Source organism: Melanerpes formicivorus, unplaced genomic scaffold, assembly GCF_026170545.1.
Source record: "Melanerpes formicivorus ecotype bairdi unplaced genomic scaffold, bMelFor1.0.p_v2 SCAF_45, whole genome shotgun sequence".
Classification (NCBI taxonomy): Eukaryota; Metazoa; Chordata; class Aves; order Piciformes; family Picidae; genus Melanerpes; species Melanerpes formicivorus.
The window spans coordinates 2,998,782-3,066,445 of NW_027142397.1; the positions used below are offsets into that span (position 1 = coordinate 2,998,782).

General features: G+C 58.2%; 2 protein-coding genes across 2 annotated transcripts in view; one reads left to right on the forward strand and one right to left on the reverse strand.

The window, feature by feature from the left end:
* The first annotated feature begins 634 nt into the window (after positions 1-634).
* On the forward strand, positions 635-17,178 carry COL9A2 (collagen type IX alpha 2 chain). The gene is made up of 32 exons (XM_068159286.1): positions 635-787; positions 2,908-2,982; positions 3,860-3,895; positions 3,980-4,042; positions 5,536-5,589; positions 5,823-5,858; positions 6,015-6,038; positions 6,178-6,231; positions 6,509-6,562; positions 6,986-7,033; positions 7,278-7,334; positions 7,925-7,978; positions 8,272-8,325; positions 9,557-9,610; positions 9,800-9,853; positions 9,934-9,987; positions 10,157-10,210; positions 11,524-11,577; positions 11,825-11,878; positions 11,995-12,039; positions 12,215-12,268; positions 12,605-12,658; positions 12,738-12,791; positions 13,626-13,697; positions 13,797-13,832; positions 14,245-14,289; positions 14,514-14,546; positions 14,946-15,092; positions 15,743-15,797; positions 15,878-16,066; positions 16,271-16,348; positions 16,650-17,178. The coding sequence occupies exons 1-32, from the start codon at positions 722-724 to the stop codon at positions 16,853-16,855; spliced, it is 2,067 nt and encodes a 688-aa protein (XP_068015387.1). The 5' UTR covers positions 635-721; the 3' UTR covers positions 16,856-17,178.
* Positions 17,179-41,638: 24,460 nt separating this feature from the next.
* CSMD2 (CUB and Sushi multiple domains 2) overlaps positions 41,639-67,664 on the reverse strand; it is a 376,465-nt gene continuing 350,439 nt past the window's right edge. Inside the window, exons 56-71 of the mRNA XM_068159296.1 lie at positions 64,641-64,814; positions 60,886-61,068; positions 60,022-60,198; positions 59,035-59,214; positions 56,714-56,887; positions 55,801-55,974; positions 54,695-54,768; positions 53,442-53,553; positions 49,417-49,596; positions 48,598-48,663; positions 47,699-47,860; positions 46,742-46,854; positions 45,936-46,023; positions 45,122-45,260; positions 44,268-44,443; positions 41,639-43,158 (exon numbers count right to left, since the gene is read on the reverse strand). Coding sequence (XP_068015397.1) covers positions 44,284-44,443; positions 45,122-45,260; positions 45,936-46,023; positions 46,742-46,854; positions 47,699-47,860; positions 48,598-48,663; positions 49,417-49,596; positions 53,442-53,553; positions 54,695-54,768; positions 55,801-55,974; positions 56,714-56,887; positions 59,035-59,214; positions 60,022-60,198; positions 60,886-61,068; positions 64,641-64,814 — 2,156 coding nt within the window. The 3' untranslated portion in view covers positions 41,639-43,158; positions 44,268-44,283. The remainder of the gene's footprint in view (positions 43,159-44,267; positions 44,444-45,121; positions 45,261-45,935; positions 46,024-46,741; positions 46,855-47,698; positions 47,861-48,597; positions 48,664-49,416; positions 49,597-53,441; positions 53,554-54,694; positions 54,769-55,800; positions 55,975-56,713; positions 56,888-59,034; positions 59,215-60,021; positions 60,199-60,885; positions 61,069-64,640; positions 64,815-67,664) is intronic.

The following is a 67,664-nucleotide window of genomic DNA, read 5'->3' on the forward strand; positions in this document are numbered from 1 at the left end:
ATGCCAAATCCTCTGCCCCCACCGTGCCAAAGCCTCTGCCCCCACCGTGCCAAAACCTCTGCCCCCACCGTGCCAAATCCTCTGCCACCACTGTGCCAAACCCTCTGCCACCATCCTGCCAAGTCCTCTGCCACCATCGTGCCAAACCCTCTGCCACCATCCTGCCAAATCCTCTGCCACCATCCTGCCAAGTCCTCTGCCACCATCCTGCCAAACCCTCTGCCACCATCCTGCCAAATCCTCTGCACCCACGGTGCCAAATCCTCTGCCCCCACCGTGCCAAATCCTCTGCCCCCATCCTGCCAAATCCTCTGCCACCACTGTGCCAAACCCTCTGCCCCCACCGTGCCAAATCCTCTGCCCCCACCGTGCCAAATCCTCTGCCACCATCCTGCCAAATCCTGTGCCACCATCCTGCCAAGTCCTCTGCCACCATCCTGCCAAATCTTCTGGCACCAACCTGCCAAATCCTCTGCCCCCACCGTGCCAAATCCTCTGCCAACCTCCCACCCAAACCAGCCATAGGCTCACCTGAGCAGGGGCGGGCAGCCAAAGCCGCCAGCCTGCCCTCATCCCACTGCTCCATATTAATGAGCCCCCTCCTCCTCCTCTTCCTCCTCCTCCTGCTCGTCTCCGGTGTCCGGCTGTGCAGCCGGGGCCGCCGCCGTACCTGAGCTCCGCGGGACGAGGCCATCGCCGCTCGGCGCCAGCTGCCCTTGCCATGGCTTCCCCCTGGCTCCAGCTCTGGATCCTGCTGCAAGCCTCCTGCCTCTGCCTGGCCCAGATCGTGAGTCCCCTGCCTGGGGGGGAGGGGGGTGAGGGGCAGAGAGGGAACGGAGGTGGACAGAGCAGGACTGGAGATGGGACAGGGAGAGGCTGGAGAGGGACAGGGAGAGGCTGGAGAGGGACAGAGAGGGGCTGGAGATGGGACAGGGAGAGGCTGGAGAGGGACAGAGAGGGAATGAAACGGTTCAGAGAGGGGCTGCAGACGAGCCAGAGAGGGGCCAGCCAGCACCTCCCCCGTGGCAGATGCTCACTCACCATCCTGAGCACCCCTGGAACTTTTTGCTTACTTTCCCATCCCTTTTCCCTCACTTTCCCCGGAAAAGCCTCTCTGGGGGGGATGGAATCAGCTCCCAGTTGGGACCCACAGCCCTGACCCCCTGGGGACTTCTCCGTGCCAAAAGCCTGCCTCCAGCTGTGTGGGACAGGGACTCCTCCGGGGGTTTGGGGCTTGTCAGCTAAACAAGTTGAGTTTTCTCCCCCCCGTGGGGACTCTCTGCTGCCTCCCCTGCAGCCACCACATCTCCCACCGCTCATCACCTGGGGAAGTTGTGACTTGCTTCTGCTCTGCTGGGACGTGCTGGGAGCTAGGCTGAGGGGAGCTGAGCTGCGTTGAGGGGTCCTGAGCCGGGCTGAGGAGGGGGAGAGGGTTTCTGACCCTCCCAAGGCTCTGCAGGGGGTTGCCGAGGGTGAGCAGAGAGGAACAGCAGCGCTGGGGGCGCTGGGGGTCCTGGTGGGCTCTCCAGACTCACTCTCATTCACGGAAGGGAAGCAAAGTCCCTCTGCTCCTCGGGCAGGCAGCATTCCTGCGGGGATCCTCCACCTGGGAGGAGGCAAACGCAGTACCCCAGAGTTTTGTAGCAGACTGAAGAAAACTCTGCCCCTGCAGCTCCTGAGCTGCCTGCTGGAACGGGCAGAGAGGCTGCAGGGAGCTGGGGAGGGGGCAACTGCCTTCCTAAAGCAGCCCCCCTAGGGATGCCATGGGCGGCAGGGGCTGGGGCTGGGCTGGGAGCAAGGGGGACGGTGGAGCTCTCGGAGCAAGAAAGCCTCTGGGCAGCACAAAGCTGCCACTCATGGGTGCTGCCAGGGCTGGGTGCTGCCAGGGCTGGGTGCTGCCACTCATGGGTGCTGCCAGGGCTGGGTGCTGCCATTCATGGGTGCTGCCACTCATGGGTGCTGCCAGGGCTGGGTGCTGCCATTCATGGGTGCTGCCACTCATGGGTGCTGCCACTCATGGGTGCTGCCAGGGCTGGGTGCTCACTCCCACCCTACCCTGCCCGTGGCTCTGCTTCCAAGGTGGAGCCGGAGCAGTCCTGGTTCCAGGACCAAACCAGCAGCTCCTCTCACCCTGCAACCATTTCCCTTGAAAATAAATAACCTGGGAGAGGAGAGAGGAGCCCCAGGAGCGTGGCCCCAGCCAGCCTGTCTGGTTTCCATTTCCAGGAACGCCAGGGGGTGAGGGGGGATTGGTCGCCGGGTCTGGAATCTCTTCCCCCCCCCTCCCCGAAGTCCCCGTTAGGACAACAGAGATTTCTTTGCAAAGCTGCTCCTGTGCAAACCTCAAAGCTGGGGCCAGGCTGCTCGAGGAGCTCCCTGCCGCCGCTGAATGGAGCTTTTGTGCGGTGCTGCAGGCAGGGAGCCAGCCCCAGGCAGGGGGGGACGGTGCCCGTGGAGGGGCTCGGGGTCCCCCTTTCATCCCAGGGCTTCAGGCACCGAAATCCTGCTGGTGCTCCGGGAAATCCCAGAGCTGGGCTCGCACCCCGAGCCGAGAGGGGACCTGGCGAGCCCTGGCACTGCCACACCGGCGCTGGAGCCCTGAAGGCACCAGGGCAGGAGAGGGCATTGGAGGGGCAGAAACTGGGCAGGGGATGGGGAGCTGGCTGTGAACTCCAGGGGAGGTCCTGGATTTGTCCTTCCCTGCCCTCGCTGGGCAGTGGGGGATGCAGGGGGAAGGGCAGAGCTCCACCAGCCTGGGGGGCTCAGTCCGTCCCAGCTCTCCAGAGCTGGCTCCCCAGCACACACCAGCGGTGAGTGCAGTCTCCTGGGCTCCCTCTGACCCCCGGCATCTCCTGGGGGCCTGCCAGCTCCCTCCTGACGTGGGGTCTCATCCCTTCTCCCCCTTAGAGAGGGCCACCAGGAGAGCCTGGCCCACGAGGGCCCCCCGGTCCCCCAGGAGTGCCAGGAGCCGACGGCATCGATGTGAGTACTGGGCTGGGAACCTGTGCCGGCTGCAGGGAAGGAGGGAGGGAGGGACCCCGGCACAAAGAGGGACATTGTGTGGGGCAGAGGCTTGGCAGAGGGCAGGGGATGCCGATGCCTTGTGGTTCCCACACTGCTCTGCTCCTGGGCCGGGGTGGAAGGGTCCCTGTGGAGCGTCTCCAGCTTCGGGTGGGCAGCAATGCTGGCAGGAGGGAGCACAGCTCCTGCCCCACGGCTCCATCCACCTCCCCAGGGCAGCAGCCTGGGGAACCACCTCGGGAAGGGAGGCCTGAAATGCTTTTTGGGGAGCACAGCAGCAGGAAAGTTGGGGGGGCAGGGGGCTGGGGGGGGAGTGGAGGACGCTTGGAGGGGCTGGGTGCAGCCCAGTGAGGAAGGGGAGCTGGGGGGAGGCTGGTGAGGAGCAGGACACCCAAGCTGGGTGCCCACGGAGCAGGGAGGTGGTGGAGGGCTGTGGCAGGAGGCTGGGGCTCTGGAGCCTCCCTGGAGGCTGTGGGGATGGAGCCTGCACAGAGGGGAGATCTGTGAGCCAGCAGAAAGCAGCTTTTCTCCTGGACTTGTCCCCCCCTGCCCCCTCGGTGTTATTTCAGTGCTATTTATACTCCAGGTGCCCACAGCCCTCCCACAGCCCCAGCACAGCCCCAGCTCAGCCCCAGCTCAGCCCCAGCCCAGCCCCAGCCCAGCCCTCTCCTCTCCTTGCTGGCCCCATCCTGCCCTGGCTGGTGTGCTGGGGCAGCCAGCATCTCAGTCCAGCGTGGGGAGGTGGATGGGAGACGTGGGTCCTGAGCTCCTTGCAGTGCCCTGCCTGGCTCCGTGGGGGCACAGCTCCCTTTTCACTCCCTTCTTTCCCTTTCCCCAGGGTGACAAAGGCCCTGCTGGTGCCCCTGGGTCCCCGGTGAGTAGCCACCCCCCCTGCAGCCCCCTGAGGGCCTCCCCCGTTATGGAGCAGCTCCTTTCAATCAGCTCTTCTCTTCTACAGGGCATCAAGGGGGATCCTGGAGCCCCTGGTCCCGATGGACCCCCAGGGAAGCCTGGCATCGATGTGAGTACCAACCTGGTGTGTGCTCCTGCCCAGTGCCCCCAGCTGCAGCAGGCTCTCAGCAAACTCCTCCTCCCTGCTGGCACATGGATCACCTAAGGAAGGGCTCAGATCCCTTGGAGTGGGAGCTGAAAGCACAGCAGGCAACGAAGCAGAGCTCAGGCAGGGCTGCTGCCACCCCCTCCCCCTGCCCAGGCTCCCAGAGCCTGTGCCCCTCCAGCCCATGCCAGGAAAGCCACCCCAGGGCACCCACAGCCCTCAAGAGGAAAAGGTTTCTCCTTCTCCTTTACTGCAGCTGCTGCCCTCCCCCAGCTTCAGCTCCATTTCCCCCTGGGGCAATCCTGGAACCACCTCCTTGGCACCCACCTGGGTGGCACTGGTGACTTCCCCCACTGCCCAGAGGTGGTAAGCAGGAAGGGGATGGAGCTGCCAGCTCCTGGCACCACAGAGCTCCAGCTGGGGTACCCAGGGGTGCTGATGGGTGCCAGGGGAGGCTTGGGCTGGGTGCCTGACCCCATGCCCAGACGCAGCAGGGGCAAGCAGCTGCCAGCCTCAGGCAGTGACCTGCAGACTGCAGGATCCTCTTCTGTCTCCCTGGGTGGCACCTCAGAAACCCACAATGACTGAGTGCCAGCTGCCACTGCCAGCTTTCAGCCAGGCTGCAGAGCAGAGCAGAGCAAGGGGTTCTCCACCTCCAGCAGCCCTGTGTGCCCAGAAGCAGGCAGGGATTGCCCTGGGGGTGAAGCTCAAACCATCAAACTCCAGCCCTGGCACAGCCCTCAGGGAGGGAGAGGGGAGCCAGGCACTGCCCTGGAGCTGGTGGAGCTGGCAGCACAGGCAGCCTGAGCTCCCCACGTGCCTCTGCCAGGCTTGGGGCAGCCCTGCTGGATGGCATGGGGGGCCCTGCTGAGCCCCAACGTGGGGGCTTGAAGCTGGGCAGCTCCGGGAAGCTGTGGAGCAGCCCTGCTGCCTTGGCCAGGGACCCCCCACACTGGACCAGGAACATCTTACACTGGACCAGGGACCCCTCACACTGGACCAGGGTCACCCCACACTGGACCAGGGACCCCCCACACTGGACCAGGGTCACCCCACACTGGACCAGGGACACCCCACACTGGACCAGGGACCCCTCACACTGGACCAGGGACACCCCACACTGAGCCAGGGTCACCCCACACTGGACCAGGGTCACCCCACACTGGACCAGGGACCCCTCACACTGGACCAGGGACCCCCCACACTGGACCAGGGACCCCCCACACTGGACCAGGGTCCCCTCACACTGGACCAGGGACCCCTCACACTGGACCAGGGTCAGCCCACACTAGAGCAGGTTGCTCAAGGGCTGAGGGCTGCAGGCAGCAGCTGCAGGCTTGCTGGGTGATGTGCACAGCAGTGAGCAGCAGAAATTCCCCACAGGCAGCCCTCAGCCCATGGTGCAAAGGGAGCAGAAGGGCTGCAGCCCATTTCCCATCCTCTCTCTCCTCCTGCAGGGCCTGACAGGAGCCAAAGGGGAGCCAGGAGCCATCGGTGGGCCAGGACTAAAAGTGAGTGAGAGGCCACTGTGGGAAGCTGCTCCAGGCTCCCATTTCCCCTCCTGGAGCCACAGCAGCATGGAGGGGGCATGGCTGCAGGCAGGGGGATGCTGCTTGGCAAGGACAGGGGCACTCAGGCTGCTCTGTGGGGGGAGGGATTGTGGCAGCTGAGAGCAGTGGAGCAGAGCCTGCAGGGCTCAGATCCTCCTCCCTCAGCTCCTGACTCTCCCCTTCTGTCCCAACAGGGCCAGCCTGGACTTCCAGGGCCACCAGGGCTCCCTGTGAGTATTTGCCTCTGCCCTGGGTGCTGGTGATGGACCCACTCCTGGGACCCCAGCCCCAGCCTGGGTGGCAGTGTGGGCATTGCCCTCCTCAGGCTAGGGCTGCTGCTGGGCTCTGGGGGCTTGGGACCAACTGTGTCTTTCCTTTTCTTGCAGGGTCCTTCCCTGCCAGGACCACCTGTAAGTGCCTGGGGGGGAGGGGGGCAGCCAGAGCCCCTGCTCAGGGTCGTGCTGGAAGAGCTCAAATCTCCCCAGCCCTCCAAGGAGGGGTCCTGAGGCTCAAGCCCCCTCCCTGGCTGAATGTCTGTCTTCTCCTTAGGGGCTTCCAGGCCAGGTTGGGCTTCCTGGAGAGATTGGAGCGCTGGGGCCCAAGGTGAGGGGGCAGGAGGGGGTGTGGGAAAGCCTCTCCTCCTCACACCACACTGTGGGGCTCCTGAGGTCACCAGCAGTGTCCCCAGGCTGTAGGGGAGCGAGGTGCCACGGTGGGGATGGAGGGGTGATGGACTCTGTGCCTGCATCCCTGTCCCCTAGAGCCCCCCAGCCCCTGCTGTGACCACCTGCTGCTTCCCCACCCCCTGCCCCCCAGCTCCAGCAGTACCTGCTGCCCCCACCCCCCCTCACTGCTCTCTCCTGGGCCTGCTCTTTCCTAGGGTGACCCTGGACCCGATGGCCCCCGGGGTCCCCCAGGCCCTCCAGGCAAACCAGTGAGTATCTGCCCAGGCAGCAGCACCTGCTGCAGGAGGGAGGAGCCCCCAGCCAGGCTCAGCCCAGCAGCTGGGGCTGGGGGCTGGCCTCTGGCACCCCCTCACCCCCTCCTTGCTCCTCTCCTTCCTGGGTCTAGCACTCACCCCTCCTGCAAAACACTTTTGCACTGAGGGTGGTGAGAGCCTGGCCCAGGCTGCCCAGGCTGGTGGGAGCTGCCCAGCCCTGGCACCAGCCCTGGCACCAGCCCTGGCACCAGCCCTGCTCACCTGGGGCTCTGAGCAACCTGCTGCAGCTGGAGCTGTCCCTGCTGGCTGCAGGGGGGTGGACTGGGTGCCCTTCACAGGTCCTTCCAGCCCAAACCCTTCTGTGGTTGCCCCACTCTGGGATGCAGCCACGGATGCTGACGGTCTCCTTCCCTGCAGGGCCCCCCAGGACACCTCCAAGGACTGGAAGGCAGTGCTGACTTCTTGGTGAGAGCTGCCATTCCCCTCAGCAGGGCCTGGCAGGGTCACAGCTGCTGGGGGAGCCTGTGCTGCTCTCAGCCACAGCCAGCAGTGTAGCCTGGGGGCTGGGGGAGCAGAGCTGCTGCCAGCAGTGGGGCCCAGCACAGCCTGGCTTCACCACCCGGAGTGGGAGCCTGCCCTTGCCCCTGCAGCTTCTCCACAGCCTCTGGGTCCCTTCCCAGCTCAACCTGTGCTGCTTTTTCCCCACCAGTGCCCCACCAGCTGCCCTCCAGGTCCCAAAGGCCCCCAGGGACTGCAGGGACTGAAGGTAAGGGAGCTGCCAAGGAGAGGAGAGTCTCCATCACCTCCAGCATGCTGTGCTCCAGTGGAGGAACCTTCCCTGCTCTGGAGGCTTGGGGAGCTCAGGAGCTGCTCTGCTCTCCTGGGAGCACAAAGCTGTGCATGGAGAGAGCCCTGGGGGCAAAAGTGCTCTGGGAGAGGTCCCCCATGGCTCTCCAGCTTCCTCCTGGGGAGCGAGACCTCATGCCACAGCCCCAGCCGTGCTGCTGCCAGCTCCCTGCACCCCAGAGCCCGGGGGGTTAAACCCAGTGAGCATCCCCACCACACCCCCTTGTGTCTCCAGGGGGCTGCTGAGACCCCACCGTGCCACCAGTGGGATGCTGAGCTGCACCACACCACCAGTGAAGCACTGAGCCCCACACTGTATCACCAGGGGGAAGCTGAGCCCCACACTGTATCACCAAGGGGATGCTGAGCCCCACACCTTGTCACCAGGGGGTGCTGAGCCCCCCATTGGGCACCCCAGGGTGGGGGGTGATGGCAGGGTGGCTCTGGGTGCTGCAGCTGTGGGGCTGCTGCCTCAGCCCAGGGTGGATCCTCACCTTCCTTTGCCCTCAGGGACACAGAGGCCGCCCTGGTGCCCTCGGGGAGCCTGGCAGGCAGGGCAGGCAGGTCAGTGACATCTCCCAGTGGGAGCCAGGCATGCCTGCTGCTGGGGGAGCAGGGGACCAGGGAGCAGGGGACTCTGGGGAGAGGAAGGGGGAAGGAAGGGAAGGGGTGGGGGAGGGAGGAGGGAGAGCCAGGGCTGGGTGGGCAGGGTGGGCTTCCCACAGCGGCTCCCTGGGTGGAGGGACCTGTGCCCAGCCCCTGCTGGGTCCTGGGTGAGGGTGGTCCTGGGCCCTCAGGGTGGTTTGTACCTCTGCTCCACCTCAACACTCACACTGCTCCTCTTCATCACTCCCCAGGGTGCCAAGGGTGACATTGGCCTGTCTGGAGAGCAAGGCATCCCAGGCCCTCCGGTGAGCTGCTCCCTCCTCCCTGCTGCTTCCTCCCTGCTGCTCCTTCCTCCCTGCTCCTTCCTCCCTGCTCCTTCCTCCCTGCTGCTTCCTCCCTGCTGCTCCTTCCTCCCTGCTCCTTCCTCCCTGCTCCTTCCTCCCTGCTCCTTCCTCCCTGCTGCTCCTTCCTCCCTGCTGCTCCTTCCTCCCTGCTCCTTCCTCCCTGCTCCTTCCTCCCTGTTCCTTCCTCCCTGCTCCTTCCTCCCTGTTCCTTCCTCCCTGCTCCTTCCTCCCTGTTCCTTCCTCCCTGCTCCTTCCTCCCTGTTCCTTCCTCCCTGCTGCTTCCTCCCTGCTGCTCCTTCCTCCCTGCTGCTCCTTCCTCCCTGCTGCTCCTTCCCCCTTGCCCTTGATGCTCTTCAGAGGTCTTCTCCAACCAAAGTGATTCTGTCCTATGAAAGACCCCTGGGTGCCCCAGGAGCTGGGGGCAACTGGTTTGTGCCTGACCCCAGAGCCTAGAGACAGGACCCCAGTGTGCCCTTGCTCCTGTGGAGCCACCTCTGAGACTGCAGCAGAACCTTCCTCCCCTCCCTCCCCTTCCTCCCAGCTGCAGAGCTGCCACCAGGGAGGTGGCAGAGCCACATCCTGCCTGAGACAGAACCATAGAATCACAGAATCATCAATAAGGTTGGAAAAGACCTCAGAGCTCACCGAGTCCAACCTCTCACCCAACCCCTCCTGACCACCTAAACCCTGGCCCCAAGTGCCACATCCAATCCCCTCTTCAACACCTCCAGGGCTGGGGACTCCACCACCTCCCTGGGCAGCCCATTCCACACTTCTTGAGGTGGACAAGCTGCTGGCTGGGTCCAAGCCCGCTGAGCCCAGCTGCAGGGGGGGTGCAGTGCCCAGCTCCCCGCGGGGCTGCAGGATTAGAGCCCTTGGAGCTCGCTGAGCACTTTGAAGATGAAAAGCAATTAATGGGCTGAGCCCTTCAGGCCAGGGAAAGGGCAAAACCCACTTTGAAGCCAAGGGCTGTGCTGGGGGGGAGCTGCACCAGCGTGGGCCAGTTGCTGTTATTGAACTGACAGCTGGGCAAAGCTGCTGGTGGGGGGCTGCAGGGTCAGGGCTGAGCGGAGCCGCTGCAGCCCCTCCTGCCCGGCCGGGCTGGCTGCTTCCCACAGCTGCCTCCTGCTCTAATTGGGGCTCCCCCCTGGGCTCTTTCCAGCTAAGTTGGATGCTTTTTTCCTTCCCACAGGGTCCACAGGGCCCGAGGGGCTATCCTGGGATGGCAGGACCCAAGGGTGAGACGGTGAGCAGCGGTGGGGGGCCCGGCTCTGGGCTCAGGGGGCTCAGCTCCCGGGGTGCTGCTCCAGCAGCGCTCAGGTGGCTGTTTGGCCACCTTGGAGAGCTGGATGCTGCCTCCTGCTGCTGGGCTCGGGCCTGGCTGGGGGCTGGGGGTGGGATGGGAGGAACTGAGCCCTCCATGTCCTCTTTGCAGGGTCCTGCTGGTTACAAGGGGATGGTTGGCACCATCGGAGCAGCCGGGCGGCCGGTGAGCGCCCTCCCAAATCCCTGGGGGCTGTGGGACAGGCAGGGGACCCCCTGCTCAGCCCCCATCTTTCTACCCTCCAGGGCAAGGAAGGGCCCAAGGGACCACCTGGGGACCCTGGTGAGAAGGGAGAGCTGGTAGGTAACTGCCCTGGGGGGGGCAGTGCCCCCTTTCCCCAGCTGGGCCCCGCTGCCTGGCACAGAGAGGGGCTGTGCCCAGGGGACCTTGAGGGGCATCTGCTCCTCCCAGCTCCCTCCCCTGCACCAAGAGAGCTGCTGCAGTGACTCTTGCTCTCTCCTGCTCTAGGGTGGCCGTGGCATCAGGGGTCCCCAAGGAGACATTGGCCCCAAGGGGGAGAATGTAAGTGACAGCTGGTGCCACCTGTGCCCACAGGGAGATCTCTCTGCCTCTCTCTGCCCCAGCTGGGCTCACCTGGCTTCCTTCCTGGCTCAGCTCAGGGCTGGAGCTTTCCTTTCCCTTCCCAGCCTTTCTTTTTGCCTGCCCCAACCACAAACCTTTCAGTCCCTCTGTGGTGGGTTGGAAATGGTCCCCCCCAGCATTAGCTTTGCCAGCCCAGCTCAGCTGGAAGCCAAGGGAAGCTGTGCTGGCAAGCAGAGCTCCAATCTGCACTGGAAGGCAGTGAGCAGGGACAGCACAGACAATACTTACAGGTACCCACAACTCATGTTCAGCACAAGGACCCCCCCCTGGCCAAGGCCCAGGGGAAGCTGCTACAAGGATGAGCAGAGAGCTGCTCCCAGGTGGCTTCAGAGCTGCTGGAGCCTCTTGGCTGGGGTCTGCTGAGGGCTGATCCCTCACTGCCTGCCTGCAGAGCGGCTCTCAGGGCTTGGTGGAGAGCAAGGATCTCAGGAGGAGGAGCAGAGGGCTGGAGCTGCTCTGCTGTGAGGGCAGGCTGAGGGAGTTGGGGCTGTGCAGTCTGGGGAAGAGAAGGCTCCAAGGAGACCTAATTGTGGCCTTCCAGGATCTGCAGGGGGCTCCAAGAAAGCTGGGGAGGGACTTTTGAGGGTGTCAGGGAGTGATAGGACTGGGGGGGATGGAGCAACACTAGAAGTGGGGAGATTCAGATTGGCTGTTAGGAGCAAGAAGTTCCCCATGAGTATGGTGAGACACAGGCTGCCCAGGGAGGTGGTGGAAGCCTCCTGCCTGGAGGTGTTTGCAGCCAGGCTGGAGGTGGCTGTGAGCAACCTGCTGCAGTGTGAGGTGTCCCTGCCCATGGCAGGGGGTTGGAGCTGGCTGAGCCTTGAGCTCCCTTCCAGCCCTGACAACTCTCTGATCCTACCAGCTCCTCCCTCTCTGCCTCCCCCTTACCTTGCTGGACAAAAAGGAGCAGAGAAAGGAGCTGAGGAGTTAGACTGAGCCAAACCAATGCAGGCAAGGTCAAGCAAAAGCCAGCTGGTCCCTGCCCCAGAGCAGAGGAGCAAGAGGAGGCAGCAGCTGCTGTGGGCACTCACTCTCCCCTGGCAGCTCTCTCTCCAGGGGGTTGCTCTGAGCTCTCTGCCTTTGCCTCTCCACTCCCAGCAGTGACCTGGGCACATTTTCAGCACTTTTTCTGCTCCAGAGCTGTGAACAAAAAAGCAGCTGTGAGAAGCCCAGCCTAACCCCGCCCAGGCTCTGCCAGGTGCCAGAGCCAGTGCCTCTCCCTCCTTTGGCAGGGCCTCCCGGGCATCGACGGCAAAGACGGCACCCCGGGCATCCCCGGCCTGAAGGTGAGCTGCCCTGGCAGGGGCTGGCAGCAGTGGGAAGCAGGCACTGCCTGCCCCCCGTGCTGCCTGCTGGCAAGGAAGGGGGTGGGGAGTGGTGTAAGGTGCCAGCCCTCGGTGTGGCACCTCCCGGGGCATGGCTGACCCCCACGGGGTGGAGCCTTTGGCCGGGGGTCCCTTGGGTGCCACCCGTGGGCATCTCGGCTCTGCACCTTTCTCTGCCACTCCATAACAGCCTGGTTGTCCCCCCCAGGGCAGCGTGGGGCAGCCTGGCCACCCGGGCACACCAGGACACCGGGGACAAGCTGTGAGTACCCAGACGGGTGACACCCCCACCCCCCACCCCCCCCCCGGGGCCAGCACCCGGCAGGGGCACTGCCTGCAGGGCTGTGCCAGGCTCTGATCCCACTTCTGTTCCCCCAGGGCTTGCCAGGCCAGCCGGGAAGCAAAGGTGGCCCAGGAGAGAAGGTGGGTCTGGGGCAGCCGGGGCCGGGGGGCAGCCCCTTGGGGCCGGGGGGCAGCCCCTCGGGGCCCTGCTCACCCAACAGGGTGCTGCAGCAGCTTGCATGCTCCCTCCTCCTCCTCCTCCTGTCCCCTCCGCTGCCCTCCCTGTCCCTGAAGCATCTCCATCTCCCCCCTGCAGGGTGACGCAGGAGCTCGGGGGCAGCCCGGCGGCACCGGGGCACCAGGGCAGGTTGTGAGTATGCAGATGCCAGCACGGTCCTCTGGGCACAGCCTGAGGCTTGCTCTCTCTTGGGTCGTTTCCTGTTTGCTGTCCAGCAGAAAGCAGAGTGGGGCACTTCACCCCTCTCCCCCCCACCCAACCCCTCCATCCCTCCTCTGCCCTCAGCCCCTGCAGCAGCTTCTTCGGGGAGCAGCTCTTGGGGCTCCTTCTCCAGCAGCTTCTTGGCCACCCAGCATTTTGTGTGGCTGCAGGGGCCAGGGCCAGATGTGCCTCAGGCAAGGCTGGAGGGCAGCTGATGGCAGAGGGCTGCAGGAGAAGCAGCTGCCCTGGCCTCTGTTCCCCTTGTAGGGTGAGCCTGGACCTCGTGGTGAGCAGGGACCTCAGGGTGTCCCTGGGCTGAAGGTGAGTCCAAGGGACCTGAGGGGTTTGTGCTGGTTCCAGGAGCTGCTCCTGACTCAATTCTCTGCCTGGGTCTCCACAGGGTGACCGGGGGGAGCGTGGCCCTGTGGGCCCCCCAGGAGAGCAGGGAAGAGTGGTGAGTTGGCATTCACCTGGGCATGGCTGTGGGGTGGGGCAGTGGGGCAGGGCTGGCACTGCCTGCACAGCCCCTCTGGCTTTGATGGGGCAGTGGGGCAGGGCTGGCACTGCCTGCACATCCCCTCTGGCTTTGATGGGGCAGTGGGGCAGGGCTGGCACTGCCTGCACAGCCCCTCTGGCTTTGATGGGGCAGTGGGGCAGGGCTGGCACTGCCTGCACAGCCCCTCTGGCTTTGATGGGGCAGTGGGGCAGGGCTGGCACTGCCTGCACAGCCCCTCTGGCTTTGATCACAGCTGGGATCCATCCCCTGCCCCATCCTGCTGTGCCTGGCTGCTGGAGAGGGATTAGCTGCTGGGGCAAACAGCTCAGGGATTAGCAGCTCCTGGGGCCATGCTGGGTCTGCAGCCCCAGCCAGCAGAGGAATTTCCTCCCAGCCTGGGGAGTTGCTCAGCCCCTCGGGGAGGCTTTTCTGGGGTAGAAAATTGGCCAAAAAGTGAACTTTGTCCCTCTGGCTGCCTGGCAATGGGAGCCCACCCCTGGCAGAGCCCCCACCCCCTTGGCATAGCTGGAGGGGAGCTTCCATCATCATTTGCTGCCCTGTCCTCCCCCCAGAGACTGAATTCAGGACAGGCTGGGATGCTGAGGGGGGGATGTTGGGATACTGTGGGACAGGTTTGGGATGCTGGAGGACCAGGCTGGGATGCTGGGGGGGATGAGGAGCTGCCCACACACCTCAGTGCTTTGGGGAGGAGGATCTGGTGGTGGGGGCAGAGTTTTCCCCAGCCCTCTCCTCACTCACTTTGCTTTTCCCCCATCTTACCTCCATTTCCAGGGACCAAAGGGTGAGCAGGGTCCACCAGGAATCCCAGGACCCCAGGGCTTGCCAGGAGTCAAAGGAGACAAGGTGACTGCTCCTGGCTGCATGGGCTGGGCTGCTCTGGGGTCCAGCTGAGGGAAGCTGTGCTGAGCTGAACCCCCCCCTCTAAAAACCTCCTTTCTCCAGGGCTCCCCAGGGAAAACTGGCCCCAAAGGCAGCACTGTGAGTACCTCACCCCCTGCCCTGACTTGGGGAACTGCTGGCACAGGGCTGGCACCCACCTCTAAGGGGGCTGGCACCCACCAATAGCTTTGTCCATCAGCACCCCTCCAGCATCCTGGTTGCAGGGGGGGGCTAAGGAGGAGTTAAAGTGGCTCTGGGGGCTGGTGGTGAGAGGTCACCTTTCACAGAATGGGTTGGGCTGGAAGGGGCCTTCCAGACCACCCAGATCCAAACCCTGCTGTGGGCAGGGACACCTCCCCCAGGACCAGGTTGCCTCATCCAACCTGGCCTTGAGCACCTCCAGGGAGGGGGCATCCAGGACCTCCCCTGGGCAACCTGCCCCAGGGTCTCACCGCCCTCAGAGTGAAGAATCTCTTCCTAATCTCTTCCTTTCTTGTTGCCTGTCCTCTAGGGAGACCCTGGTGTCCATGGCCTGGCAGGGCTGAAGGGAGAGAAGGTAGGGCCCTGCAGGTGGCTCCTGGGTGAGGAGGGATGTGGGTACCATGCTGGGGGGCTCCTGGCCAGCATGCTCCTGGCTCATGCAGCCATGGATGGACCTGAGGAGCTCAGAGCTCCTTTCCAACCTTGAGGATTCCACGGTGTGCTCTGGCACGGGGGGGATGCTGCAGCTCCCAGTCTGTGCTGGCTCCACATTGCATCTCTTGTGCCCTCTGTCCCCAGGGTGAATCAGGAGAGCCAGGGCCAAAGGGACAGGTGAGTGGTGGGGGTCTGGGGACAGGGGAGTGGGGGGGAGGGTGGTTGGGAGCAAGAGGCTCCTCATACCTTCACGCTGGGTGGTCCTGAGAGCCCCCCAGCTGGAGGTGATCCATGGAGCTGGTGCCTGCTGCATGCTGCTGGCCTGAGGAAGCGTTTTCCCTGGAGATGGACTTCAGTGAGCACATCCAGCCCCGGGTTCAGGTTCTTCCCCCACCCGGGGCTCAGATCCTGGCCGCAGTGGTGGATGCTGGAGGCCGCTGGGGGGGAGCCTCGGGGGGCAGCCGCTGGGGGGAGCCTCGGGGGGCAGCCGCTGGGGGGAGCCTCGGGGGGCAGCCCCTGCGCCGAGGACAGGGCTGAGCTCCCAGCTCCTGACACCGCTCTCCCTCTCCACCACAGCAAGGCATCCAGGGGGAGCTTGGCTTCCCTGGCCCCTCAGGGGATGCTGGAGCTCCTGGGGTGCGAGGCTACCCGGGCCCCCCCGGGCCACGAGGACTGGTCGGGGAGCGCGGCGTGCCAGGGATGCCCGGCCAGAGGGGCGCGGCGGTGAGTGCCCCCTGCCTGTGTGCCCCCAGCCCCTGTGCCCCCAGCCCCTGTGCCCCCAGCCTCTGTGCCCCCAGCCTGTGTGCCCAGCGGCGTCTGGGCCTGCAGCAGCAGGAGTGGGGCCAGCAGGACCAGGGCAGGGACTGCCCCCCTGTGCTCAGCACTGCTGAGGGGTCAGATGCTGAGTTCAGCTTTGGGTCTCTCACTGCAGGAAGGACATCGAGGGGCTGGAGTGGGACTGGAGAAGGGCAACAGAGCTGGGGGAGGGTCTGGAGAACAGGGCTGGGGAGGAGCAGCTGAGGGAGCTGGGGGTGTGCAGCCTGGAGAAGGGGAAGCTGAGGGGAGAGGTCATTGCCCTCTGCAGCTCCCTGAGAGGAGGCTGGAGCCAGGTGGGGTTGGGCTCTTGTCCCTAGGAACAAGAGAGAGGACCAGAGGACACTGCCTCAGGCTGCAGCAGGGGAGGTTTGGGTTGGACACTGAGGCTGAGCACTGGCACCAGGAGTGAAGTGAAAACAAAGAAGGATGGGAAGCTGTCGTGGGGTGCAGGGAGAGGCTCTGGAGCGGGGTGGGTCAGGATGGGACCTGCTCTGTGGGTGCAGGTGGGGACAGGAGGGACCTCCCTTGCTGAGGTGTGCCTCCTCTCCCTGCTGCAGGGCCGGGACGCTGGGGACCAGCACATCGTTGACGTGGTCCTGAAGATGCTGCAAGGTGAGGGCACAGGCAGGGCACCACCAGCTGGGGGGCTGCCACCACGTCCTGTCCCACACTGGCCCCTCTCTGCCCTACAGAGCAGCTGGCTGAGGTGGCTGTCAGTGCCAAGAGAGCTGCCCTGGGTGGAGTGGGTGCCGTGGGACCCCCTGGACCACCCGGTCCTCCGGGGCCCCCTGGCGAGCAAGGCCCACACGGACCCATGGGACCCCGAGGTGTCCCTGGCATCCTGGGTGCTGCTGGGCAGATTGGCAACGTAGGACCCAAAGGTAGGTGGCTGGTGGCCATACCCACAGCATGCTGGGCAAAAGCCCTGGGGGCTGGCCCTGCCCCCTCCTGCCGCCCTTGTCCCCAGCCTTGCTCCCTGAGCAGGGCCAGCCCTGTCGCACCCCCTGCGGGGTCTGTGCTGCCTGCTGCAGCGCCGGCAAGTCCTCCCTCCCTGTTTCCTTCCCTCCCTGTTTCCTTCCCTGCAGGGAAACGAGGTGAGAAGGGGGAGAGAGGAGAGGCTGGACGTGGCCACCCAGGCATGCCAGGGCCCCCAGGGATCCCAGGTGAGTCCCCATCCCCCTCTCCAGGCGGTGCTGAGTCCCCGCGGGGCGGCAGCAGTCCCCATGCCCCTTGCTGCTGCGATCCCGAGCCCGGCTGGGGCTTCTGCCCCCTCCCTGCAAAGCTGCACAGCTTCAAAGAGCCCTTTGCCACCTCCTCGCTGCCCACAGCTCTGCCAGCCACTTCCCTGTCCCCTGCTTGCCCCTCCCCTGCTGTCCTGCCCCATCCCCATCCCCACCGGCAGCACTCCCCCAGCCCCTGCTCTGCTCTGCGCTCCAGCGCAGCACCCACCGGCTCCCTTTGCAGGTCTCCCTGGCATCCCTGGGCACGCTCTGGACGGCAAGGCTGGCGAGAGGGGCTTGCCAGGCTCCCCAGGGGAGGCTGGCCGCCCGGGCTTGCCCGGTCCTGCCGGGTTGCCAGGGTTCTGTGACCCAGCAGCCTGCCTGGCAGCCTCGGCGTACGCCGCCGCACGCCTGCCCGAGCCGGGGGCCGTCAAAGGCCCAATCTACTGAGGGGGCACCAGGGCACACCTGGCCAGCAGACCCACGCCAGGCCTGGCACCAAAGGCACCAGAAAACTGCAAAGCCCCAGGGAGCAACCTCTTGAGCCCAGCCCAAGCTGTGGGAGGACGTTGGCCTCGGGGCAGCCACCCGAGGGGGGAAACACAGCCATGGGGAGCGTCGTCTGGCGGAGGCATCACCTCCTGCTCACAGCTTGGAGGACACTGGAGAAGAAAGAGAGGTCACCCCAAGGCCTGCCCTCGTTGCTGGGGGTCATCACCTGCCTCCTTTGCCCGTCCCTATCCCCCCCTTCCCCAGAGAAATAAATTGTCTTTTCTACAAACCCTCTCACTCTGGAGTGTCCTGCTTGGTGCCACCTTCTCATCGCCAGCCTCTGGGTCCCTTGGTGCCACCTTCTCATCACCAGCCTCTGGGTCCCTTGGTGCCACCTTCTCATCACCAGCCTCTGGGTCCCTTGATGCCACCTTCTCATCACCAGCCTCTGGGTCCCTTGGTGCCACCTTCTCATCACCAGCCTCTGGGTCCCTTGGTGCCACCTTCTCATCACCAGCCTCTGGGTCCCTTGATGCCACCTTCTCATCACCAGCCTCTGGGTTCCCTGGTGCCACCTTCTCATTGCCAGCCTCTGGGTCCCTTGGTGCCACCTTCTCATCGCCAGCCTCTGGGTCCCTTGGTGCCACCTTCTCATCGCCAGCCTCTGGGTTCCTTGGTGCCACCTTCTCATTGCCAGCCTCTGGGTCCCTTGGTGCCACCTTCTCATTGCCAGCCTCTGGGTTCCCTGGTGCCACCTTCTCATTGCCAGCCTCTGGGTCCCTTGGTGCCACCTTCTCATCACCAGCCTCTGGGTTCCTTGGTGCCACCTTCTCATCACCAGCCTCTGGGTCCCTTGGTGCCACCTTCTCATCACCAGCCTCTGGGTCCCTTGGTGCCACCTTTTCAATGCCAGCTTCTCCTCTCCCCTCCCCCCTTTTGGCTACTTTTAAACCCCCAAACCTTAGGGTTAATGAAACTTTAATTGGGGAGTGAATTGCAAAGGTTTTAGTTGCAGGCTGGAATCCAATCAAGGCATTAAGAAGGCTGCCTGCTAATTAGGAGCCAGACCCTGGCTGTTTGCAGGGAGTGGCAAACGTGCTCCAGATCTGCTCCTCACAAATAGCTATCCCAGGCACCCTAAGCTGGCTGCCACCAGCGGGAGAAGGGAGCTGGAAATCCAAAGAGCTGGGGAAAGGAAGCAGCTGGAGAGTGGCCAAGCCCTGCCCCAAACGGTGCTGAGAAGAGAGGTGGAGCTGGAGCCTCCTGGAGCACTGCTCTCCATCCCTGGAGAGAGAGGGAGGCTCAAGCTGATCCTTCTCGGGGTGGGGGATTCAGGTTCCCCAAGCCCTGCAGGGGCAGCCTGCGGCTGGGGCTGGCTCTGCGCTCCAGCTGTGCGGCGCAGCTGGGGCTCCGCAGCCCAAAGCTTCTCCTTCGGCTGCTGTTGCCCACGAGAGGGAGCTGCCAGCCCGCGGAATCCCTCTTCTCAGGGACTCCTCCCTTGGGCTCTGCCACCACATCCAGAGCTTAGCCCTGGCAGGCTGCAGGGACCCCCAGGCACAGGGCCGAGCCCTCCCTTTGCTTATGGGGGGGCAAAGGCTGAATCCCCTCCTTCACTCAGCCCCTTCCCACCTCCGGGATGAACACGGCAAGACCGGGATGTGCTGGAGCAAGGGACCTGGGATGCAGAGGTTTACTGCAGGGACCCCAGGAGAAGGGGGGCTGGAGAGTTGAGCTGTGGTCCTGGAACAGGGAGAAGCAAATTCCCAGGGAGGGAGTGAGGGCTGCTGGAGGCTGGAGAGGGTTCTGGAGGTCCAGGAGGGTCCTTTACAAGAAGCCCAGGGGCTCCTCACTCTTGCACCCAAATGAGCACATCCCCAGGCAGGTTCTGCCCCCACTCTGTCCTGCTCCAGTGAGGTCACACCTGGGGTACTGGGTCCAGTTCTGGGCTCCACAGCTCAAGAGGGACAGGGAACTACTGGATAGAGTCCAGGAGAGGCTACAAAGAACTTAGGGACCTGGAGCAGCTCTGTGAGGAGCAAAGGCAGAGAGCCCTGAGGCTGTTGAGCCTGGAGAAGAGCAGCCCCAGAGGGGAACTGCCCAATGCTGAGCAAGAGCTAAAGGGTGTGGGGCAAGAGGATGGGGCCAGACTCTGCTCAGTGGAGTCTCCTTCTCTGCAGAGCTTCCAACCCCACCTGGCCATTGTGATCCTGGGCTACACAGGCTGCAGGGACAGGAGGGTGTGGAGCCACACTTCATCAGGAGGCTTTCTTGCTGAGCTGAAAGACAGAGGGAGGACTTTAAAGGAAAGCCTGGTAGAGGCTTGTGGGCTCACACCAGCTGCCCCTCCAGACCTGCTGAGACCTCCTGCAAGAGTCAAAGCTTTTGTTGCCTTCCCTTCTCCTTTGAAAGCAGTGGTGGTGGTGGGGGAAGTATAAATGGAAGTCCAATTTCTGTAGCCTGGAGTAATTAGGGGACCTCTGGTTGCTGCCCCTGAAGGCTGATGAGGTTGGTGGTGCTGGCTGCAGACTGCATTTGGACTTGGTCTGCTCCAAGGCCACATGCAGCACTGCTGCAGCTGAACGTGCAGGGAGTGCTTGGCCGTGCCCCTGGCAGGGGCCCTGGCAGCTGCTCCCTTCCATCCTCACTGAGACCCTTCCCAGTGTGCCACCGGGAGGGGAGAAACCCTCCCCCACAGCAGCCAGGGGAGGGTGAGCTCCACCACCTTAGGAGGAGAGGGAATGGCCTCAAGCTGCACCAGGGGAGGGTTAGGTTGGATTCGAGGAACAATTTCTTGGCTGCAGGAGTGGTGAGGGGTTGGAAGAGGCTGCCCAGCGAGGTGGTGGAGTCCCCAGCCCCGGAGGTGCTCAAGGAAGCTGTGGCCCTTGGGGCCATATGGGGTTTAATGGCCGTGGTGGTGTTGGGCTGATGTTGGACTTGCTCTTAGAAGCCTTTCCCAGCCTTGCTGCTGCTCTGGTCGTGCCTGGTGGCTCACCAAGGCTCTGCCAGCCCTGCAGCATCCCTGCCAGAGCACTGCCAGGAGGAGGCATCCCCTCCTGCTCGCTTATCCCCAGGAGCTTCACCCTCACCCCCCACCCTGTGGCTGCCACCCAAGCTGGGGGCAGGGAGGCAGAGCTGCCAGGGATGAATCATTCAGGGAGATGAGAGAAAAGTTTCCTTGAGCAGTGCATTGATTAGGCCAAATTGTCTCCTTCAGCCTCAAGGAGGTAGAAATGAGCTAATCACCGTTTGTTCTCTCTTGCTAGATGATTAACCACGAATTAGAATATTAAACAGAGGACTTGGGGTACCTCAATTAACAGCTGAGCACTAAGTTAATTATTGGAGGGGCCATAAAACTGCTGCTTTTTTATTCCTGGGTTATTGCTGGAAATTTGTGTTATTCATTAGTTCTTCTTCTCCTTCTTTTTTTGTGGCCTCTTAAAAAGGAGGAGGAGGAGGAGGCTGTGAAATGGGTTGGAGCTGCTGCCTGGGGCCAGGAGTGCTGAAGGCAGCTGGGCCTGGTGGGCTAAAGGAACCTCCAGCAGCAGCAGCAAACAGGAGAAAGTCCTCTCCCTTCTACCCAGGGAATGGTGCTGCCAGCTCCATTTAGAATGGAAAGGAATAGAGTAGGGTAGAGTAGAATAGAGCAGAATAGAATCAAATAGAGTAGAGCAGAGTAGAGTAGAGCAGAATAGAATAGAATAGACCAGATCAGGTTGGAAAATACCTTTGGGATCATCCAGTCCAACCTCTCACCCAACACCATCTGATCAACTCAACCATGGCACCAAGCACCCCAGCCAGGCTCTTCCTAAACACCTCCAGGGATGGGGACTCCACCACCTCCCTGGGCAGCACATTCCCATGGCCAATCTCTCTTGCTGGGAAGAACTTTTCCCTCACATCCAGCTTAAACCTCCCCTGGCACAGCTTGAGACTGTGTCCTCTTGTTCTGGTGCTGCTTGCCTGGGAGAAGAGACCAACCCCCTCCTGGCTGCAGCCTCCCTTCAGGGAGTTGAAGAGAGCACTCTGTGGGCAGGATGTCCCAAGCCAGAAATGAGCAGGATCCTGGAATGGGTTGAGTTGAAAGGGACCTTCAAGATCACCCAGTTCCAACCCTCCCTGCCACGGGCAGGGACACCTCCCACCAGCCCAGGCTGCTCAAGGCCTCATCCAGTTGGTCCTGAGCACCTCCAGGGAGGGGACAGCCACAGCCTCCCTGGGCAGCCTGTGCCAGTGTCTCACCACCCTCCCTGGAAAGAATTTCTTCCTTATCTCCAGTCTCAATCTGCCCTCTTCCAGCTTCAGTCCATCACCTCTCACCCTCTCACTCCCAGCCCTTGTCAAAACTCCCTCCCCAGCTCTCCTGTAGCCCCCTTCAGGTGCTGGGAAGCTGCTCTAAGGTCTCCCTGGAGCCTTCTCCTCTCCAGGCTGAACAGCCCCAACTCTTTCAGCCTGTTTGCATAGGACAGGTTCTCCAATCCCTCTGATCATCTTCATGGCCTCCTCTGGACCCTCTCCAACAGGTCCATGGCCTTCTTCTGTTGGGAGCCCTATCACTGGACACAGTACTCCAGGTGGGGTCTGACCAGAGCAGGGCAGAATCACCTCCCTTGACCTGCTGGCCATGGCCACACTGATTTATTGCAGCCCAGCACACAGGACACAGCCTTTGGGCTGCCAGTGCACATTGCTGGCTCATCTCAAGCACCTCCACAACCAGCAGCCCCAAGGATGAGACCAGAGGGTTGCCACTGACCCTTTTAGTGCCAACACAACAGCCCTGCACCTAGCTGTGGCCAGCTCAGAGAGAGCAGAGCAAGGTCCTTGCCCTCAGAAGGGGCTTTTTGTGGTGGCACCAACACCAGCTAGATGCCAGGGGGTTGCCACTGACCCTTTAGTGCCCACACAACAGCTCTGCACCTAGCTGTGGCCAGCTCAGAGGGAGCAGAGCAAGGTCCCTGCCCTCAGAAGGGGCTTTTTGTGGTGGCACCACCCCCCAGCTAGTTGCCACCGCCCCGAGCTCCTCGCAAGCAGCTCCGTTCCTCTCCACTTCAATTAGCAGCGGCAGCAGCCACCAGCGCAGCAAGAGCTCTCCAGGGCTCCCCCTCCTCCCTTTTTTGGGGGGGTGGGGGAGGGTCCTGCCATCCTGCTCCCGCAGCCGGCGAAGGGGGAAGGAGCCTGCTGACAAAAGGCTGATTTAATTACGGGAATTGTTCTGATTACAGCCTGCAAACACTGTTATCTTGTAATTATTGCCAAGAACACGCCATTAGGACATGATTAAACACAACGTCTTGTGGGCTGCTGCCTGATTGTCTGATGCCTTATGAACTTAATTACTTCACGCTGATAGCAACTGGAAGGATGGAGCAGGGCAGTGGCTCCAGAGGGGAGCTGGGGCTGGGGGCCCTCTGGATCAAAGGACACTCAGCTGCCCTCCCGGATGGGACCTGTCACAGGGGTTTGGGGGTGACAGGAGGAGGGGCAGGGGGTGGAAGCTGGAAGAGGGGAGATTGAGGCTGGAGATTAGGATGAAATTCTCGACAGTGAGGCTGGTGAGACACTGGCACAGGTTGCCCAGAGGGGCTGTGGATGTCCCCTGCCTGGAGGTGCTCAAAGCCAGGCTGGATGAGGCCTTGAGCAACCTGGGCTGGTGGGAGGTGTCCCTGCCCTTGGCAGGGGGTTGGATGATCTTGAAGGTCCCTTCCAAGCCAACCCATCCTGTGACTCTATGATTTTCTCCATCCTCAGAGCTCTACCCATCAGCTCAGCCTCTGAACAGCTCATCCTCATCCTTGTCCCAGCACTGCTGGCCCAGGACACTGCAGCAGGTAAGGTGTGAGGTGATCCTACTACAGGTGCATGAAGGTCCTGCTGCCAGTCCTTGGATTCTCCCAGCCCTCAGGGACACACTCAGTGGTCCCTCACAGCCCATGGCAGCGCCAGCCAGGAGCAGCTTGGTTCCCTTCCAGGAAAAACCAAGTGGCTGCCACCTTGGGGACCCTTCAGCCCCTCTCACACACTGTCACCCTGCCCTGGTGACAAGGACACACAAACTAATCCTGACATCTCGTTAGCAGGATTCATTCTCAGCCTCATTCTCCTCTTGGATGAGAAATTGCCACCTCCACTTGCCAGCACACCCAGCCCTGGCCAGGGGTGCTGGGCTGCCCAGGCTCCAGCTGGGAGGAGCAAACACAACCCTCTCCTCTCCCTTCACCTTCCCTCCTCTCCCCTCCTCTCCCCTCCCCTCCCCTCTTCTCCTCTCCTCCAGTGCTCAGATGGCCTCCTGCCAATCACCCACATCCCTTGCCCCCCTCCATGCCCTGTGTTACCTGCTCGGCAGAGGAATCTCCTCCTTCCCCTGGGAACTGCAGCCCCTCGGCATCCAGGACACCCCAGTCTTGGACTTCCCAGGCACCAAACTCATGCAGCTTTAAACAGAGATGCTGTGGGTGCTCAGAGCAGTAGAGTTGTGGAGAGCAATGAGCTCTGCCCTCAGCCTCCTTTCCCCCAGCTGCTCCCCACCAGCCCTGTTCTCCAGCCTGTCTCTGTAGCCCTACTCTGGATCCACTCCAGCACCTCAATGTCCTTCTTGGAGTGAAGAAAACATCTTGTGGCTCAGATCAGGACATGGAGTGTGTGTGTGTGTGGGGTCCCACCCTGCCCCCCACTCAGGGCTAAGCTCCTGTGCCCCTGCCTTGGGGCGATGCTGGGGCTGGGGCCGCTGCCTTCCCCAGCTCCTGCTGGCTTTACTCCAGCAAAACTCAGGGCAGCCTCTGCCTGCCTGGCCTCAGAAGTACAACAAAGATGATAAACGGAGGAGAAGGGAGGTAAAACCGAAGTGGCCCCAGCTGGGCTGGGCTGGGCGCCCTGGGGTGGTGCTGCCTGCCCCCGGTTGTGGCTGCAGCCTCTCCCAGCCCTTCGCCGTTCTCTTCGGAGGTGCTTCCCGCTGCAGTAACTCTGTTCCCGTCAGGAGGCAGCCTGGTGTCAGCTCCAGCTTTACAGCCTGCTGGAAATGCCTTTTCTCTGCCTGCTCCTTCCCAGCCTTTCTCTCTTGGTTGGCTGGGTTTTTTTTTGCCCTTCTTTTCCTGCCCTGCAGGACAGGGAGAGCAAATCCCCAGCAGCTTTGCTGCTTACAGAGCCCTGTTCGACGCCAGCAAATCAATACCACAAACTGTCCAGGACGAGGCTGGGCCCTGAATAAACAAGGTCCCAGGCAATTCAGCCAGGTGTCTGTCATGCTCAGGTGTCCTCCAGATCACAGCCTGCAATGAAAGCAAGAATCTCTCTAGGCAGCAGATGATTACAGCTCTGCATCTCTCCTCTCTCCCCACCACCAGCTCCGGACTCGGTGCCTTGGGGTCACAGGCAGTTCTAGCCAGGCTGGAGGTGGCATCTCCCAGCTTGTGTGGGTTTGAGAGATGGCAATGGGAATGTGGAGGTGAGGACAGGGGGAAGAGGGCAGGACTGGATGTGGCTGGGCTTAGGAGATGCTTGGGGAGGAGCAGGGCTGCCTCAGCAGGAGCAGCTGGGGTCCTGGGCTGGGCGCTGTCCTGAGCTGCTTGATCCTCTGTGCCCAAACCTCTCGTTGGCTTTATCTCTTTGTGGCCCTCAGAGCTGGGCAGACTCTGTCCCTCAGAACACATTGCCATCCCAACCCCCCACCCTCCCCAACCCCCCTCCCCCCTGATTTCCAGGTTCTCCTTGCTGGGAAATCCTAGAATCAGAGAATCATTGTGATTGGAAAGGACCTTTCAGATCACCAAGCCCCCAGCCATTAACCCAGCTCTGCCAGGTCACCTCCAAACCATGGCCCTCAGCACCACATCTCCAGGGCTTTCAAACTCCTCCAGGGGTGGGCATTGCACCACTGCTCTGGGCAGCCTGGGCCAGGCCTTGCCAACCCTTTAGGGGATGAAGTTGCTCCTCATGTCACACACACAGCCACACAGATGGCATCAGTTGGGAAGGGACCCCTTGAAGGTCACCTTGTCCCAACCCCCTGCAGTCACCAGGGACATCTCCAACCAGACCAGGCTGCCCAAGGCCCCATCAAGTCTGACCTTGAATGTCTCCAGGGATGGAGCCTCCACCACATCTCTGAGCAACCTCTTCCAGTGGTTTATGCCCAGCCCAAACCTCCCCTGGCACAACCTGAAGCTGTTTCTTGGCTGCATCAGCCCCCGAGGCCACAGTTCAGATGCACAGCAGCCAGAGGTGCTGGGAGGGACTCTGGGATGTGCAAGATGATTTTGTGTGTGTGTGTGCTCAGGATCTGGCTCCTGATGGAGGCAGATTCTTCATGGCTTGCCTCAGCAAGAAGGGATTTGCCTGGTGGGAGCTCCGGGCTGGCAGTGCCTGCGTCTGCTCCGCTGCTCCTCGGCCACTCGGGGTCCACACAAACCCTGTCGACAGCTTTCTGACAAAGGAGAGACAGAAAAGCTCCCCACAGCTCCCCCCCTTCCAGAAGGAGGGACTGGAAGGCGCTCTGCTGGCTGCTCCCAGGCTCAACTCCCTCCCTATCTGCAGAGAGCAGGCGCCGGCTCTCACGGCGCTGTAAGTCCGGCTCCAGGGCTTCCAGCAGCGGCGGAAAGGGCTCTGGGGCTGGGTGACACAGCAGCCTCAGCCACTCTGAATTGGCCCTGCCACTTCCCATTTGCTCAGGCAGCTGGGACAGGCTGGGTCTGGCTGGCAGCTCTGTGCTAGATCAGCTCTCAGCCCTCCTCCCTGCGAGCTGCAGGAGCCTGGACCTGTGCTGCTTCTTGCCTGCCCAGGGCCTGCCATGCTGGTCCAGAAGTCTTTCCTTCTGTCCAGATGGAACCTCCTGGGTTCCAGTTTGTGCCCACTGCCCCTTGTCCTGGCACTGGGCACCACTGAAAAGGGTCTGACCCCATCCTCTTGCCTCCCACTCTACCTCTTGCTGGGCACTGCTCAGCTCCCCTCTGGGGCTGCTCTTCTCCAGGCTCAACAGCCCCAGGGCTCTCAGCCTTTGCTCCTCACAGAGCTGCTCCAGGACCCCTAACCATGCCTGTGGCCCTCTGGCTGGACACTCTCCAGTAGTTCCTTGTCCCCACTGAACAGCCTCTTCCTTTTTCCCCCATCAGCAATTCATCAGCACCCTCTGTCCCACCAGCTCTTGGACTAACCTGAGGGAGTGCTTTTGAGATCCATCAGCATCTGCACAGCCTTCACTGAGAGAGCTGCAGAGAGCTCCAGCAGCTCCCTGTCTCTCTTGAGCTGGGGAGCCCACAGCTGGACCCAGAGCTCCAGATGTGGCCTCACCAGGGCAGAGCAGAGGCAGAGAAGGACCTCCCTTGTCCTGCTGGCCACACTTTGCTTCACACTCTCCCTATCACACCCCTGTTCAACCCCCAAACCTCTGTGTGCACACCAGAGCTGAGCCTCATCCTCCACTAACCCCACTGGTGGTGAGTCTCTCACTGCAGGTACTCCACACCCCCCCAGGCAGGACCCAGCTCTGCTCAGCCAGAAAGAGCTGCAGGGGCTTGAAATGATTTCCCCTTCCCTTTACAAACCCTCCTCCTATTTTCTAACACACTGAGCTATGAAATGAGGAGCCCTTGGCATCAGGACCCTTCCCAAGCCGGGGGAGCTGGGTGGCAGAGCCTTCACCCCCAGCTGCTGCCTGCAGTTTGGTCCTGCTGAACACAGGCTGGCAGCAGCTGCCTGAGGCTGCTGGGGTTTCAGCTTTGCCTTCCAACCAAGCTCTGCCATAAGCCATCACCCACTGAAGGGGAGGGAGGAGACATGAATTCCTCCCTGCAGGAGTGCTCAGGCACGGGGAGAGGCTGCCCAGGGGGGTGGTGGAGTCCCCATGCCTGGAGGAGACTTACCAGACCCAAGATCTGCAGGGCAGTGCCAGCTTCTCTCTTCTTTTGGAGCCATCTTCTCACTGCCAACTTGTTTGTTTGATTGCTTGGTTTGGTTTTTTTCCTGGTCCTTTTTGGCTGCTTTTAAACCCCAAAACCTTGGGGCTTGATCATCTGAGAGGCTTACCCAGACCCAGCCTCTGCAGGGCACTCCTGCAGCTGTAAATCATTGTCAAATAGGATTCCTCTGCAACCATGAGCAGGACAGGAGAAACCCAACCCAACCCCAACTTGTCAAACCATGGGCAATAAGCCCCAGGTGGATTCTTCATGCTGTGTTGATTGCTTTGACTCAGGCCATGGCTGTGCTGCTGGGGGTAGGGGTGTTTGGTATTTGAGGGCTGAAGGTAGCTTTGCTCTTGTTTCAAGCCCTTTCTTGGGTGTCCCAATTGCTCCTTCCCATCCTTGGGGGATAATTTTGGTCTCCTTAGAGCAGCAGTGGCTCAGAGCAGAAGTTTCTTTCCCTCTGAAGGAGGAGAGGAGGTTGGGGTGAGGTGGGAGGTGGGAGCTGGTTTCTTCTCCCAAGGTGGGGCAAGGGGAAATGGCCTCAGGTTGCAGCAGGGGAAGTTTAGGTTGGACTTGAGGAACAATTTCTTTGCTGCAGGAGTGGTCAGGCACTGGAAGAGGCTGCCCAGGGAGGTGGTGGAGTCCCCAGCCCTGGAGGGGTTCAGGAGACCTGTGGAGCTGATGCTTTGGGGCTTGGTTTGATGGCCATGGTGGTGTTGGGCTGCTGGTTGGACTGGGTGATCTTAGAGGGCCTTGCCAGCCACAGCAGTTCCAGGATTCCCTCATTCCCTTGGTATATAACCCTGTGAAGGACAAAGCTTCTCTCCAGGCAGCTCCAAGGCTGCTCCCAGCAGTGGGCATCCGGCTGGCTCCATCCCTCCCAGGGCTTGGCTCGGGGTGGGGGCAAAGCACCACAGGACAGAGCTCCATCTCCCTGGGCAGCAGATCCCAACCTAAAGGCCAACCAGGCAGGCTGGGGGAAGCAGAGCTGCATCTGTGCCCTTCTGGGGCACCTGCAGAGTGCCCTGCAAGGTGCTGGCAGGCTTGCTGCAGACGTCCTCTGCGCTTGGCAGGCGGCAGCAGCACGTGGGGCGCTGAGCTGCAGGAGCTGCCGAGGGCTGTGACAGCTCCAAGACAAAGGACAAATTGCTGGGGACAGTGATGGATGGCTTGCTGCAGCTCCTGCAGGGCCTGGGCTGCTCAGGGGCTCCTGGAGCTAACTTCAGGCCAGCCTTGGTGCAGGGGCACTCACTTCTCTGACCCAGCTGCAGAATCCATTCTCTGTCCTGCCTGCCAAGCTGCTGCCTTCAGCCTGGTCAGCCTTGCCCAAAGGGTCTCTCTGCACCAGGGAGGGGATTTTCTCAGGGCCACCTTGAAGATACCCTCTGGTTTGTAACCCTCCCTTGAGGACACAGAGCTGGGGGAGGTTTGAGGCTTAGACTCACTAAGGTTGGAAAAGGCCTCTAGGATCCTTGATTCCAACCTTCAACCCAACCCCTCCATGGCCCCAAGCCCCATGGGCACAGCTTCCCTGAGCCCCTCCATGGCCCCAAGCCCCATGGGCACAGCTTCCCTGAGCCCCTCCAGGGATGGAGACTCCACCACCTCCCTGGGCAGCCTCTGCCAGTCCCTGACCACTCTGGCAGCAGAGAAATTCTTCCTAATCTCCAACCTAAACCTCCCCTGGTGCAGCTCAAGGCCATTTCCTCTCATCTTAAGTGGTTCCCCCCCAGTTCTCCTCTGAGCTGGTTGACTTCCCATGGATCCAGATACAGCAAAGCTCTTGGAGATGCTTGGGAGCTATGAGCCTAACCCAGCCCCCACCACATCTGAGGTGCCATGGCAGGACCCCCCCTCCCTGGGCAGCTCTGCAGGGAGGGCTTAGGGAGTTTTGGGATGGGATGGGATGGGGGTGTGTGGGATGGGATGGGGGGCTGTGGGCTGGGTGGGAGTTGTGCTTCCTCTTTATAAATGAAATCAAGTTGAGCCTCCCACTGCCTGGGTGCACAGCTAATGAGCTGCCAGATCTTGAGCCTCAGCAGATGCTGGAGGGCTTGTCACACCCTGAGGGGCCACAAAGGAGGAGCTGGGCTGCTGCCAGGGAGCCCAGCACTGGGGAGGGCTTCCCAACACATCTGGGAGTGCAGCTTCCTGTGCCTTGCCCTGCACCACCTCAGAGCCTGGCAGCTCTGCCACTCGCTGTAGTCATCTCTTTGGGCTGGGGACAACGCTGGGATGTGATGGCCTTAAACCATGCTCTGCTGCCAAGATAATTGTGCTCCCATCTGTTTATCAGGGAGGTTCCAAAGGAGATCACCAGAGCCCAGCTCTGACTTGGCAGCTCCATCCCCTTCCAAAAGCCGCTCTCCACATCAGCCTGGTGCAGCTCCCTCAGGTGCTGGGCTTGTTGGCCATCCTGTGCCCCACACTGGCACTGGGCAGAGCACTTGGCTTCACCATGAGGAAGGTTCTTGGGATGTTGCTGTCCCCCATTTTCCTCCCACAGGTCCCTACCTGAAGCATCTTGCCTGCTGGAGGTGCCAGGCAGGCAGGGCTGGCACGGTGTGAGCTGGCAGCAGGAGGGATGGCAGCCCCAGCCCAGCTGCCACGCTGAGGGACATCTAGGAAGGGCTACTGGAACCCAGCAGAGACAAGCCCCTGGTGGGGAGGAGCTGTGCCTCCACCATTCCAGCAGAAGCCCAAACTGGACCCTAGCAACAGCAATGCCAGCAAGGAGTGGGAGCCATCCCTGGGCACTGAGGTGCCAGCTGGGTGGGTTTAATGCCAGGGTGGGGTGGGGCAGGAGGACACCTCCTCAGGAGCCTGCACTCCTCTGCAGAGGCTCAGCCAGTTCCTGAGTCTCTTTAGGATCTGAACTGAGAGAGTCTCTCCCTCCCAGGCTGGGCTTTGGGGTACTCAGTCAGTGCCACACTGCAGTGCTCAGACACTGAGCCAGGGGAGCAGCCCCAGCTCTGCCAAGGAGGCTCATCAATAATGCACCAGCAAGAGACCCTTCAGCACTCACCTGTCAGGGGGATCCATCCATCCTTCCCCTGCAGCAGGAGCTCCCCAGCAGCCTGGGCTTGGCTCTTCAGAGCAGCCTCTGAGGGTACTGACAAGCAGCTGCTCCTCAACTGCAGCCTCCCTGCTTCTGCCTCCCTGCTTTTCCCTCTGCCTTGCTCAGCCAGCATCTTGCCCATGTGCTGGCTGAGCCCTTGGCATCACCAGGGCTTGTGCTGGTGGGTGGCCAAGATGAGGCCAGGGAGGTGCTCTCTGGGCAGCCCTCCATGTGCACTCATCCTGGATGCAGCAGAGCATGAAGGTCACAGACTCATTCCAGGTGCAGAAGACCTCAGTGGTCACAGAGTCCAACCCTTCCCTGGCTCTGCCCAGGCTGGGGCTAAGCCATGGCCCTCAGCACCACAGCTCTGCCTCCTTGAAACACCTCCAGGGATGGGGATTCAGCCTCCCCCCTGGGCAGCCTGGGCCAGGGTCTGAGAAGCCTTCCAGGGAAGAAGTTTCTTCTAATGTCCAACCTAACCCTCCCCTGGTGCACCTTGAGGCAATGTCCTCTCATCCTCTCTCTTGTTCCTTGGGAGCAGAGCCCAACCCCACCTGACTTCAGCCTCCTCTCAGGGAGCAGCAGAGAGCAATGAGTTCTCCCTCAGCCTCCTTTGCTCCAGGCTGCACTCCTCCAGCTCCCTCAGCTGCTCCTCCCCAGCCCTGCTCTCCAGATCCTTTCCCAGCTTTCTTCCCCTTCTCTGGACCCACTCCAACCCCTCAGTGTCCTTGGAGTGAGGGCTAGGATTCAAACCACAGCCAGGCAGAGGAACCAGGGCAGGGCTGTGGCAGCAGGGCCAGGAGCTGAGCTGCGTCTCTGGCGCATAAATCACTGTCAGGAGATGTAAATGAAGCTCACCCAGCCCAGGTGGCTTCTCCCAGGCACTGCAGCCAGCCTGATGGGATCAGGACCCAGGCATTTAAAAACCAGAGGGATGTGACACTTCTGCAGCAAGTCAGACACTGCCTGCTGGGCAGTCTGCTCCTGCTCACAGCCCACCAGGCAGCTCCTGCCACGTCCTCAGCTGCCTGGGGAGCGGATTCCATCCCTCACCCTTTCCCTCTCTGTGTTTCTTCTCTGCAGCTGGAAAATTTCCCTGGGCAGCCTGTCCCAGGGTCTCTCCACCCTCACTGGAAAGAATTTCTTCCTAATCTCCAGCCTAAATCTCCCTTCCTCCAGTTTAGAGCCATTGCCTCCCATCCTATCAGGTGATGTCCTCTGCATGGAAACACACAGGGCTGCTTCTGTCCATCCCATCCCATCCCATCCCATCCCATCCCATCCCATCCCATCCCATCCCATCCCATCCCATCCCATCCCATCCCATCCCATTCCATCCCATCCCTTCCCCTCCCCTTTCTGTTTCCTTTCATCAGGGACTGACTCTACTCCTGTTCAAACACCACCTCCAGACCTTCAGGTTGCTCACCTTCATCCTGAGGCCTGCAGCACACTGGGTGAGGGGTCTGGAGCACAGCCCTGTGAGGAGAGGCTGAGGGAGCTGGGGTTGCCTAGCCTGGAGAAGAGGAGGCTCAGGGGAGACCTTCTTGCTCTCTGCAACTACCTGAAAAGAGGTTGCAGACAGCTGGGGGTTGGTCTCTTCTGCCAGGCAAGCAGCACCAGAACAAGAGGACACAGTCTGAAGCTGTGCCAGGGGAGGTTTAGGCTGGAGGTGAGGAGAAAGTTCTTCCCAGCAAGAGGAATTGGCCACTGGGATGTGCTGCCCAGGGAGGTGGTGGAGTCCCCATCCCTGGAGGCGTTCAAGAGGGGAGTGGTTGTCAGGAGGTGTTAGGGATTAGGTTGGACTTGATGACCTGTGAGGTCTTTTCCAGCCTGGCTGATCCTGTGTAGGATGCCCAAGGAAGCAGCTCTGCAGAGCAAGGGAGTCTGCACTGCTCCCAGTGTGGATGAGGCCAGGCAGAGAGAGCTGAGCTCATCCATCACCTAAATTACCTCTCGCGGGCTGAGGCTGCCAGCCGTGCCGGGGGCTGAGGCAGCAGCAGAGGGCAGGGGATGGAAATATCACAGCAGGGAGTTGTCACTGTTCCTTTGTCAGGGGGGAAAAAAGAGAAGCAGCTGCAGCAGTGAGGCAGCCACAGAGTCAGAAAGTCGTGGGGTGATGGAATCACAGAGTCAGAGAGAGCCAGGGCCAGAGGCACAGAATGACAGAGTCCCAGAGGAGAGCCAGAGGCACTTGGGCTGGAAAGCTGCTTTCAGACTGAGTCCCCAGCCATTAACCCAGCACTGCCAGGGCACCACCAAACCACTGCCCTCAGCACCACAGCTCCACAGCTTTGAAGCCCCCCCGGGCATGGGGACTCCACCACTGCCCTGAGCAGCCTGGGCCAGGGCTTGGCAACCCTTTAAGGGTAGAAATTGTTCCTCATGTCCAACCCAAATCTCCCCTGCTGCAACCTGAGGCCATTTTCCCTCGTTCTCTCATTTGGGAGAAGAGACCAACAGCCACCTGGCTCCAGCCTCCTCTCAGGGAGCTGTAGAGAGCCAGGAGGTCTCCCCTCAGCCTCCTCTTCTCCAGGCTGCACACCCCCAGCTCCCTCAGCTGCTCCTCCCCAGCCCTGTGCTCCAGACCCTTCCCCAGCTTCCCAGAGGGCACTAAGGGGAACCTAAGGAGGCAAAGGGTGGTGAGGATCCTTTCCTGCCCCACACCCACAGAACCCTGCTGGGCTCTTGGCTCAGATGTGAAATTCCCAGCCCAAACCCCACTTTTGCATTCAGGGAGCTAATCCCTTGAGCTCATCCTCTTTTCTGTGCTCAGGAGGTGTGCATGGCCAGCATCCAGAGATGCTTGCAAAGGCAGGAATAATTATGGCAGAGATAAAGCTTTCATTATTCTAATAGCATCAGGTCCACCTGTGGAGTTATCAGAGGAATCAAAGCTAATGAGATCCCTGGTGATACCATCCCCCCTCCCTCCCTGCCCCTTGCTTGCCTCCCCTGCCCATGGTGATTGGATGAGCACAGAGCTGTCCATCAGAGCAGAGACTCAGAGCATGGTCAGGGCTGGAAGGGAGCTCAAGGCTCAGCCAGCCCCAACCCCCCTGCCATGGGCAGGGACACCTCACACCACAGCAGGTTGCTCACAGCCACCTCCAGCCTGGCTGCAAACACCTCCAGGCAGGAGGCTTCCACCACCTCCCTGGGCAGCCTGTGCCAGGCTCTCACCACCCTCCTGGGGAACAACTTCTTCCTCACATCCAATCTCAATCTCCCCACTTCTGGTTTTGCTCCATCCCCCCCAGTCCTATCCCTCCCTGACACCCTCCAAAGTCCCTCCCCAGCTTTCTTGGAGCCCCCTGCAGATCCTGGAAGGCCACAATGAGGTCTCCTCAGAGCCTTCTCCTCTCCAGACTGCACAACCCCAACTCCCTCAGTCTGTCCTCACAGCAGAGCAGCTCCAGCCCTCTGCTCCTCCTCCTGGCCTTGCTCTGGACACCTTTCAGCACCTCCAGATCCTTCCTGGCACAGAGGCTCCAGACCTGGCCCCAGAGCTCCAGCTGTGGTCTGAGCAGAGCAGAGCAGAAGGGGAGAATCCCTTCCCTGTGCTGCTGGCCACACTTCTCTTGCTGCAGCCCAGGCTCTGCTTGGCTCTCTGGGCTGCAATGCTCACTGCTGGCTCCTGCTGAGCTCCTCCCCCAGCAGCACCCCCAAGTCCTTTTCTTCATTTCCTGCTTTCCCTGCTGTTAGAAATGAATTCTAGCTGTGAGTCAGCCTAAAGGTGGAGAGGTCAGGCAGGGCCAGGCTGAGCCAAGCAGCACTCAGTGAAATATTGCTCCCTTTGCCCTTTTAAAGAGTGATTTCAGCTGCTGCTGGAGCAGGGCACTGTGGCTTCTTCCAAACCCTTCACCTCCTCAGCAATCCTTGGCCTCTCTCTCTCGTGAAAGGTTTGCAGTGCACATCAGCTGGGTTATTCAATTAAGCCTCCAGCACTGGAGGGCTGTGTTGGCACCTTTCAGAGAGGCAGAAGGTTGGAGGAGGTTAAGTGGGCAAACGGTGAGAGGGCACTGGAGGGGAGCCCTGTGCTCCAGCCATGTGCCAAGGCAGTGCTCTCCTCCCTGGGACAGCTCAAGGGGCAGCATCTACCACTTCTTGCATCCCCAAACCTCTCCTGCCCCTCTCTCCTAGGGCTGGGCAGTCCTGTGGTCTCATCTGAGTAGGGCCAAGGGTCCTGGTGCTCTCCCTCTGAGCCAGCAGTGTGCCCAGGTGGCCAAGAAGGCCACCAGCATCCTGGTGTGGCCAGGAGTGTGGCCAGCAGGACCAGGGCAGGGATTGTCCCTCTGCACTCAGCACAGGTGAACTCACCAGAGCCTGGTGCTGAGGTCAGTCTTGGGTCCCTCACTCCAAGAAGGACACTGAGAGGCTGGAGAGGGTCCAGAGAAGGGCAACCAAGCTTGGGAAGGGTCTGGAGAGCAGGGCTGGGGAGGAGCAGCTGATGGAGCTGGGGGGGTGCAGCCTGGAGAAGAGGAGGCTGAGGGGAGACCTCCTGGCTCTCTACAGCTCCCTGAGAGGAGGCTGGAGCCAGGTGGCTGTTGGTCTCTTCTCCCAAATGAGAGAACAAGGGAAAATGGCCTCAGGTTGCAGCAGGGGAGATTTGGGTTGGACATGAGGAACGATTTCTTACCTGCAAGAGAGGTCAGGGATTGGAACAGGCTGCCCAGGGAGGAGTGATCATCTCTGGATGTGTTTAAAGGTTGTTTGGAGGTGGTGCTTGGGGATATGGTCCAGAGGTGAGCCCTCTAGAGCAGGGTTAAGGGTTGGACTTGGTGATCCTGAGAGTCTTTGCCAGCCTGAACATTGCTGTGATTCTTCTCTTCTCCAGGCTGCACAGCCCCAGCTCCCTCAGCCTGTGCTCACAGCAGAGCTGCTCCAGCCCTTGGCTCAGCCTTGTGGCCCTCCTCTGGCCTCACTCCAACAGCTCTGGGTCCTTCTTATGCTGGGGCCACCAGAACTGGAGGCAGTACCCAGGGTGTGGGTCTCACACTAGCAAAGACCCCAAAAAGTCAGCTGCAAGAGCAAGGTAAACACCTCAAAAGTTATCTGCCAAGCCAAACAGCAAACCCAACCCCAGAGATGCTGCAGGAGGTCTCCCAATGAACCCAAACAGCAAACCCAACCCCAGAGATGCTGCAGGAGGTCTCCCAATGAACCCAAACAGCAAAGCAAACCCCAGAGATGCTGCAGGAGGTCTCCCAATGAACCCAAACAGCAAAGCCAACCCCAAAGATGCTGCAGGAGGTCTCCCAATGAACCCAAACAGCAAACCCAACCCCAAAGATACTGCAGAGGATCTCCCAATGAACCCAAACAGCAAATCCAACCCCAGAGATGCTGCAGGAGGTCTCCCAATGAACCCAAACATTAAACCAACCCCCAAAGATGCCTCTGCAGGAAGTCTCCCAACATCAAGACCAAGTCCCTGGGATGTTCCCCTGCTTGGCAGTTCTCAGCTGATTTATGGTCCTTTATGCAGAGCAACCCTGCCTGCCTCCAAGGCTCCCCTGCCAGCAGGCTGGCAAACAAGCTGACATGAAAAAGCTGGAGGAGTAACAGCTGGAAACAGCAAAGCAGGCAGCTAACAGGAGGGAGCCAGGGAGAGAGCCACCCTGCAAATCATCCTGCTGTAATTGCTGTGCTGCAGAGGAAGGGCCAGCAGGTCAAGGTGAAGCTGGAGCACAGCTCAAGGGAGGAGCTGCTCCAGTGGTGCTCATCTGCAACCTCCCAGCCTCCTGGGGTTGCTCTGACAAATTTGCCTTGGCTGGTTTGAATCAGGCTCTGGGGGTTAGCCTTAAGCAAAGGCAACTGCTTCGGGAGACAGGAGGTCTGCTCTGCAGTGCTGGTGGCAGAGCAGAGGTCAGCAGCTCCCTTATCTCCAAGCCTCCCAGCAGCTCCACTCATTCCAAGCATCCTCTTGCTCCTAATGAGCAGGGGATTCCTTACCCAGTGGCAGGGCAGGGCTGGTTCCCAAGCCCAGTCACAGGATCTCTGCATGCTGGAGGTTGGAAGTGACCTCTGGAGATCACCCACTCCATCCCCCCTGCTCCAGCAGGGTACCCCCAGCAGCCTGCCCAGCAGCACAGTGCCCAGGGGGCTGGTTGGGATCTCTCCAGAGAAGGAGACTCCACAGCCTCTCTGGGCAGCCTGCTCCAGGCCTCCAGCACCCTCACTCCAAAGAAGTTTCTCCTTCTGCTCAGATGGAACCTCCTGGCTTCCAGTCTGTGCCCCTTGCCCCTGTCCCTGGGCACTGCTGGGCAGTGCCTGGCCCCATCCACCTGATCTCCAGCCTGCAGCTACTGATGAGCACTGAGAAGCCCAATCCTGAGCTCAGACCCTCACCAACCTGCTTGGCCAAAGCCTGCAGCAGCCTCAGCACCAAAGCAGGAAGCATTTTGGTGTCTCTTACCAACGATCCCAGCAGTGGTGGAAGCCTCATCCCTGGAGGTGTTTGCAGCCAGGCTGGATGTGGCTGTGAGCAACCTGCTGTAGTGTGAGGTGTCCCTGCCCATGGCAGGGGGGTTGGAGCTGGCTGAGCCTTGAGCTCCCTTCCAAGCCTAGCAATGCCATGATGGCAACCAACTCTTTCTCCCAGCAGGACCTGCTGGAGCCCCCAGCCAGGGGGTGGCTACCACAAACCATCCTTGAGCTGCAGTTCATTAACTGTTGATTTTCCCTTCCCTCCTCAAGCATGTGCAGCAATTTGACTGCACCCAAGGAAATCTCACAGCCTCCTGCCCTCCATTCTAGGACTCTTTCCCCCCCACCCCCCTCCCAACCAGCCCAGCTATGGCACATAAACATTTCAGCTCCTCTTGCTCCATAAAGCTGGTCCAAGGGCATCACGACCTGATGATTTCAGATGGTTATTGGCAGATTTATTGGAGGCTGCTGTGCTGGCAGGCTGGGAGCTGCTGCAGCAGTAAGGATGCAGTTAGCAAGAGGAGGGAGGGAAGCCAAGCACATAAGTGTGTCCTGCTCTGTTGGTCCAGCAGCTGTGATCTGTGCTGGACTCCCCAGCAGAAGGATGCAGAGGTCTTGGAGTGAGTCCAGTGGAGGCCACAAAGATGAGCCAAGGGCTGGAGCAGCTCTGCTATGAGGCCAGGCTGAGGGAGCTGGGGGTGTTCAGCTTGGAGAGGAGAAGGCTCCAGGGGGACCTTAGAGCTGCCTGCCAGGATTTGAAGGGATCCTGCAGGAAGGCTGCAGAGAGACTTTTCCTGAGTGTGTCTGGAGACAGGACAAGGAGGAATGGTTTGGAGCTTAGACAGAGCAGGGTTAGACTGGAGCTGAGGAAGAAGAAGCTCTTCAGTAGGAGGGTGCTGAGACTCTGGCACAGGCTGCCCAGGGAGGCTGTGGCTGCCTCCTGCCTGGAGGTATTCATGGCCAGGCTGCATGAGACCTTGAGCAGCCTGGGCTGGTGGGAGGTGTCCCTGCCCATGGCAGGGGGTTGGAACTGGATGATCTTTAAGATCCTTTCCAACCCAACCCATTCCATGATTCCCTAGGGATCCCTTGCCCCCTGTCCTTGGATGCAGGGTGGTGGGGGAGTGCGAGTCAGGCTGGAGAGACTCCCAGCAAACAGCTTTGGCTGCTCAGTGCAACTGAGGAGGTCGGCTTGTGAGTGGAGGAAGAAGAAGATGAAGAAGAGGAAGGAGAAGAAGGAGGAGTATCATAGTATCATAGTATCAGTCAGGGTTGGAAGGGACCACAAGGATCATCTAGTTCCAACCCCCCTGCCATGGGCAGGGACACCCCACACTAGATCAGCCTGGCCAGAGCCTCATCCAGCCTGGGCTTAAACACCTCCAGGGACAGGGCCTCAACCATCTCCCTGGACAACCCATTCCAGGGCTTCACCACTCTCATGGGGAAGAACCTCCTCCTCCCCTCCAGCCTCAATCTCCCCACCTCCAGCTTCATTCCATTCCCCCTAGTCCTATCACTCCCTGAGATCCTGAGCAGTTCCTCTCCAGCCTTCCTGTAGCCCCCTTCAGATCCTGGAAGGCCACAATGAGGTCACATCGGAGCCTTCTCTTCTCCAGACTGAACAGCCCCAACTCCTTCAGTCTGTCCTCACAGCAGAGCAGCTCCAGCCCTCTGCTCATCCTCATGGCCCTGCTCTGGACACCTTCCAGCACCTCCAGATCCCTCTTGCAATAGGGGCTCCAGAACTGGAGGCAGGACTCCAGGTGGGGTCTCAGGAGAGCTGAGCAGAGGGGGAGGATCACCTCCCTTGCCCTGCTGGCCACACTTCTGCTGCAAGCCCAGGCTCTGCTTGGCTTTGCAGGCTGCAAGTGCACACTGAGAGCTCCTGGTGAGCTTCTCCTCCACCAGCACCCCCAAGTCTCTCTCCTCAGGGCTGCTTTCCAGGGCTGGATTTGTGCCTGGGGATTGCCTCCACCCAGCTGCAGGACCCTGCCCTTGCTCTGGTTGAACCTGCGGCGGCTGGCTCGCGGAGAAGGAAGAGAAGGAGGAGGAGGAAGAGGAGGAGGAGGAGGAGGAAGAGGAGGAGGAGGAGGCGGCAATAACGATGTAAGAGAAGCACTGCAAAAAATTTAGAGTTTTATTTGACTTCAAAAAATGTAAAATAGCTTTCAAATTCCTGCCAGGACACCATGAAAAGCCTCATATACAGAGACAGATAAATTAAAGTGGATCAGACTGCAGAGACAAGCCAGGGGCTGGGGGGGCTGGGGGGGTGGGAGGTGGTGGGGGAATAGATTACATCTGTACAGCTCTCTGGAAATCAGATTTTATACACTTGTGGGGTTGGTTTCTTTTTTTTCTGGGAGGACATTTACAAAAGAAAAAAAGGCAAAAAGCTCAGCTTCCAACTCTTTGTTTTTGTTGGTTTTTTTTTTTCTCCTTTTTGTGGTTTTTTTTTGTTTGTTTGGTTTTTTTTTAACTGCAGTAATGAAAACCAAAAACCAAAACCCCCCCCCAAAATCAAAGAGGAAAAAAAACCTCCTCCCTTCCCCTCCCCCCAACCCAAACCCAAACCCAAACCCATTTACAGCGTGGGGGTTGCTTTTTTTTGACTGTACAAACGTTCTGAGTCATAAAAATAGAGCTCTGTACAAAAAAAGGGAGGGGCTTGGGGTGGGGTTTTGTTTTTTAAGGATTATCCTTTTTTTTTTCCTTTTTTTTTTCTATTTCTTTTTTTTCCTTTTTTTTTTTTATTATTTTATTTTTTCTTTGTGTTTTCTTTTTACTTTTTTCCCCTCTCCTTATTTTTCTTTGCTCTTATTTTGTGTTTATTTTTCTTTTTCCCCCATTTTTATTTATTTTTATTTTTATTTTTCTTATTTTTCGTTTTATTTTTTATTTTCCTTTTGTATTTTCCTTTTTTATCTTCCTTTTTTTCTTTTCCTTTTTTTTATCCTCCTTTTATCTTTTCCTTTTTTCCTTTCCTTTTTGCTTTTCCTTCCTTTTTTTTATTTTCTTTTTTTTTTCTTTCTTTTCCTTTTCTCTCTTATTTTTAAAATTTCCTTTTTGCTTTTTCTTTTCTTTTTATCTTTTTCTTTCTATTTTTCTCTTCCTTACTCCTTTGGTTTTTCTTTTTCTCCTTCTTTTTTCTTTCTTTAATTTTTTTCCTTTTATTCTTTCCCCCTTTCCTTTATTTTTTTTAAAATTCTTTTATTCCCTTTCCTTTAGTTTATTTTTTCTTTCATTTTTTCCTTTTATTCTTTTCCCCTTTCCTTTAATTTTTTCCTTTCATTTTTTTTAATTTTTCCCTTTTCTTTAGTTTCTTATTTTCTTTCATTTTTCCCTTTTATTCTTTCCCCCTTTCCTATAATTTCTTTTCTCCTTTCACTTTTTTATTCTTTTTTCCCTTTTTTAATTTCTTTTTTTCTTTCATTTTTTTCATTTTATTATTTTTCCCTTTCCTTTAATTTATTTTTTCTTTCATTTTTTCCCTTTTATTCTTTTCCCCATTTCCTTTAATTTCTTTCCCCCTTTTCCTTTAATTTCTTTTTTTCTTTCATTTTTTTTCCCTTTTATTCTTTTTTTCCTTTCCTTTATTTTTTCTTTAATTTTTAAAATTTTTTCCCTTTTCTTTAGTTTCTTCTTTTATTTTTTCCTTTTATTCTTTTTTTTCCCTTTCTTTCCTTTTTCTTTCATTTCTTTATTCCTTTGTTTTTCCCTTTATTTTTCCTCTCTTTTCTTTCTTTTTTTCCTTTCTTTTCTTTTCTTTGATTTCTTTTTTCTTTGATTTCTTTTTTCTTTCTTTCTTTCCCCTTCCCCCCTTTTCATTCTTCTTTTCTTTCTTCCTCTTTTCAGTTTTCTTTTTTCTTTCTTCCCCTCCCCCCTTTTTCTTTCTTTCCCCTTTTCCTTCTTCCTCTCTTTTCCTTCTTCCTCTCTTTTCTTTCTTTCTCTTTTTTTTCTTTGTTTTCTTTTTTCTTTCTTTCTTTCCCTTCCCCCTTTTTTCTCCCACCCCTTCCTTCCTTCCTTTCTTTTTGTTTTCTTGTTACCTTTTGTTTATTTCTTCATGTATTTAGTTATTTTAGCACAATGCCAGTCCTCTGGGCACAAGAATGGGGAATGGCACACATCAGGTCCCAGCCAGCTTGCAAACAAATGGGACAATCCCCCCCACCACCCCCCTCCACCTCCTTTTGCTGCTGGGGCAGCAGCAGGCAATGCTATTCCATGGGTCCTGTGGAAGTGGCTCCTCTCTACTCCCTGCCTTGGTGCTAAAACATCTCAGGGTCCCTTCACTCCCCTTGCCACCTCCTTCTCCTGGCTGCTGCATGGAGTGGGAGGGATTCAGACAGGTGCTGAGCAGCAGAAGTGGTTCTCTCTGTGTGTGTGTGGACATCCCTGCAGCCCACTCTGAGCACTTCACCTACAGCTCAGCCCAGTTTGCTGCTGGGAGAGGCTTTTCTTGAGCCTGGGAAGGCTCCAGCTCTGCCATGGTGGGATCCTGTGAGGTGTCCAGGTGCTGGGTACTGGAAGAGGAGTCAGGATGTTGCCATCATTGGCATCAGAGCAGCAGGGCCTGCAAAGTCTTGCTGCCTTTGGCATCTGCCGTGCAAGGCAGCCTGGTCCCTTGGCTGCAGGGCAAAGGGCAGGAGGACAGGCTCTGGGTTTGGCCAAGGGCATGAGGCAAACAAAAACTGAGGCTGGGAAAGACTTTGGGGTCAAGTGTGGGCCAGGAGAGCAGACCTGAAGGTAGGGAGCAGCTGCCTGCTGGCAGACACAAGCCAAGGAACCAGGGCCACATCCTGGTCTCATCCCCACAGTGTGAGGGGAGGCAGCTCCCTGCCCTCAGTGCAGCAACTGCTGATGAGCTGAAGGGGAGGCATCCCTTGGCCCCACACCCAAGTACCACCACAGCCTGGTCAGGGTCCTCCCTTCTCACTTACCCTTCAGCTTGCTCTGGGGTCCGTGCCCTGTGGGCTGCAGGTGCCCAGACTGGAGCTGGCACCACTGCCAGCCCGACCTGGCTCCCCCAAGGAGCCCCACAGCCAGCTGGAAGGTGAAACCATCTCCCCCCACTGGTGTACTTGGCATGAGCTGGGAGCCTGCTGTGCTGCAGGCCATGGCCCAAGAGTGGCCCTGAGCTGCCTGTGGTGCCCACCTCCACCTGGGCAGCCCCTCTCTGACTTCTGCCCAGCACGGCTCAGAGGCTCCCCCGTAGCAAAGCAGAGCACCTCTGGCTGCTGGGGGGAGCAGGGCTGGCATTTGTCTGTTGTTGGCAGGCTGGCCCTTCAGCAAGCAGGCTGCAGGCTGCTGCTTACTCTAAGAGAGCTGAATAAGAGACAGGAGTAAAAAAAATAAGATATATTTATATATACACACAGACAGAGTAAAAAGAAGAAACAAAACCGGGGGGGAGGCTGGAAAAAGACCAAACAAAACCCAACAGACAACCCAAAACTCAGCTACCCTGTGGTTGGCATTAGGCAAAACCCCAGCTGAAGAGGAGGGAGGGGGAAAGGCAGCTTTGAGGTGCAAGCATGGATGTAAACACCACCACCCACCAGCTCCCCATCCCCTGTTTGCCTCTTGCTTGTCCTTCCAAGTCTTCTGTAAGAAGAAGCTGCTTCCCTTCACACCACACTGCCCTGCTTCAGCTCAGCTTAAGGGTGGTGGAATGGCACTGTTGAGTTCCTGGGCTCCAGAAATGGGGAGGCTCAAACCAAACAGAGCAAACAAAAAGCCCAGCCCCCCCCCCAAAAACAAACCCCAACCCAAGGCCAGCAGCTCTCCTCCCTGTGAGAGGAGGAGCAGTGTCAGCAGGGCATCCTCCTCCTCTTCTAATGGGAGGCAAAATGTCAGGCAGCCTTCTCTGCTCTCACCAAAGCCAAGGCAACCTTTCTGCCCCTGGGAAATAAAGGGAAGAGCTTTGGAGAGAAATTAAACCCCTTATTGCATTGCCATTTGGAGGATCAATATGGAAAGGGCAAAGGCTTCTGAAGGCAGCTGATGGGGGGGTGGGCAATGGGCATTTGTTAAGAGCTCTTCTGGAAGAGGTTTTTGTCCCTTCGTTGTCTCTCAGCAAGTTCCTGCTCAGGGGGTTTGGATGCAGCTGAAAGCAGCAGCAGCTGCTGGGAGAGGGCTGGGGCTGGGGGCTTGGGAGGGGGATGTTTCCTTACCAGCCCTGAGAGCTGCCTGAAATGAACACAGGGGCAGGAGAAACCCAGCAGGAAGGCCCAAAGGAACTTTCAAGGGTGGGGGAAGAGGAGGAAAAGCTTGGAGGAGTTTTGCTTTCCTGGTTGAGAAGGTCCCTTCTGAGGACTCTTCCTGTGCAAGAGCTTTGGGTTGGGGGGAGGGGGAAGAAACAAACAAACCACCAAAGAAATCAGCCACAAAACCAAAGACAAAGCAAGTCCTCATCCTGTCCCATCCCAGGATGGTCCATCAGCCCCACTCAGCACCTCGTGCAGTGGCCACTCTGCTGTCCAAGCTCTTCCCAAGGCTGGTGGGACCCCCATGGAGCAGCCCACGGCTCCCTCCAGGAACGCATCACCAAGAGCAGGTTGTTGAAAGCCTTCCCATCACCTTGCCCCCCCCCCCCAGGTCTTGGTGTTAGGCTGAGACCCACCAGCAGGGTGGGGGAGAGAGGAGCTGTGTTGGAGCAGACCTTTGGTTGGCTTCATCATCCACGGCAGGGTGGAGAGGCAGGGGGAGGATGACAGAGGACAGCCCAGCAGTCTCCCAGGGCGTCAACACCAAGGAGGTGTAGCAGCTGCTCCACGGCCTCACCCAGGTTGGGAGGAGGGAAATGAGGAGGGAATGGATGGGGACTAGTGAGGTGAGACACAATCATCCACCAGACACCGACCCTGGAATGGGGAAGGAAAGGTGGGGGAGAGGCACAGAGCTTGGTCAGTAGAGACAGCAAAGCCTGCAGCAGCTTCCTGATCTCCCACCCGAAACCTCCCAGCCTAGGACTCCTCTGGCAGCCCAGAGGGAGCTTTGGGCTAGGACATGAAGTTACTTCCCTGCACCTGGGCAGCACAACTTCACACATTCCCAGATTTCATCAGGCTGGAAGGGACCCAACAAGGTCATCTTGTCCAAACCCCTGCAGTCAGCAGGGACAGCTCCAGCCAGAGCAGGTCCCCTTTGCTTTGCCTTCCTCTGCTCACTGTGCAAGCAGCCTGCTGGACTCACAGTGAACAACCCCTCTCAGAGCCCCTTCCCCTGGTGACTGTTCTCACCACAGAAGTACAGACCAGGGTGGAAAAGACCTTTGAGGCCATCCAGTCCAACCTATCACCCAACACCATCTCATCAACCAAACCATGGCACTGATGGCCTCACCCAGGCTCTTCTTACACACTTCCAGTGATGGTGACTCCACCACCTCCCTGGGCAGCACATCCCAATGGCCAATGTCTCCTTCTGGGAAGAATTTCTTCCTAACATCCAGCCCAAACCTCCCCTGGCACAGCTTGAGACTGTGTCCTCTTGTTCTGGTGCTGCTTGCCTGGGAGAAGAGACCAACCCCCACCTAGCTACAACCTCCCTTCAGGCCTCTGGAGGTGTTCAAGAGGGGATTGGACCTAGCATTTGGTGCCATGGTTTAGTATCATAGTATCAGAGTATCATTCAGGGTTGGAAGGGACCACAAGGATCATCCAGTTCCAACCCCCCTGCCATGGGCAGGGACACCCCACACTAGATAGTTCATAGTATCATTCAGGGTTGGAAGGGACCACAAGGTGTTGGGTGACAGGTTGGACTTGATGATCTTTGAGGTCTCTTCCAACCTTATTGATTCCATGATCCTCTCTGGCTTTCCTTTACCCCTGGCCCCCCAAAGCAGCAAGAGCCAGAGCTGAGCATTACTGCTTTGGGTCTTGCCCTGGGTGTTCTGGGGGCTTTGAGAGGCACTTGAGAAGGGATCAGCAGGAGGAGAGTGGTGGCCCTGGGGGCCAGGGGCACTCACCAGGCAGGGCTGGGTGCTATACAGCTGTGCAGACAGTGCTGACTGTGAACTCTGTCTCGTTGGCCATGATGTCTGTGGGCTGCAGGTTGCGGTCGTACATTGGGTTCTCAAAGGTTGCTCTCACGTTGGTGTTTTCGTGGCCAGCATAGCCATTGAATGGGACTTTTGGTCTTCTCCTGCAGGGTGGGGAGAGAGAGAAAATCCAGACAGGTCATGGCTGAAAAGCAAGAGGATGAGTAGAGTAGAGTAGAGAGTAGAGTAGAGAGCAGAGTAGAGAAGAGAGTAGAGTAGAGAGTAGAGTAGAGAGTAGAGTAGAGTACAGAGTAGAGTAGAGTACAGAGTAGAGAATAGAACAGAGAGTAGAGTAGAGTAGAGTAGAGTAGAGTAGAATAGAATAGAATAGAATAGAATAGAATAGAATAGAATAGAATAGAATAGAATAGAACAGAACAGAACAGAACAGAACAGAACAGAACAGAACAGGTTGGAAAAGACCTTTGAGATCATCCAGTCCAACCCCTCACCCAACACCATCTGATCAACTAAACCATGGCACCAAGTGCCCCATCCAGGCTCTTCCTAAACACCTCCAGTGATGGTGACTCCACCACCTCCCTGGGCAGCAACATCCCCATGGCCAATCTCTCTTGCTGGGAAGAACTTCTTCCTAACATCCAGCCCAAACCTCCCCTGGCACAGCTTGATACTGTGTCCTCTTGTTCTGGTGCTGCTTGCCTGGGAGAAGAGACCATCCCCCATGTGGCTAGGCTCTTGTCAGTGGTGCCCAGTGGCAGGGCAAGGAGCAGTGGGCACAAGGTGGGAGCCAGGAGGTTCCAGCTCCTCCTGAGACCTACCTGTGTTTGTAGAGATAAAGCACAAACCCTGCAATAATCAGGGCTATGAAAGGCACAAGGATGGCAGCTGCCACAGAACTGCTGTTGGATGCAAAGTGGTGTCCTATTGATTCTGGATCATTTTCCATCATGCTGATGTCTGAAAGACAACAGAAGCAGGAAGCAGTTCAGGCACCACTGTGGGAGATGTGGGGGCTTGAGCTACAGCTTATGTCCTCAGCAACAGGAGAAGATTCCTGGCATGGGTTGGGTTGGAAGGGACCTCAAAGATCATCCAGTTCCAACCCCTTGCCCTGGGCAGGGACACCTCCCACTTGACCAAGTTGCTCAAGGCCTCATCCAGCCTGGCCTTGAACACAAACCAGGGCAGAGCTGCTGCATCTATGGCACAGGGAGGTGAGGATGGAGTGAGGTGCAGGGTGGAGATGCTGCCAGGCTATGGGGACCTCCTCCCCTCCAGCAGCACAGCACCACTCTGCCTGAAACATGAGACAGAAGCTTCCACCACAGATGGAAGCTTGACCACAGAGGTTTGAGGATACTCAGCTGCTACTCAGGTTTGGGGTCTGCCCAACAGAGGGGAGATGGAAGGGGTTTGAGCTGATTGGAGTTCAAAACCAGCTACGAAGGTCTGGCCCAGCAGGGTTGAAAAGGAAAGCCAGGGACAGAAGGAAGGTTCTCTGTTTGGAAACAACCTCCAGCACCACCCACACCTCCACCACCACCCACACCTCCAGCACCACCCACACCTCCACCACCACCCAAGCCCAGCCCCCAGGCAGCAAGGGCAAAGCAGCAATCAGCAGGAGGTTACCAAGTCTCTGGAGGCCAAACTGCCCAAAGCCTTTGCCACGCACAAAGCCCTGGTACACAAAAGTGCCACTTGAGGACTCTGATGAAACCTGCAAGGACAGGAGAGTGGAGATCACCAGATGTGGCCAGCCCTTCCCTGGGGTTTTAGCACCCATCCTGCCCCAGCCTCTGTCGAGTTCATGCAGAGCATCCATCTGACTCAATCCCCAGGAGGCTGTGGGGGGTTTGAAGAAGTCCAAGGCCTTGTGAGGACTCTGCCATCTCAGAGGAAGGAAGGGGAAAAAGCTCTTTGCTTGCAATAAACCACAGAAGACTTCATTGATCCAGCTGGGATAACAAAGCCTCCAGGCTGCAGCTGGCCATGGGTCAATCAGATGCATGTTTCTTCTGAGCTCCAGTGATCTCTTCAGAGCATGGGAAGTTAGCAGAGACAGAAATTGGGGTGAGGAGTGGAGTCCAGAGGGGAAGATTAGCTCTGCTGCCTTGATGTTGAACAGATAGCAAATGCTAACATGGAATTAATCATGTTGGTTTCTCCTCCACTGTTATCTGGGAAGGCTTTAGGGATTTCAAACCACAGGGCAACAGAAGCCCAGCCAGCTGCCAGGGAGCGTGGAGGAGCTGGCTGTTGTCTGATGTTATCTCTGTGCCCTGTGTCCCCTCCAAGCAAGCAGAACATCAGCCTCATCTTGCCCACCAGCTAAGGGACTTACTGCCCTAGCTTCAGCAAGAGGAAAGCTGGGGGCTGGGAGAGCACTGGGAGGAGCTGGAGGGGGGGATTGGTGCAGGAGGTGGCCAGGCACTTACATGTCCATCCAGAGCCCATTTGTCAGTTTTGAACTTGTTGACAAAGGTCTCCACTGGCCCTGTTATTTGGTAGACCTGGAGGAGCAGGTGCACATCTTCTCTCTTGTAAACACCTGCAGAAGAGAAGGGGCTTTGAATCTCCAGCTGAGCTCAGAGTCATTATCTTTCTACCTGAGACAGTGGAGAGGTCACCTCAGCATCTTAGGAGGACACCCAAGCCAGGCAATGGGACACAGGGACACACAATCCCAAGGCCACCTCCAGGGTATTGAAGGCCCTTTGCCCGTGGGAAGAGCCTCAGCTGCTCATGTTCAGGTGGTGCTGCTGGGTCAGCAACACCCTGCTGCCCACAGGAGGCAGGGACAAGGAGCACCCACAGCATGCCAGTGGCTTTACCTTAATCTCCAAGTCCAGCAGGCAGGGAATGGCAAGACTGGGCTGAGCTGCTTTGCAGTAGAGCCAAAGCAAACTCAGCTGCATGCTCACTACAGCTCCCTGAGAGGAGTCTGGGGTTGGGTGGGGGTTGGTCTCTTCTCCCAAGGTACAAGTGATAGGAGAAGAGGGAATGGGCTCAGGTTGCAGCAGGGGAGGGTTAGGTTGGACAGCAGAAGAAAATTCTTCACTGAAAGGGTCCTCCAAGCCTGGCCCAGGCTGCCCAGGGGGATGGCTGAATCCCCATCCCTGGAGGGGTTTCAAGGAGGCAGAGCTGTGGTGCTGAGGGCCATGGTTTGGCACTGTGGCAGAGTCAGAGGATGGTTGGACTCAATCCTGAGAGCCTTTTTCAGCCAAAGCAGTTCTATGATTGCCTGTCCTGCTCCAGTCAGAGCTTGGAGGCTTCAAACCTGGCTGCTGCATTGAAGCTCTCTCGGAGCATCACCGCCGCCTAGCCAGCAGCAGATGCTGCCCCTCCCTCTGTGATGCCCCTCCCAACACAAAAGTCCACATCAGCTCCCTTACCAGACACCTGGAGCTCCACACCACTGTGGTCTATCAGGGTGGCATTGACTTTACTGGTGGCAGGGTCAAAGCTGGTGACAGAGAGCATCGCCGGCTGCTTTTTCCCCATGTACTCGTAGGAGCCTTTCCAAAGGGAATTCCTTGCAAACACATCAGCAGGCACTGGGAAAACCACAGCAGGTGGGGAGGGAGCCCAAGGAGAGGAGGGTTGGTTATTCCCACAGTTCAGAAATCAGAAGACTGAGCACATTTCCTCCTTTCTCTGCATTCAGAAATGTCACTTCAGCAACTCCGACGCCACCCACTCCCTGCCTTACCCCCACCCGCTACAGAGCCAAGGAGAGGAGAACCAACACACTGAGGACTCCAGCTTGGGTTGTTTTGACTAAATATGCCACTGAAGGTCTAAAAACAAACCCAGTCCCCCACCCCCAACCCAAGAATTCCTTAGGAAAAGCTGAGAGAAAATGTTTGGTTTGATTCCCAAAGGTCTCACACAAAACTTGAACCTCCGGAGGGCCCCAGGGATGTCTGAGCTCAATTCAAGGCTCCAGCATGGTTGGGGTTGGAAAGGACCTCTGGAGATCATCCAGTCCAACCCCCCCTGCTCCAGCAGGGCACCCACAGCAGCTTGCCCAGGATCACAATTGCCAGGTGGGGTTGGGATCTCTCCACAACCTCTCTGGGCAGCCTGCTCCAGGGCTCTCTCCACAGGCACCTGGTGATGCATGACCAGGCTGGGGCGCAGGAGCTGCTTCCACCAACCCAGCAGGTTCCAGGCCTGCAAGGACAGCTGAGTTCCTGGCTGCCCTGGGAGAAAGGAGGGGAGGGGCTGGACCTGGCCAGGCCCAGGTTTGGAGGTGCTGTGCCCCGTGGACGCAGGAGCCCCAGGGTGGTACCTGAGAGCTTGGCGAGCGGCGGGTCGCGCGCGGTGCCCACCGGCCTCCCGCTGGGACGGACGTCAGCTGCAAGAGAGGGGAGAACACAGCTGCAACAGCTGGGGGCCTGCAGACATTCCTGCTGTGCTGCTGCTGGTGGAGGAGAGCCTCCAGCTGGCCCTGCTCTCACACAGAATGTGGCTGCAAGTCTGAGGGCTTTGCACAGGGCCCTGCCCAGCCCATCTGCACCAGCAGGAAGCTTCCATCTGCTGTCCCCTCCCTGCCACCCGCTCCAAACCAGTGCCCATGGAGAGCTGCCATGCTCCTTGAGAGCCATGCAGCTCTGCTTCAAGATTAGACCATTCCATCTGCCTGCTCTAGGACTTTGAAAGATCCATAGAATGGGTTGGGTTGGAGGGGACCTTGAAGATCATCCAATTCCAACCCTCTGCCATGGGCAGGGACACCTCCCACCAGCCCAGGCTGCTCCAGGCTTCAGCCAACCTGGCCTTGGACACCTCCAGGGAGGGGGCATCCACAGCCTCCCTGGGCAGCCTGTGCCAGAGTCTCACTGTAAGGAATTTCTTCCTAATCCCCAGTTTAAATCCCCCCTCCTCCAGCTTCACTTGTCTCATGCAGATGCCACCAGGCAGAGAATCCCCCAGCTGCCTCTGCCCTGGGTCCTGTGCGGGACCCCCCCTAGTGAGAGCTGGGATCTCCACAGCCAGCTCAGCCATGCAAAGCCACAGCTTCAGGTGGAGGTCTAAGAGAGGAGCTGTGGGGCTGCAGCACTGCCCTCTGCAGAGGTGTGGGCAGTGCCAGGCTGCTGAGAGCTTGTACCCAGGCAAATAGGAGGCTTTCCTGTCCAGCTGCCGTCTGCTTTGCAGGTCCGGTGCTCAGAGCCTCCAGTGAGATAGAAGCCACTCTGACAGGAGTAGATCAAGGTGTAGCCCAGGGAGGGCAAATCCAGAGCACCAACGTTGGCATGGGAGGGGGTCTCTGGCTGCTTGCAGTGGTGAGCTGGAAAGCAGAAGGGAAACAGAGATGAGAGACAGCCCCCAGACATCCACAGAGGGGTGGAGGAGGGACACCATGATGTCAGCAGGGACAGACATCTCTTTGAAGAGCTGTTTTCAGCCCAAGCTTGCTCTGCTCCCTGAGGCAGATGAAGCCATGCCAGGATTTCTCCCAGCTGGAGGATTTAACAAGGTCCCTTCCCATGCTCTGTCTGCTAAAGCTCTCCAGGGATCCTATGCTTGGGTCCAGCTTCCAGGAACTGAAACCCAGGCTCTGCTCTTCACACTTTGTAAAGGCAAAAGCACCCAGCCCAAATGATGCTGAAGACCTTCCTCCTTCCTTGGACTCTGACCCAGGAGCTGTGTTCCAGGCACATCTGCAGACTGAGAGCTGCCTCCACAGGCAGGGACACCTCCCACCAGCCCAGGCTGCTCAAGGCCTCATCCAGCCTGGCCTTGAACACCCCCAGGGAGGGGACATCCACAGCCTCCCTGGGCAGCCTGTGCCAGAGTCTCACCAGCCTCACTGGAAAGAATTTCTTCCTGATCTCCAGCCTCAATCTGCCCTGCTCAAGCTTCAATCCATTCCCCCTCATCCTACCCCTAGAAGTCCTTGTCAGAAGTTCCTCCCCAGCTTTCCTGTAGCCTCCTTCAGCTATTGGGAGGCTGCTCTAAGGTCTCCCCAGAGCCTCCTCTCCTCCAGAGTGAACAACCCCAACTCTTGTAGCCTGTCCACCACGGGTGAGGTGCTGCAGCCCTCTGACCATCAGCTCAGGGCAGTGATTCCGTGACAGAGCTGCTTTTGTCTAATTTGCCTTCATGGGACCAGTACCCTGCTCATAATTTGCACCCAGCTGTCCAGAGGATCAGAGACTGAGTCCTCAGATGTCTGCAGCAGTCATAAATTCCTAGAAGTGCTCCATAACTCTCAGGATTTGGCCCATGGAAGTGGGAGCTGAGCTCATCCAGCTCCCTGCCACCTGAGAGTGAGCCTGTGCTGCTCTGTCAGTCCTGCTGTAAATGTGTCACCACTTGCCTTGAGAAGTTATGGCACCAAACAAATCAATCACAGAGCCAAGTAGCTCCCTCTCACCCACTGCTGTAAATTTGCCCCTTCTGTAGCTCCTCAAACTGCTCAGGAAGGGAAACAAATCCTCAGCAGCCTTCAGGAGGCATTATCTTCAGCCTCCTTTTACAGAGGATGAAAGAGAAAGCACAGAAGGATGAAGAGTGTGAGCTGGACTCAGCTGCTCTGGGAGCTCCAGCTGCAAGCCCACAGCCTGGCTGGGAGGCAGCAGCTCAGCCCTCATTAGAGTGACTACATCCAACTCCTGCTGTGGAGGGAGAGAGCTTTCCACTGAGCCCAAAGGTCTTAAACCTAAGCTCAGTACTTCTTGCTGGCATGGGTAAGCCAAAGCCATAAAAGCATGGAATCACCTTGCAGATCATCAGGGCCCCCACAGCCATGGACCCAGCACTGCCAGGGCACCACTGAACCATGGCCCTCAGCACCACATCTCCACAGCTGTGAGATCTCCCCAGGGATGAGGACTCCACCACTGCCCTGAGCAGCAGGGAATAGAATCATGGAGCCAGAGTCACAGAATCAAGGTCTTGGCTGGAAAAGACCTCTGGGATCATTGAGCTCAACCATCACATTGGGCACCATCCTGTGTGACCTGCCCTAAGTGGTGCTGCTTTGCAGGGGGGTTGGACTTGATCATCTCTGGAGCTTCTCTTCCACCCCCTGGCATTCTGTGATCAACCTAGCATCACAGAATCACCAAGGTTGGAAAAGACCTCAAGGATCATCAAGTCCAAGCTGTCACCCAACACCTCCTGACAACTAACCCATGGCTCCAGGGGCCACATCCCAGCCTGTTTCCACCACCTCCCTGGGCAGCACATTCCAATGATGAATGACCCTCTCTGTGAAGAACTTTATCCTCACCTCCAGCCTAAACCTCCCCTGGCACAGCTTGAGACTGTGTCCTCTTGTTCCGGTGCTGCTTGCCTGGGAGAAGAGACCAACCCCCACCTGGCTACAACCTCCCTTCAGGGAGTTGCAGAGAGCAAGAAGGTCTCCCCTGAGCCTCCTCTTCTCCAGTCTAAGCAACCCCAGCTCCCTCAGCCTCTCCTCACAGGGCTGTGCTCAAGGCCTCTCCCCAGCTTTGTTGCCCTTCTCTGGACACCTTCAAGTCTCTCAATGTCCTTCTTAAACTGAGGAGCCCAGAACTGGACACAGGACTCAAGGTGTGGCCTAAGCAGTGCTGAGCACAGGGCAGGATGACTTCCCTGCTCCTGCTGGCCACACTCTTCCTGATCCAGGCCAGGATGCCCTTGGCCTTCTTGGCCCCCTGGGCACACTGCTGGCTCATGTTCAGCCTACTATCAACCACTACCCCCAGGTCCCTCTCTGCCTGGCTGCTCTCAGCCACTCTGACCCCAGCCTGTAGCTCTGCCTGGGGTTGCTGTGGCCAAAGTGCAGCACCCAGCACTTGGACTTGTTGAATGCCATCCTGTTGGACTCTGCCCATCTGTCCAGCCTGTCCAGGTCCCTCTGCAGAGCTCTGCTGCCCTCTAACAGATCAACTCCTGCCCCCAGCTGGGTGTCATCTGCAAACTTACTGATGCTGGACTCAATCCCCTTGTCCAGACCATCAGTGAAGATATTGAATAGGCTGGGGCCCAGCACTGCTCCCTGGGGCACACCACTGGTGCCTGGCTGCCAGCTGGCTGTGGCACCATTCACCACCACTCTCTGGGCTCAGCCCTCCAGCCAGCTCCTAACCCAGCTCAGAGATCTGCTGTCCAAGCCAGGGGCTGCCAGCTTGGCCAGGAGCTTGCTGTGGGGGATGATGAACTAAAAGTAAACTAACAGTAAACTAATGGTAAACCTAAGACCACCATGGCCTTAAAACCAGGAAGGGCAGCTCCTTCCAGAGCAAACTCTCCTCTTCCCTGATGCTACATGGAAGAATTGCTAGAGGCAGGTGCCTTGGTTGGGCTGCTCACAGCAAGTGATCTCACCAACAAACCACCTCTCCAGAGAGAGGGGGGAAAAAAAGGCTTTTTAATCCCTCTGGTAGAGAGGCCACGATGGTTATTACCACTTAAAGACATTAAAGTCCTTCTGGTGCAGCAAGGAAAAGATGATGGACAGCCAAAAAAGAAAGTGCAGCCTGGCATTAGAGATGAGGAGAAGCAGAGCTCTGCCCAAGAGCCCTTCTGGCTAAATGTCAGCCCTGGTCCCTGGGGGCCCAGCTCACAGCTCTGCCATCATCAAGTGTGCTTTCAGAAGCACAAAGCAAAGCCTCCCCTGAAACTGTGTCTCAGCTGACATCACAAGAGGCTGCTGGTGCAGTCATGTCAGGACAGAGTGGCTGTGATCTCCCTTGTCTCCAGCAGAATGGTTTGGTTCTATTCACAGTTCCCCTCCCCCAGATTCACAGAAGGGGTTGGGTTGGAAGGGAGCTCAAAGCTCAGCCAGTTCCAACCTCCCTGCCATGGGGCAGGGACACCTCCCACCAGCCCAGGCTGCTCAAGGCTTCATCCAGCCTGGCCTTGAACACCTCCAGGGAGGGAGCATCCCCAGCCTCCCTGGGCAGCCTGTGCCAGTGCCTCCCCACCCTCACTGCCAAGAATTTCTTCCTAATCTCCAGCCTCAACCTCCCCTCCTCAAGCTCCAACCCATCCCCTCTCGTCCTCTCACAACAAGCCCTTGTCAAGAGTCCCTCCCCAGCTTTCAGGCAGGCCCCTTGCAGCTGCTCCCAGGTGTGCCTGGGGAAGGACAGCCCCCAGCCAGGTGCCCTTGCCAAGCCCTCGGCCGGAAGCCCTGCCCAGACTCACGGACGCAGTCGGGCTGCACGCCGCTCCACGTCAGGTTGGGCAGGCAGGTCCTGGTGGTGGAGCCCTGCAGCAGGTAGCCCTTCTGGCACTTGAAGAAGATGATGCTGCCCACCTGGGAGAGGAGACAAAGCACTGCAGCTCTGGAACACCAAAGCACTTCTCTGGTTTTCCACCCTGCACCCTGCTGGAGGCCAGACGAAAGCAAAGCACTGAAAGACTTGGGGCTGAAAAGGAGTGGCAAGGGTGGCCCCAGGGGGAAGGTCAACGGCACTGAGAGTGATCAATTAGCACTGCAATTGATATCAGGAATAATGCATTGCTGGGTAAGCCTCCACACACACACTCTGAGGTCTAATGGAGTGTGCAAGAATGTCCTGCTCCTGGGAGAGCACACAAAGGAAACAGGGATGCATGGGAGGACACACCAAGGACACAGGGATGCATGGGAGGAGACACTAAGGACACAGGGATGCATGGGAGGAGACACTAAGGACACAGGGATGCATGGGAGGAGACACCAGGGACACAGGGATGCATGGGAGGAGACACCGAGGACACAGGGATCCATGGGAGGACACACAAAGGACACAGGGATCCATGAGAGGAGACACAAGGGACACAGGGATGCATGGGAGGAGACACAAGGATGCATGGGAGGAGACACCGAGGACACAGGGATGCATGGGAGGACACACAAAGGACACAGGGATGCATGGGAGGAGACACCAAGGACATAGGGATTCATGGGAGGAGACACAAAGGACACAGGGATGCATGGGAGGAGACACAAAGGACACAGGGATGCATGGGAGAACACACCAGGGACACAGGGATGCATGGGAGGAGACACAAAGGACACAGGGATTCATGGGAGGAGACACAAGGGACACAGGGATGCATGGGAGAACACACCAGGGACACAGGGATGCATGGGAGGAGACACAAAGGACACAGAGATGCATGAGAGGAGACACAAAGGACACAGGGATGCATGGGAGGAGACACAAAGGACACAGGGATGCATGGGAGGAGACACAAAGGACACAGGGATGCATGGGAGGAGACACAAAGGACACAGGGATGAATGGGAGGAGACACCAGGGACACAGGGATGCATGGGAGGACAAACCAGGGACACAGGGACGCATGGGAGGAGACACCAGGGACCCAGGGACCATGGGAGGGACTCAGGCGTGGCCCAAGCACCACAAGTGCCAGGGTGCAGCCAAGGGCCCCTGCTGCTGTGCCCCTACCTGGTAGCCCTGGGAGTTGTTCTGCATCCCGAAGAGAGGCACGCCAGGGTCCGCACAGGTCGTGAGGCTGGGGTCTGCAAAGCCAAGAAGAGAGGCAGCCTGGCAAAGGAGCCCTGGAGGCAGCCAGGGCAGAGCTCTGCCTGCCCCTGCCCTGCACACACACAGAGCCTGTGGTGCCTCTGCCCCAGGCCAGCAGTCTTTTGCTCCAGGAGGAGCAGACAGCAACAGGGAACCCACCCGGATCTTTGTGCCCCTCAAAGCCCTGCCTGCTGCAGCACAACCCAGCCAGAGGCAACTCCAGCACCCACAGAGATCCCCTGCCAGGGACACCTCCTCCCTTGCCCTGTCCTACACACCAAGAGCAAAGCACTCAGCTGTGCCTCTGCTCCCCCCCAGACGCCTCCTGCCCCGAGGGCTGAGGTCGCCCTGTCCTCTCCTGCAGCCTGGGGCAGAGCTTTCATCCTTCTGGGCTTGGCTCAGCCATGGCTGGCAGGTTCTCCCCGGGAGCCTCCCCACTGTGCAGTGATTGATGGGGGCTGGGAGCTTTAATGCATCTCAGATAGATAATCTCCTCTTACACCTCATGTGGGCTCAATCCATCAGAAGATGACTACTCCCAGTTCTGTACAACCTCTGCTGCTGCTCCTCCAGCATCTATCACCTGCTTTTTGCTGTCATCTTTAGGGTTTTCTATCACTTATTTTTTTCTCCTATCACCTTTTCCCCCCCCCCACCTTCTTTTCCCCCCCCCCCATCTCCAGCCCATCGACAGCAGCAGGCTGTCAATGCAGCCAAGGCAGAGATGCATCCCACCAGTATCATATTCCTTGGACACACAATGTATTGACCCCCATCAGAGGCAGGAAGGCTGGGGACAGGTACTGAATCTTAAGCAGCAAGCCCCAAGAGAAGGAGGGAGGTTGTCTACCCCTAGCTGGAAGACAGAGACCCAAAGCATCAACCCTGCACATTCTGATCCTCAGGGGAGCCAAGTGCTGATCTCTGCAGAGCCAGAAGACAAACCCAACCTTGCCACAAAGAGAGAAGGGAGGGGACCACTCAAAGCTGTTTGCTTGCAGCTGCAGGCCAGAAGAGTCTCCCCTTACCTATGCAGCTGGGCTGGGTCCCACTCCATGTCCCATCAGACTGGCAGAACCTCCTGGCAGACCCCACCAGCACCAGTGGGGCCAAGCAGGAGAAGGAGACGGACGAGCGGTAGGTGAAGCCTCTGTCCTCCCTCCTGCCCTGGGCAGGTATCCCTGGGTCACCACAGAACACAGCTGCAGTGGGCAGAGAGACAAGTGGGCAGTGATGGACCTCCCCAAGGACATGTTCAGAACTAGAGATGGGTTTGCTGATGGCCCAAACCTTACCAGTCCCTGCCACCAACCTCTGCTCCAGACCAACATCAACCTCTGGGGCTGACCACAGAGTTGAGAGGAGAAGGCATTGCAGGCTGCTTTCCTTCTCATAGAAACATAGAAGGGTGGAAGGGACCTTAAAGACCATCCAGTCCAACCCCTCCTGCTAAAGCAGGGCACCCACAGCAGCTTGCCCAGGATCAGTGGCCAGGGGGGGTTGGAATCTCTGCAGAGAAGGAGACTCCACAACCTCTCTGGGCAGCCTGCTCCAGGCCCCCAGCACCCTCACACCAAACAAGTTTCTCCTTAAGTTCAAGTGAAACCTCCTGGGTTCCAGTTTGTGCCCCCTGCCCCTTGCCCTGTCCCTGGGCACCACTGAGAAGAGCCCAGCCCCATGTTCTTGCCCCCCTCCCTTCGGCTCTTGCTGAGCACTGCTCAGCTCCCCTCTGGGGCTGCTCTTCTCCAGGCTCCACACCCCCAGGGCTCTCAGCCTTTCCTCCTCACAGAGATGCTCCAAGCCCCTCAGCATCTTCATGGCCCTCTGTTGTTCTCTCTGCTGTAGCCTCTCTCGACCTGGGGAGCCCAGAACTGGTCCCAGCCCCGCAGGAGCAGCCTCACACCCCTGGGTTCTAAGCCCAGCCCAGCCCAGGGCACTCACGGAAGCACTGCGGGATCTCTCCGCTCCAGCTGCCGTTGCCCTCGCAGGTGAGCACAGCAGGCAGGGAGAGTTGGTAGCCTTCCAGGCAGGCATAGCTCACACTGGAGCCCCAGCTGAAATCCGAGCCCACCACTTTCCCGTTGGGAATGGCTTGTGGGGATTTGCAGAGGATAGCTGCAGGGGGAAACAAAAGGATGCTCAGCCCCGCGGAGCTCTCCGCAGCCTTCCTGCTCCTACCCAGCAAGCTGCTGCAGGGTCAGAGTCACATTCTGCTCTCAGACACACACCTCCTGGGACTTGGCTTTCACCAACTCTCCCAGCTCTGTGTGCAGCTGTAAACCTCAGGAATTTTTTTCCCCTTTGAAGTTTGGAGTTACCAAAATCCCCAAGTCTCAGAATCACAGAATCAGAGAATCAACCAGGCTGGAGCAGACCTCAGAGATCAGCAAGTCCAACCTGTTACCTAACACCCAACACCTCCTGACAACCAAGCCATGGCTCCAAGGGCCACATCCAATCCCCTCTTGAACACCTCCAGGGATGGGGACTCCACCACCTCCCTGGGCAGCACATTCCAGTGGCAAATTGCTCTTTCTGGGGAGAACTTTATCCTCCCCTCCAGCCTAAAATTCACCTGGCACAGCTTGAGACTGTGTCCTCTTGTTCTGGTGCTGCTTGCCTGGGAGAAGAGACCAACCCCCACCTGGCTACAACCTCCCTTCAGGGAGTTGGAGAGAGCAAGAAGGTCTCCCCTGAGCCTCCTCTTCTCCAGGCTAAGCAACCCCAGCTCCCTCAGCCTCTCCTCACAGGGCTGTGCTCCAGACCCCTCCCCAGCCTCGTTGTCCTTCTCTGGACACCTTCCAGCATCTCAATGCCCTTCTTCAACTGAGGAGCACAGAACTGGACACAGCACTCAAGGTGTGACCTAAGCAGTGCCCCCCCTGCTCTGGGGCACTCCTCAGGGAAGATTTTGTGGAGCTCATCCATCCATGATTTCATGAGGACTCTGCAGGCCTGATGTTGCAAGCTTCCCTGACCAAGTCAGACCTGGGAGTCAGTGCTGACCTCCAGCTGAAGCCAGAACCCCCTCTGTGCTTTAGTGGGAAACCTCTTGTGAAAGAGGCAGAGGGTTTGGAGAACCTGGCTGAGCTTCAGCTGAGCAGCAGAATCAGCAGCCAGCCCTGATTCCATCCACTCCAGGCTGTTCTAATATGACTATTTTATTTCCCTCCCCCAGCTCATTGCTTTCCAGCTCAGAGGAGGAGCAGTGGGGAAGCGATGCTGAACTCATGCAAATCAGCCTGGCCCCCAAATGAGCCTCTGGTCACACTCTGTATTATTCCTGCAACATTAACTCAGAGGAGAGAATGAAAGAGGAGTGTGAGAATTGCTCTTTGCAGCCTCTGAAGGAGCTGAAGTGGACTTGGGAAGAGGGTTTTGTTGCTCATTTTCCCCCCCCCCCTCTGGTCTGTATTTAGATCAGAATCATGCCAGGTGAATTTGCCAGCTTGCCAAAGGAGGACACAGAGGTTGCTCCAAGCCTTATCTCCACTTGGTGGGGGAGTAAAACACTTGCAGGAGAGCTCTTCTGCAGCTGTTCTGTTATTTCCTTTTCCTATCTCTGAGCTACAGAGGCAATCTCAGAGCTCAGAAATAATGAAAGGAGCTGGGAGAGACATTTTTCAGCCTTCCAGATGATGGCAGGGAAGTGTGTGCCTGCAAAGCACAGCCTTTCGTTGCAGGCTGAGCTGAGGTTTGGGGAAGAGGAAGTCCCTTTGCTCTCTGTGCTTCACTTCTCCTTCTTTACTACAGGGCCAGCAGCAATTGCCTGCCTCCCAGGCATGTTGTGATGACTGAGAGACCTAAAGCTGGCAAGGTGTCCATGCTGTGGTGATGGAGTTGTGCAAGTGCTAGCACCAGAGGGGACAGGCTGGGTGACAGGAGTGAGGGACAACCAGCAAGGGTCAGACTGAGAGGCAGGAGTGAGGGATAACCAGGTAGGGCCAGACTGAGAGACAGGAGTGAGGGATAACCAGGTAGGGCCAGACTGAGAGACAGGAGTGAGGGACAACCAGGTAGGGCCAGACTGTGACAGGAGTGAGGGATAACCAGGTAGGGTCAGATTGAGAGACAGGAGCCAGGAACAACCAGGTAGGGCCAGACTGAGACAGGAGTGATGCACTCCTAGCTGGCACAGAGTGAGTTGCACAGGACCAAGGAACTCCCCGTGCAGCGGGCTGCTGCCTGTTGCCTTGGTGTGGGCTGCCAGCAGCTGGTGGCCTGCAGGACCTGCACCCTCCCAGCCAAGGTGGCAGCCTCACCCTTGCAGGAGGGCTTGGTGCCGTTCCAGGTGCGGTCTTTGGTGCAGGTGAGGGAGGAGGCCCTGTCTGACTCCATCATGTAGCCAGGGGTGCACTGGAACTCCACTGTCTTGTTGTAGGTGAAGTCGCTGCCCAGCCGGATGCCGTTGGCTGGCACCCCGGGGTCGCCACAGTTGATCACTGCCAAAGGAGAAAAGAAAGAAGCATTTCTGGCTGCCCATCCCGTGTCCAGCTGGTCCCTGGCCGTTGTCCTGCCTGGAGCTGCAGGAACTGAAGAACCCCTGATGGTCCTGAGCACCTTTCACTGCAAGATGTCATCCACTCGTGGTGGAGAAAGGAGCGTTTGGAGCAGGCTGGGCTGCGGCTCCTGGGGGAAACTTTGGTTCTACTGAGTGGAGTGAGCAGGGATCTCCATGGAACACTAAGACCTTGCAAGAAGAAGTATTAACTCCCATGAAACATTAAAGAAAACCTGGGTCAAAGCCAGGCTAGGTGGAAGACAGTATGCCCGTGGCCCCCCCAGCTCTGCCTACTCCACTTACTGTCTCTTATGTAAGGCCACGTTTGCCACCACCCCTGCTCCTGCTGCAGCCACCCCTGGGGAGAAGCCAGGAGGAAATGCAGCACTGAGGGCTTCAGAGCTCAGCTCATGCATGCTCTGGTGCTGGCACACCAGCAGGCAGGATGCTCACATTCAGAAGCAGCCCCAGAGAGCCCCTCCGAGTCGGCTGACATCTAACTCCTGAAGTTATTACAGAGCTCCCTTCATCCAGCTGGAAAAAAAACCCAACCCCAAAGCAAGAGTTTTCCATTAGGTGCTCCCAGACCTGGCAGGCTGAGAGGCTGCTGCTGCCACAGGGCAGTTTAGCTGAGGTTCTCAGCATGGCACACATGTGTGTGCTCATCTCCAGCGTGCAGCCAAGGCCCATGCCCAGAGCCTGGCACCATCCTTCAGCTCATCTTCCAGGAATCCATCCCACTGCTCACCTGTACACTCTGGACTGGTCCCAGTCCAGGTCCCATTCACTGTGCAATGCCTGCTCAGCACCCCTGTGGAGTAATAACCTTCCCTGCACTGATAAATGATGGAGCTGGAGAACACTAAGCCATCGTTGAATAGGACCCTGGCGTTGCTGGGGGTTCCTGGGTTTCCACAGGAGATCACTGGGAAGCAAAAGGGCCAAGTTAAAACCCACCCCAGCCACAACCAACCCTCCACACACAAACCCCAAGGCTTCCATCCTGCACCTGACTCTTCTTCATGCAGCTAAGACAAGCTGGGGGTTCATTAGATTGGGTTCCAGGCCCTTATTTGCCTCCTGGCCTGCCCCTGCAGGCTTTAGGGAAGAGTCTCTCTGCAGCCTGCTTGCAGGCTCCCACACCTCTGAGCTTCCAGCTGGATACAGGATGCAGTGGATTCCCCTGCACTGGGCTGCTTGAAGACTCAGCCTGACAGGTCTGAGTCTTCACTTCAGAGAAAGAGTTGTTGGCCATTGGAATGAGCTGCCCAGGGAGGTGGTGGGGTCCCCATCCCTGGAGGGGTTCACGAGGGGATTGGATGTGGCATTTGGAGCCAGGCTTTAGTTAGTCATGAGGAGCTGGGTGGCAGGTTGGACTTGATGACCTTTGGGGTCTTTTCCAACCTTATTGATTCTGTGATTCTATGGTTCTGGGCCAGCTCATTTCAACTCCACTGTCACCTGGAGAGCTTGGAGCAGAAGGGATCCCTTCCAACCCACCCCTGGCAGCGGAGGCAGGCTGGCTGGGCACCCGTCCCTGCTGCTGGAACTCTGGGGACACCACAGCAGGGCCTGGTGTGATGCAGGAGGAGGTGAGGGCGGGGAAAGGTACCTTCACACTCTGGCTGCGTGCCGCTCCAGGAGCCATTGGCTTGGCAGGTCCTCTCGGAGGAGCCCCGCAGCAGGTAGCCGGGCTCGCAGCTGAACCGCACCACGCGGCCCACCGCGAAGTCATCCCCCAGCCCAATGCCGTGGGAGGGGATCCCGGGGTCACCACACACCCCCTGGCTGCCTCCTGGGAAGAAGAGAGCATAGCATCAGCAAGCCATGGAGTCATAAGGAATGGTTTGGATTGAGCAGGGACTTGAAAGACCATCCAGTGCCAACCCCCCTGCCATGGGCAGGGACTCCTCCCGCCAGCTCAGGTTGCTCAAGGCGTCATCCAGCCTGGCCCTGGACACCTCCAGGGAGAGGGCATCCACAGCCTCCCTGGGCAACCTGTGCCAGTGCCTTCTCACCCTCCCTGTAAAGAATTTCTTCCTAATCCCCAGTCTCAATCTCCCCTCCTCGTTTGGCCTTTCCTGCCTCTCACCACATGTGTCCAGAGGCCCAGCACAGAGATCTGGACTCTGAGACCAACTCAACTTAACTCTGGCTGTCAGCAGAGCAGGGAAATTCTAGATGAAACACCTCCTGACTCCAGGAGCCCACTGGTTTTGAGCTGGTTGCAAACAGTGGCCACAACTCCTGAAGCCCAAGCTGGAGCCTGCACCAGCTGCAGCTACCTTCCGTGGCAGCTGCTGCAGCAGACAGCAACTCAGTTGGCCAACATCAGGCATCTGCATGCTTCCCCTCCCAGCAAAAAGAATGACATGCTCCAAGCCACCTCAGCACGCCCCAGTGTGCCTGCAGAACAAGCAGCTGATGGGTTTGGAGCACAAAGGCAGGAGGGCTCCAGCTGAGGAACATCCACTGGTACAGGTTGTGAATGCTTGGAGCTGCTGGCTGCGGGTCAGGGGGGACAGCAGGAGGGCAGCAGATGCCTCCCAGGGGTTCTCTGGAGCAGGCTGGAGTCATGCCCACCTCCCCACTGCCTGACACAGCCTTGCTCTGCGTGTGCCTGTTCTTGGCTTCCTCCACTAATGACCTGAGTAAACACATCCACCCCCAAGCCAGGAGAGACAATTTCACTCCTGCGTCTCCGAATGCAGCTCCTGGTTCCTGGCCCTTCTGTGCCTTACTGCAGGTACAGCTCTTGCAGAGTAATGGTAATGAGCATATTCATCATCAGAGGAAGGTGTCTGCTTGGAAAGAGGAGGGGGAGAAGGCTCCAGGTTCAGCAGGAACAATTTCTTCCCCTAGAGGGCTGTCAAGCCCTGGCCCAGCCTGCCCAGGGCACTGGTGGAGTCCCCATCCTTGGAGGGGTTTCATGGAGATGTGGTGCTGAGGGCCTTGGTTTAGTGGTGACCTGGCAGTGCTGGGCCCATGGTTGGACCTGATGATCTGGAAGGTCTCTCCCAGCCTAAATGATTCCAGGAGTCCATTTTTCCTTCTCATAATAACTTCTACCAAGGTCTTTTGTTTCATCCTGCAAAAGCTGCTGTCACACCCTAGGGATCTTCCACACCCCATGGAGAAGCTTTGTCTCTTCAGGGCTTCTGGAACTGTACTGCCTGAGTGTGGTGTACCAGAGGAGCCTCCTCCCAAGCCCTTGGGTGGACATCATGGTTCTGAGGGAAGCTGGCAGTCACCAGGCCTCCAGTCAGAGAGGGCAGGTCCAATGTCATCAGCCTTGGGCTCCAGGAAGTCATTCAGAAAGACTCCACGAGCAGACATCTGCAGGAGGCAGCCAGAGCAACACTGAATGCTGCCAAGGTTCCACCCTCCAAGAGGACCTGAGTCACCTTCTCACTGCCTGAAACCACAGAGGGGGGAAGGCACAGACTGGAGCAGAAAACCCTTCTGAGCAGCTTCAGATCAAGGACTCCATAGCTCCAGCTCCCAAAACCCAGGAGGACTCCACTTGATTTCTTTTGCCCACCCAAAGCAGAGGTCAAACTTGGTCAAGTGGAGCTGCTGAATCTAAGTGGCAGAATGAAAAATTAACACTTGTCCCAAATGCTCTCTGCTCCAGCTGAGCTCCTCCTTCATCTGCCTCTGTGCCCTCCGTGGAACAAGGGATGGGGTGGCCTGGGAAGGGCTCTTCACACCATCCTGCCACTCACTCAGCACCCTGCCTTCCACTGGAGGCCCTTGGCTGAGATCCCAGCACCCCAGCTTCAGGAGGGCTTGGCAAGCACAGCTCACTGCAGCCCCCAAGCCTCTGACCTGAGCTTGGCTCCTCAGAGTTCTGCTTCTCAGGCTGTTTACTTTCCCATCCTGGCCCAGGAGTGGGGAAGGACTTCTGCTGGTGTGGAGACTCATTGCACCAACTTCCACTTGCCTTCTGCAGGCCTGGGGGTGCACTGGTGCAGGTGTCAGGCCCTGGAAAGGGGCCACAGGGGCTTCTTTGGTTGGAAAGGGGCTTCTTTGGTTGGAAAGAGGCTCAGAAGCTGCAGACAGGATGCAAGAACCCAAGCTTGCAGCAGACATTTTCATCCTGTCTGGACTCTGCACAGAGCAGGCTGTAAAGCAGCAGGCTGCAGCACACCTCCCACCACCAACACTTGCTGCTGTGATTCATTTCTCCTCTTGCAAGTGGTTTGCTCTGCCAGTGCTTATCACCCAAGTTGCAGCAGGCCAGAGAGCTGAGGCATGGTGATTTGCAGCGTCCTCCACAACCTCCCTCTGCAGCATGTGCAGTCCTCCAGCTCAGCACAGCACACCAGGATAAAAAAGGGCACTGGAGGATGGGACAGCCCCATCATCCCTCCTCCCTGCCCTGGTGAGGCCATGCCTGGAGTACTAGGTCCAGTTCTGGGCTCCCCAGTTCGAGGAGGACAGGGAACTGCTGGAGAGGACACAGCAAAGGGTTGTGCAGATGCTGAGGGGACTGAGACTTCTCTCATGAAGAAAGGCTGAAGGACTTGGGGCTTTTTAGCCTGGAGAGGAGAAGACTGACAGGAAAGTCTGGTAGAGGTGATCCTGCTCTGGCACTAGATGATCTTGGACAGGATGATCTTTCGAGGTCCCTCTCAGCCCCAAACAATCTGTGATTCTGTGATCTGACCAATGCTGATCAATACTTCACAGGTGGGTGTCAGGAGGATGGGACCAGTCTGTTTTCAGTGGTGCCCAGTGACAGGACAAAGCATGACAGGCACAGACCTGAACATGGGAAGCTCCAGCTAAACATGAGGAGGAACTTCTTTCTGTTGAGGGTGGCAGGGCCCTGGAGAGGCAACCTTCCAGTACCCAAAGGGGGCTACAGGAGAGCTGGGGAGGGACTTTTGACAAGGGCTGGGAGTGATAGGATGAGAGGGAATGGATTTGAGCTGGAAAAGGGGAGATTGAGGCTGGAGATTAAGAAGAAATTCTTGCCTGTAAGGGTAGGGAGACAGTGGCACAGGCTGCCCAGGGAGGCTGGGGATGTCCCCTCCCTGGAAGTGTTCAAGGCCAGGCTGGATGAGATATTGAGCACCCTGGGCTGGTGGGAGGTGTCCCTGCCCATGGCAGGGGGGTTGGAACTGGATGATCTTCAAGGACCCTTCCAAGCCAACCCATTCTGTGAATCATCTTCCAGCTCTCTCTGCCCAGAGAGGTTGTGGAGTCTCCTTCTCTGGCATCATTCCAACCCCTCCTGCCCATCGTGACCCTGGGTGAGCTGCTGTGGGTGCCCTGCTGGAGCAGGGTGGGCTTAGAGTGGGTGATCTGCAGAGGTCCCTTCCAAGCCCCAGGGTGCTGTGGTGCCCTGCCCTGCCCCCTCACCTGAGCAGTGTGGCAGGGAGCCGCTCCAGCGCCCGTCCAGCTGGCACATGCGGGTGGCGTTGCCGATCAGCGTCCGCTGGCCCAGGCAGCTGTACCTCACCACCGAGCCCACCGTGTGCTTCTCCCCTGAGACCTGAGCGTGGGGTGGGGAGCCAGGGTGGCCACAAGAGACCACTGGAAGAGACACACAGACAGCTTCAGCCCCAGAGGGACTGCCTGGGAGGAGGTAGAAGCCCCAACCCCTGGAGGTTTTGAAGGCCAGGCTGGATGGGGCTCTGAGGAACCCGCTCTAGGGGGAGGGGTCCCTGCCCATGGCAGGGGGGTTGGAACTGGATGATCCTTGAGGTCCCTTCCAACCCTGACAAGTCTATGATTCTATGGTTTAGATTACATGTTAGGAGGAAGTTCTTCCCCATGAGGGTGGTGAGACACTGCCTGGGGAGGTGGTGGAAGCCTCATCCCTGGAGGTTTTGAAGGCCAGGCTGGATGGGGGCCTGAGCAACCTGCTCGAGGGTGAGGGCTGGGGAGGTGTAGACTGGACATCAGGAAAAGCTGCTTCCCAGCAGGAGTGGTCAGGCATTGGAATGAGCTGCCCAGGGAGGTGCTTGAGTCCCCAAGCCTGGATGTGCTTAAAGGTCATTTGGATGTGGTGCTTGGGGATGTGGTTTAAGGGTGAGCCTTGTAGAGCAGGGTTGTTGGTTGGACTTGGTGATCCTGAGGGTCTTTTCTAACCTGAATGTTTCTGTGATTCTGTGTCCCTGCCCATGGCTGGGGGGTTGGAACTAGATGGATCCTTGAGGTCCCTTCCAACCCTAACAATTCTAGGATCCATCTGGAGGCAGGTGGAACAGGCAGGCAGCAAAGCACTGTGTGGGTGAGGTTGCTACATGGGGACCTTGGCAGCTGGGAGCCAGTGCTGTGCCCCAGAGGCCACCAAACACCTTGTGGCTCATGCCATGCTGCAGGTGTGGCATGGCCACCTTACAGCCATCTCCTCCTGGGGGACACGAGCTCATCCTCCAAGAGCTGCCAAGGGTTTGTGCATAAAGCAGGGAAGTTGGGGCTGCCTCCTCCCTGGCGGTGCTCAAGGTCAGGCTGGATGGGACCTTGAGCAACCTGTGCTGGTGGGAGGTGTCCCTGCCCCTGGCAGGAGGGTTGGAACTGGATGATTCTTGAGATCCCTTCCAACCCAACCCCTTCCTTGACTCTGTGATGCACCCAGTCCTGACACTGCTGGGCACCTTGCAGGTGCCCTGGGAAACTCACAGAACATGGAACCTTGAAAGGTCATCTACTCCAACTCCCCTGCAGCAAGCAGGGACATCTTCAAGTAGGTCAGATGAAACATGAATGCTTCCCCTCAAACCCCACTCCACAGCCTCCAACCCACCCCTCTCAGCACCAGGTCCTGTGACACTGAGCTGGCAACAAAGCCCTGGGCAAACAATCCTGCTGGGTTCTGACTGCTGCTCACTCAACCACTGCCAGCACTACCCAGAAGTTGTGAGTTTCCTTTGGCTTAGCAATCAGAGAGGAGCCAGGGGGCTGCTGACAAACTCCCTGACAGACCTGGGGGCTATCAGCCAGCTCTGGATGAGGATGCTCAGCGGAAAGACTGCTCAGGGCTTGCTTGCTGAAGGAAGGCATCCAGAATGGACCTTCCCTTCCCCTCTGCTAGGCTCTAAAAATACCAAGAACTGGCATTAGGGAGCAGACACGATGAATGCTCCAATAAAAGCTGCTTTGGGCACGTGGGTGTTGAAATATCCTGGTGCAGAGCTGTGACTAAACCCGAGGAGGCTCCGCAAGGAAATGGCTTTGAGGGCTGATAGCTCAAACTCAGACTGTAACTAACAATTCAATAACAGCTGCTCCAGCAAGCCTCAGCTGCTCCAAACCAGTGGCAGCATGGAAGGCTTGAAAGGATTTGTGTACAGAATGTTTGTCTGGAGCAGCTCTGCTACGAGGCCAGGCTGAGGGAGCTGGGGGAAGAGAAGGCTCCAGGGGGACCTCAGAGCTGCCTGCCAGGACCTGAAGGGATCCTCCAGGAAGGCTGCAGAAAGACTTCCTGAGGATGTCTACAGACAGGACAAGGGGGAATGGTCTGAAGCTGAGGGAGAGCAGGGTGAGACTGGAGCTGAGGAAGAAGCTCTTCAGTAGGAGGGTGGTGAGACACTGGCACAGGCTGCCCAGGGAGGTTGTGGCTGTGTCCTCCCTGGGGGTGCTTGAGGCCAGGCTGGATGAGGAGCAGCTGAGTCTGGTTGAGAGATGTCCCTGGCCATGGCAAAGGAGCTGGAGCAGATGATCTGTGGGATCCCTTCCAACCAAGGGTGTCAATATTTAAAGGAAGGAGATCCCTTTGACTTAGCTGGAATGCTGTGGACTGAGGGAGCCTGAGAGATCAGCCTGAGGGAGAAACACAAAGGATCAGCCTGAGGGATCCAGTGCCCAGCTTTTAAAGGGTATCAGCATTTTAAGGAGAACCTTCTGAGTTAGCTGGAATGCTGTGGGCTGAGGGAGCCTGAGGGATCAGCCTAACCTGGCCTGAGAGATCAGTCTAACCTGGCTTGAGAGATCAGCCTAGCCTGGCCTGAGGGATCAGCCTAACCTGGCCTGAGGGATCAGCCTAGCCTGACTTGAGAGATCAGCCTAACCTGGCCTGAGAGATCAGTCTAACCTGGCTTGAGAGATCAGCCTAACCTGGCTTGAGAGATCAGCCTAGCCTGGCCTGAGGGATCAGCCTAACCTGGCCTGAGGGATCAGCCTAACCTGGCTTGAGAGATCAGCCTAACCTGGCCTGAGGGATCAGCCTAACCTGGCCTGAGGGATCAGCCTAACCTGGCTTGAGAGATCAGTCTAACCTGGCTTGAGAGATCAGCCTAACCTGGCCTGAGGGATCAGCCTAGCCTGGCCTGAGGGATCAGCCTAACCTGGCCTGAGGGATGAACCTAAAGGATCAGCCTGAGGTTCTCACTTGTCAGTTCCCCAGGGTCTGTGCAGGGTGCTGCAAGCACAAGCAGGTGC

Bases quoted from the DNA above. Each gene is read 5' to 3' on its own strand.
- COL9A2 (XM_068159286.1), top strand. From the start codon at position 722: ATGGCTTCCCCCTGGCTCCAGCTCTGGATCCTGCTGCAAGCCTCCTGC. The intron at 6,039-6,177 runs GTAAGTGCCTGG...TCTTCTCCTTAG, and splicing joins CTTCCCTGCCAGGACCACCT to GGGCTTCCAGGCCAGGTTGG. The intron at 16,349-16,649 runs GTGAGTCCCCAT...CTCCCTTTGCAG, and splicing joins AGGGCCCCCAGGGATCCCAG to GTCTCCCTGGCATCCCTGGG.